This window comes from Platichthys flesus, chromosome 1 (assembly GCF_949316205.1).
Source record: "Platichthys flesus chromosome 1, fPlaFle2.1, whole genome shotgun sequence".
NCBI classification, from domain to species: Eukaryota; Metazoa; Chordata; class Actinopteri; order Pleuronectiformes; family Pleuronectidae; genus Platichthys; species Platichthys flesus.
This window is the reverse complement of record NC_084945.1, coordinates 14,654,792-14,724,933: the sequence shown is the minus strand read 5'-3', so window position 1 is coordinate 14,724,933 and position 70,142 is coordinate 14,654,792. Positions and strand designations below refer to the sequence as shown.

Below are 70,142 nucleotides of genomic sequence, written 5' to 3'. Positions count from 1 at the left end.
CAAAATAATAATGTTGAATTTAACAACTTTCCTTCATTTTCTCACATAGTCTATGGCATGATTTAAATTCTGTAAAAAAGTATGAGTTTCTTGACATTGACATTAAGGAAGTTGTAAATAGGTATTTTCACCTACCTGTGTTGCAGTTTTGATGCCTCTGCTGGATCTGTGCACTGTGCAGCCAGATGCCACCGTCGCCTCACATGTTTTCTTTGGGCCAAAGAGTCAAATAGGGTAAAGTATTATTAAGTTTTGCATAAACCAGCATGTATTGCCATGAAAAATAGCTCTTTCATTAAATCTATCGGTAATACATGATTTCAATATTTTAAGTGCTTTATTTTACTACAGATAAAGCGATATCTACAATGCCATTTAAGTTTGAAGATATTTTAAATAGTAATCAACAGAAGTTTGTGCATCTAAAGTAATTGATTCGATTAACGTCCTAGGCTGCAGGAAAGCTATAAATTAAAAATAAATTTAACCCCTGAACATTTTTAATTCTCAAAAAATTAAAATTTCATGGCCTTTTTTTCCTACATCCATTGAGGACATTTCCCAGGGTGAAGTGGTTTCTATCTATATACACTTTCCACGGCCATGCTATAGGGTTTGGAAGGAGAGTGTTTGACGGAAGGCAAACACTGAGAAAACACTGGTTATTGATAAACCATTCATGTATATTCTTTGACCACAGTTAAAGGTCAAATTCACATTAACAGGATGCTCTGCCAGGTCAGGTCCTCTCTGCTCATGTCTGAGCAAAGCATTCATTGTACGGTCGTAAAATAACCTGATGTGACGTGTGAAAATGTTGAGTGTTGGTGTGTTAACTATGTGAACAGGGTGTTAGTTCTGTTTAACCTTCGGGACCTCTGTGTTTCATTCTGTGTCAATGTGCACCTCACTGCTAAATGTCTTTAGTGAATGAGAATGTGTTTAAAGTTTTGCCAACTGTTTGATTCAATAACGTGGTTTTTCCAGTTGACAGATTGGTTTAGAGAATAGGGTTTAGTGTTTTGCCAATTCAGACAAACTAACTGGCCCTCTTGGGTCAAAATAAAAACTAGAAATTAATTTGGTTGTGGTAAAACTTGACAGGTAGGATGTATCAAATACATTAATGCTATATATCTTTTCATGAATTTTCTTCCATTGTAACTTTAAAAAGTCAACCTCCCCTGTCTGTCTGTAGGCAGCCGCCAGCTCTGGCTGAGCTGACCAGTCTGTATGTGGGGAGGAGCTGCAGTGTGTGGAGGGAGGCAGCAGTGATGCTTTGGTTGGAAGAGTCCGTAAAGGAAGTGTTGCATCGAGTCGATACCAAAGACCCTCTCGTGGTGGACTGTCAAAACAAGTAAGACCTTGAGGACCTCCTCTTCTGCCACAAGCCACAGTTCTGCCAAGCGACAACAGAGATGTCTTCCCTCTCATGGAGAAATCTCCCTCTTTCTTTCTTAGTGACTGTCATTTTTATTTTCTCAACAATTGCTCATTCGATGAACTGTAGCTGATGTATTGTTGAGGATCCAAGGAAGTTTAACTAGAAACATTTTTAGATGAGCAGTTGTCGAGGAAATCATCAGAAATGTGTCTATTTACTTTAAACGATATAGTGCAACTGTAAACGCTATTTGCTGTTACTATGGTTACCATGTTTAAGACCCGACCGATGATGTCACTGGTAACATCTTTAAAGATCATTCTCCCAATTGACAAGCAGAGGACAGGTAAATAGATATAGTAAATTAGCTTTAAGGACTTGTGTTAGGATTAGGATTGGTTACCTGGTAACTGGGTCTTAACACCCTCCCTAAATACTTGTACTCAACACCTTCACCTTCAACATGTAATTGTGTTGCAGGAGAAAGCAGAGGTACCAGAGTGCACCGAGGAACATCCATCGCCACGTCCTCCTCTCTGAGATCAAGGAAGCCACTTCAAGTCTGCCTCTTGTAAGAAATGATCAACAACCGCTGTAACACAATCCGATGTATCCACAATGTCATGCACTCACCAATGGAGATGAGATTAATAGATCAATTAATCAGATTAGAAAAATGTCTATATTTATAAAATACCTGCAAACTCACACTAAGCAATGTTTTCCCAGGTACATTTGAGTTGTTTCTGTGAAGTTGCGTCACACACAAATTGTTGATGTTCTATTTCTTAACTGTAATGACTCTCATTAACTGATGTTCTCCGTACCACGAAAGGTCACCACCACTGGAACAGATTCCAGCCATTAGACTAAACCCTTTTATGGTCAGCCTTTTAATGTAGTGTGAATAATGTTTGGGATTTTACAGTTTTTTAAAACTCGCTGTAATCCTGTATTCTACAAATAGTACATGTGTCAACTAATAGCTGTTGCAGTTTATGAACATATTAAAAATAATATATTTGTAATATATATATATATATATATATATCATTTATTTGACATCCTTAGGAGGTGACCACCCAGCCTGTGATGGGATTTGACCCTCTTCCTCCACTGGACTCAGTCATATCGTATACTCGACCCGAGAGGTAAAAGAGCTCTACATCTGTGTACATGAAATTCCATAATAGTGTCAGAGAAGATACAAATATCCATCCACTTGAATGAGCTGTGTGTTTTTGTGTCTGCATATAGGCAGTATGTTGGTGCCTCCAATGAGAGTACACTGTCACTGTTTTTCCGGTCACTGCTGCCAAACTTCAACCTTCAGGTGAGTTGATTTGACCAGGCCAGGTAGAGCTGGAAAAAAACAACTGATCCGCGGTTCTATAGTGAACGTGGGGAAAAACTAATTTATAGTTTTATTTGAGTAACAGAAGGAGAGACATGCGAAAGTTGAAGAGGGAAGATGGTGAGTTAGTGACATGCACCCTGAACAGTGTTTATAGAAGCATACCTGGGAGCTGTTCAGAGCCCCAACTATACTATCATCTTTATCAATAAGGAAGTTTGGAAGCCCACTCTTAAACACAGAGAGGACGTCTGGCTCCTGTTCTACTTTAGACTCTACAAAGCAACAGTCTACTGTTAATACAATGTTGTGGTGTGGTAAGAGGGGACAGTGAGCTCGAGCTTATGCTTTGCTTTATGATGTCTGCCAAGAATCCTTAAGGTGGTTCCGAAGGCAAGAGTATTATTAAAGTAACAATAACATCAAATAATGTTAGTGTACACTGAATCAATCCAGGGCTTTATTTCTTTATGGCATGCTGGGGGTTTAAAACTAATAACGTTGCTTAAAGGAAGATTGAATAAGGTGATTAGAATATATTTAACTCCAGAACCTTGTGGAACTCCACATCTAACTTTTGCATCTATTAATATCTTCAACTAACATAGACAAAACGTGAGTAAATCTGATAAATAGGACTTAAACCAAATTGCTGTGCTTCCTTTTATGCCAATGATGGTCAGTGTTGTCAAATTCAGCACGTCAGTTCGATCATGACAAGCACAGAGACCTCTCACAAAGAACGATCATTGGCGTCTCGGTGCTGCGACCCACTGTTCATCCTCAGATAAACTGGTGTCACACCGTGGAAGTCACACAGCTAATGCACAACCTACTGAAGCAAGTCCTTCCTTGAGCTTAACTGTGGTGATGTCATTTAAAGACAAATCTCTGTGCTGCCGCTATTGAATAATAGAAAAAACATCTTGGACATGAATAAAGAACCCATGGTGTGCATGTGGGGACATCATGTGATTAATAGCTCGAAGCCCCACATTCAAATAAAGCTCAGTTGTCTCTTTAAAAATGGTGCGAGTTCACGAAGTCAGTTATTAATCATGATGAAGTGCAACTTCTCCAAAGGGTGTCCCCAGATGTTATCACAAATTCTCTTTTTTTGGTTTGATACCCTTTGAGTTGACCGTTGTCCCTGAGCTTCCAGTCCAAACACATTGTCGGAGACAGGTTGAGTTTGCTGGTTATTGAAGTGACTCACAGATACACCCATTTATGGCAGGACCCTTAGGGCTGCTGGATTTTTCTGAACTGCCAGAAGATCTGGGTAAACATTCTAACACGCATCCTTGACTGATGAAACATTTCCTCCAAAGCCTCATGGTTCCCCTGAGGGAGTGACAACGGAAAAAAGCATATGACCTTGCTGCAGTTAATTCTGTCCATTTGTCTATGTGTCGTTGAAGACAAAACAATAACAACATTCATGCAAACTTGTTTGTGGCCACGGTTCAGGCGCCTCTTTCCCGCAAGTGAAAGCCGCCTGGACTGGGAAAAATTCTATTGAACAATTTTTGAAAATATTGTAAAGGGTTTGAAAGCGAGATCATTTTCTCTATAGCCTTGGTTCAAACACTCATCAAATGAGTGTTTGCCCCTTTTCACTCATTAACTCCACTTTATCTCTGATGCTTCATTCCCCCAGAACACACTGTTGTTTGGCCGAGAATGTGTGACAAATTCACAAGGCGGCCATTCTGCCACAAACTCTCTGATGTTAAGTAGGAGGGTGAGAAGCAGGATTGCCATCCTCTGTCCAGGTCAATTGAACATGTTGCGCACATTTCGAACGGACGAAAACACGTCTTCGTATGTACAACAGAGGGCACTTTGGAAAAACTCTGCTGAACGAGTACGAGGACTCGTATGGTCATCAAAAAGTTTTGAACACAGTAGACAGAATCCATAGCAAATCGTCACTGCTTTAGTGGTGGCAGAAGGAGGAGCCATGTGAATGTATATCCTTTTACAGCGTCATTTCGGTAATGTCGTTAAAAAATGCATCAAAGCGTGATCTCACCATGAGGTGTCAAAATCGTTTCAAAGGCAGTGCTGAATGTGACGTTGCATTTCTTTTATAATGAAAAACATTATCAGACTCAACATTGTGTAACGTGTCAGTAGAATCATATTAAAATGTTTATGTCTCTATGTAAGTCTCGGTTGAATGGGCCGAGGGGCAACAAATACTGAACCCTTATATAATTTTCTTAACAAAATGTTTCCATCAGTTTAATTTCCTGAATAGCCTGCAATATAGTGTGTACTGCTGAATAACATAAAGACTCGTGTCCAAACAAGGGAACCATTTTTATAGACATTTACTTCAATATATAAAATCACACAGCTTGTCTAATTTGTGGCCCATTAGTCCGCTGCTTAAATCATTACATTAAGATACATACATATCAAGTACTTGTACACACAGAGCTATACATGTTTATTGTTAACACTTGGGCCCGAGGCATGTTTCAATCCGGACAGTTCCATCCATCCTGATCATGTTATCCACTTATAGAGAGGAAGAGATACGATATGGATAACATAAATATAGTTAACTCTTTTTACTCTTAAAATAAAGTTACATGTTGTAAAGCAACATCAACACAAAGCTAGCTTACCCTGGTATTGATGTTTTGTTATTTGTGTTAGATTATGCACCCGTCAAGAGGGATAATCAGTGTTAGTAGCTTAACAAATTATATCAAATTGATAACACACTTGGACAAATGTTTTTTATCAACATCCTGCGATTGAACAAGTTGGATCCGGTTCAGGGGAAGATCTGGGATTTTCTTTCACTTTCTTTAATATTCAGAAAGGGTGTTTTTCTACATTTCTATTGATTTGTCAGGGGAAAATTCATGGATCTTGAAGAAATAAATCATTCATGTTAAGATGATTGTTCTTTTGTGTGCAACTTGGTACAGATACAAATAAAAATCTGGATCTTGTGAATTTAAATTTGGCTTCATAAGGGGACAGTTGGGGCTTTGTGGAGGTAGCCGCTCTCAGTCTTGTAGTAATTCGAGCGAAAGTTTGGAGGGAGCCAAATAACTGGTTCATATTTGAAGCAGTTGTAAAAGATGTCCGTCTCTTGTCTTGTTTAGGGTGACCTAAGGCAGGAGGACGATATGGAGGTGGCGCGAGCTGGTCAGGAGCTGAACCAGGAGGTGAATCGTCTTATGGTGGCGATGAGGGACATGTTGGCAAACATCAGGTTTCAAGAGCCACCGAGAGAGGACAACCCTTACAGAGACGAGGAGGAGTGGGACTGAGAGGAGGAGAACTTAGGAGGACAGATGAGTGCTGAGGAGGCCAAAGAGGAGATGAGTGGACACAGAAAATATCAATGAAGCTACAGAAAAATTAAATTTAATTGTGTTTGTAATAATTCAGAGGAAATGGAGAGGGACGAATAAATGTAATTTATTTTTAATTGCCACAAATTCAGAAGACTCAAGTGAAAGGAAGAAGTGAGTTGGTGTCTTGAGACGGCCCACTTCTCCGCTTCCGAGGCATCGGTTAGAGAGAAAGTTACTCAGGGTGAATCACTCAGTCGTGATCAAGCAGAACCTTTTAGCAGATTAAGAAAACAGGTTGTTTAATTAAACCTGTCATGTCACGAACTACATTTTTTTTTTTAAGACAATAATTAAAAAAACCTTGTGAGATGATGGGTGTTTCTCTTCCCCCTCCTGTTCATGTTCACAGCTTTATGAAAGAATAAAGTTCTTACAGATCTTATGTTGAGTCAAACTTCTGTGTCACACAAACACGTAACCACCTACATGTATGAGAATGTTTTCAAACCACAATTACCTTTTTAGTCTCATTGTGTTGAGTCAACAAGCTCTGATCCTATCATGTATAATTTTGAAATCTATTGGAATGACCATGTGAACTTTCAATGGCCTAAGAATCCAGAGGCAAATTAAATTGTTAAAAACATTTGCCACTTAACTTGAATATGGATGGTTTTAAATGTTTTGGTCTGAGCCAAATAAAGAGTTCAAATCTGATAAAACTGTGTTTCTATAATGTTCTTAAGTCAGAACCTTCCTCATCATTTGCTATCTTTCATAGAGACTTAATTTATGAAACCCCAACACCTAACCAAACAAATCAGAGATTTTTAGATGTATAATTGCAATATTTATATATATTCTGCATAGTCAAGGGTTGAAATCCACAGCCTGCAGCTTGGGCAACGAAGTAGAGCAGCTGCCTAACAGCCTTGTCTCAGTAGCAGCGGCACAGGCAAAGTAAATTTCAACTATAACTTTCAGTTACACTCCACTCTAATGTAAACAAACATCAAAACTTCAAGTAAAGTAAACGGGACCTTTGAGACTGCAGACTGCTTGTTGTCCATTTAAAGCCACAAGCTTTCTTTACGAGGAGCCTCTGACCAACTGTGTCTTTGGTTACTTGCCGTTTTCTTACCACTCTAACAAAAACAAAGTAATTAATCCTGCAGTATTTCATCACTTCGTTAACTTCCCTTACTGCCTGAAAGCTGCATGTTAAAAAAATGTCTTAATCCGTGAGAAGGTTGTTAAAAATAAATTACAGTTCTGAGAAAAGAGGAAACAAATCTGAACAAGCAGATGAAACATAAATTAAATTATTCGACTTCTCACAATGATTGCGAAAAAGTTTTAAATCTAGTCATTCCTGATTGCGCACATAATCACAAAATAATCCTTTTCATTTTCTTGGGACTGAGTACATGAACCTCCTGTGACCTGTCGTGTAAGCAGACAAAAAGTGGATCCTGGTGTCTGTAGCCCTCATAAATACTTCAGGTGTGGGATGTGGAGAGAATACTTAGGATTATGATGTTTTCTAATAAGTTCACTTCATAGTTCACAGATAAGACTCAACCTTTTCATAAAGCGTCTGTGCTTAAGAGAGATCCTAACAAGGAAGAACTGTTCTGTGTAGGGAGGAGGATAGAAAAAAAAAAGTATTTAGGTTGTTGTGTTAACTCATTAAGGGTTATAGAAGTAAACAAAGCTATAACGACCACTTTACTCCTCATTGGTGCAGCACAACCAGAGGAAATGAGGTGTGGACCTGCTTTTTGGTTCACACTGCAGCACCCAGCCTTAAAACAGACGTACACTTATCTGTCCAGTTGGGTTTTCTCATCCTTATGTTTCCTCTGAATTCACCGTCAACTTTTTTACCTTTTAACTCAATCTTTCTATTCTAATTATTTTTGCAATGTTTTATTTCATTTCGCTTTCATTCATTTCATTCAAATTAATTGACGAGACGAGGTTAAAAATAATTCCCCTCTTGCTCTGAGAAGTTTCTTTAGCTTGGAAATGTTCAGGCAGAGCATTGCTTCTCTAACAACTTTCCACATTCATTCATTAAAGTCATCATGATATGAAGGTATTCTGTGTTGATATGTCGAAAATATTTTTAAATACATATCTAATATCTTTCTTAAACATTTTTAAGAAAGAAATAATGCCCCCCCTCCCCCCCCCGCTCTAGCTGTATTTGAGTTAATGATTCTCACATCTCCATTTACCTATATTTGATTATTTGTGGCTCACAGAGAAATGGCTGGAGTTTTTTTCCAGTAGCATGATGCTGTTCATTAGTGTTTATCCAGTGCAAGAGAAAGATGAATCTAAATTGATTCAATCTTCACAAATTTTGCCCAGACTTATCTTAACATTTCCTTGGTGCGCTCGGCCATAACTCATGACCTCAGCCGAATAATGGCATGTGTTTAACTGAAGATGAGACTAGCTGAATTGGCTCTTGCGCCTTCCTCTCTCGTCTTCGGATGAATTCCCACTTCCATGGACTGGACGGATAGAGTCATTATTATTTCACTGGGAGTTGAAGGCCTGAGCAACCCAAGCCCATTTGTTTGATTGCTTCGCTCACAAAGACAAAGCAGAGATGTCTTTACCTTTCTGGTAGGACACATCTCTACACCACATTTTGCTTTACCAAAGAAGCTGCACTCAAATCGCAGGGATAGACAATGCACCAGCATGTACTGACTGACCTAATGTCATAGAACCAGTGAGTCTGTAAGTGTGACAGTCAGTCACGGCGGCCTCTTTGTAGCAGTGCAGTTAAAAAAAGATGTCACATATAAAGCAGTGTGAGCCCTCATTTTATCTGTAGCTTTTTTCATCTGTTCTTCTTATCTGTTAGTCTCTAGTCAGACAGAGGACATAAACTCCAGAGATACTGATCAAACTGGAGCTGTCTTTACAATTACTTATTCACACCGTGAGCCACATGATGTGACTGTGCTAGTTCACCTGCAGCTATGGTTGAGGCTGCGAGATCTTTTCATGTGATGCCTGGATGGTATAGACTAGCCTTCACATCGGTGCCTGAGAAGGAGCTGTGTGTGTGGAAGCGGTGATAAACACTCAAAACAGGTCAATCTGAGGAAGGCTGTTTTAGACGGGGTAAAAAGGGTGCTGTTTTAAATGATCCTTGTGGTATTTTGATCAAAATATGTCACAGACATTTCATTGAGACCCCAAGGAACCATATCAACTGTGGTAAAATGGGCATAATATGTCCCCTTTAATTTCAGTGGCTGCCCAGCTTCAAACCGAGCTAACTGTGCTCAAGGTTTTATAGAACCGTCTTCCTTGAAGTGACCATGTTTGTCCAGTTGTTGGTGGGTTTGTTTGATTGTTGATCAACGATTATGGAAACACTACAATGCAGATTCCGATCAAACTTGATGGAAGGATATTGTATAGGTCAAAGAAGGACCAGCTCAGGATCTGTTTCTATACTGTGTACCCAGATAATCTTTATATTTACCCAAATATATGGTAAAAGAGTTAGTGAACAGGTTTGCGCTATACTGAGTTCCCTCTAACAGTTGGTGTGCTACTTCTATAGAAAACAACCTCTCGGATTTGTTCCACTCTATGAGTCACTAACTCTGTGTAATATCACAAGTTCTGATCCATATAGATATATGACTTCCGTGCGGTTCAGCTGTGGATTTTTTCCCTTCCAGTCACAAGCACAAGTTTGTCATTAATGACTTTGATTAGTGCATGACACAGGCTCTGAAGTGTCAACAACAAACCATGTTGAGATCATATTTTGGTCATATTTTTCAACTTAATATAAACAACCTCCCGGTTCTGTGTAAAAAACTGAAAAAAACGAAATTCAGGCACAAAGAGGGTTTCTTCCTTAATGGTTCTATTTTTAGTTAGAGTTATAGCTCAGCCAAGGGACAGTCCACGGAAACACAAAGAGGGAATTTTGCTCTAAATTGACGCTAATTTCAGAATAAATGCCACTTATTAGAATTAACCCCAACTGAACTCATTTTAAACAGAACGATCCTGTGACTCCACAGATTCACTGACATTTCCTATGGAGAGGGCTACTATAAGGTGAACCTACCCTTCCATATGGTTTAATTTGATTGGTTTCAATGAGAAGAGTACTGCAGGTATAAATTCAAAAGGTCTTTACACTGAAAAATATTTTTTGGGTATTAAATGGCCAAAGCGAGGACAAATTATAAGATGTGGCATTGTTGCGCATTGTGCGTTAAAGTGCTTCGTTCAAAAATTTGCCACGTTCGTTACGGCGAAAGAAACTGTACAGCTTGCATTGAAATACACGAGTCACAGCAGAAAACAGGAGGTGACAAATCGGGCCCATCATCTGTGTAAAGCGCGATAGTATCCGCTCCCTGCGTTTCTATCCTTTTCATTCAGATTGTGTGGCTGTGCGATTAGAGGCGGCTGAGCCATGACTGCAGCCCAGCTGACGTTTGCGTGAGAGGTGGAGTCGCCTCTAGCCATCGGGAGTCAGCATCACTTTGAGAAACACTCGAGCAAGTCACAGTTTTGTGCCAAAGACACTGTGCAGACTCTCCTCTCGTGTCGGTGCGAATGGTCTGAGGAGTCGACTACGAGAGTCGAACCACGCATCAACTGCGAGCGCATCGTTCTCAAGTTGAAGGACATTTTATGGATTTCTGCTCGGGACAAGTTTTGTTTTTGACGTCAGCTTCGCGAACTGCTCCGGTGCGTAAATTGGACTGTTCCCACTTCACCAGACCAATGTCTGAATTAAATACCATTAAACTGCGCTTTGAGGATATTTAACAGTCAACGGGTTGATGTGTTAAGAAGCTGAACAGTTACTCGGACTATAGTCCCTTGATTTTTTCCTGCTGAGGTGTGACCGCAGCAGCTGATTCAGAAGCTTCCCCAGAGGTTACCGCCCGTCAGAGAAACCAGATGAGTCTCCTTCACCATCATTGCTCAGGACAAACTTTACGCCAGACGGTCATTATACAGAAGTCAGACATGGACAGCAACAGGTCCCACATTGGCTCCATCCTCCACGTGGAGCTCGGCCAGTTCAGTGACTATATGTACGAGAACGACACGAACTCCACCGGCGGTGAGCGACCCTCTCTGGGCTGCGTGCAGATCCGGATCCCGCAGGAGCTCTTCCTGGCGCTGGGGCTCATCAGCCTGGTGGAGAACATCCTGGTGATTCTGGCCATCATCAAGAACCGCAACCTGCACTCGCCCATGTACTACTTCATCTGCTGCCTCGCCGTGTCCGACATGCTCGTCAGCGTCAGCAACGTGGTGGAGACCTTCTTCATGCTTCTCCACGACCACGGCCTGCTGGACGTGCACCCAGGTATGCTACGCCACCTGGACAACGTCATCGACGTGATGATCTGCAGCTCCGTGGTGTCCTCGCTCTCCTTCCTGTGCACCATTGCCGCGGACCGCTACATCACCATCTTTTACGCGCTGCGCTACCACAGCATCATGACCACGCAGCGCGCCATCATCATCATCGTGGTGGTGTGGCTGGCCAGCCTCGCCGCCAGCATCCTCTTCATCGTGTACCACACCGACAACGCGGTCATCGTGTGCCTCGTGACCTTCTTCTGCGCCACGCTGGTGTTCAACGCCGTGCTGTACCTGCACATGTTCATCCTGGCGCACTGGCACTCGCGGCGCATCGTGGCTTTCCATAAAAGCAGTCGCCAGACCACGAGCATGAAGGGGGCGATCACCCTCACCATCCTGCTCGGGGTCTTCATTATATGCTGGGGCCCATTCTTCCTCCACCTCATCCTCATCCTCACCTGCCCCACCAGCCCCTTCTGCAACTGTTTCTTCCGAAACTTTAACCTTTTCCTGATCCTCATCATCTGCAACTCGCTCATCGACCCGCTCATCTACGCGTACCGGAGTCAGGAGCTGCGCAAAACCCTCCAGGAGCTGGTCCTGTGTTCTTGGTGCTTCGGCGCCTGACAACTTTTACATTCAGGGAGAAAAGATCTAGTCGGCCAGTGTCGACCCTCTCTTCTTATGCACATTATTGTTGCAGAAGCTGAAGTGAGCCATGACTCATAAATGTTGGAACACGATAATGCGCAACGCTGTACATGACAGACCAAGACTGTATCTATGTTCAAGACTATTGCACATGACATCAGGGACTTTGTGGTTATTCCCACGCATGGCTTCAGATTTATTCGCCTGTTACTTTGCCTGCTGTTGCGTTACACAACTCCCGAGTCAGGTTCAAGCTGTGAAACGTCTGGACATTTAAATCCAGAGAGAGATTCTTCGTTAAAGAGTTAATATGATAAATTATACTAATATTCGTCTTTGTTGTGTTTGTTTATAAAGTTTTTTTTCTTCATGTTGTTGTCCTCCTGCAAATGATTATCTTGTATATAAAACATTATCGTATATTTTTGGCAGCCGAGAAGTCGCTGATGCAGTTGATGCTGAAGGAAGAATTCTCCGCAGACCCAGAACTTGCTTGTGTAGTAAAGTTTTATTACAAAGAAGTTCAGAGATCAGGACGGGCACCACCCAGAGACATTCACATGCCAATAGTGAAGCCTGCTTTGCAGGAGTTGAGCCCACATTATGGTTGCCCACGCCCATGACAACGTCCCACATCCCATGGTTGAGAGGTACATGACTGCATGCATCTGAGCGCATAACATGTAAATAAAACGATGAATTCATAAGGACATGCCTCGTGCTTAATAGACAAAAACCCATGTTCTATACTTCTATATCCATTAACAGGTCAGAGACCATTCCATAGGGGAGAGAACTAACGAGAAATGCATAGAAGAATTACTGAGAATCTGAAGATGGTGGCCGCATGCATGTGATTCTGGTTCATACCTAGGTTAAAGGTAGCAGAATATACCACAACATAATTTTGTGTTGGTGGAAATGTGTCATCTACTCTCGAACACTCAGCTTCTCAAAGCTATTGACAATTCAATTTGAACAAGAAAAGTTTACGAAAAACCCGTACTGGAGAGAAATGTTTGAGGCCATTGAATCTCTGATCTGAATTTCTTCCTTCAATAAATAAAAACTGAATGTTAGTGTGCTTGTTATTGGGCTATTTCATGTCCTGAACCTGAACAAAAGTCTCCTTATGATGCCAAAAGTTGGATACATTTCTGAAGGAGCTTAAGGTCAAATAAGCACAGCGCTTAATAAACCAGGCTTTAACATGCATGGCTTTGTAGATAATGTGATGTGTTGTACAGAAAGAATTGGGCTCCAGTGTTTAAATTATTTTCATGTCCAGACCCTGAGGCCTTATCTCCACCTTGCTTCCATTCATTGCTGTTTAAAATATGTGATTGTTGCATCCTCCAAAAAAACAGAAGCATTGTGTGCAATGAAGGATGATGCTGAAATGACTGCTGCTAAAAAAAATACTTCACGTAGGAATTAATTGAAAAGGATCATCAAGTTTTTGCCTAAAGAACATGAAATAGCTGAGAAATTAAAGGAAAGATTTGTACGTAGCCTTGGTGTGTTGTAACTTTTAAAATGGCTTGTTGCAGTCTACTTGGGGTTGTTGTGTGGGAATTACTCGCCCCAAATTAATGTCTGAAAGACTGACGATAAAAAAAAGATACTAAATCACATGACCCCTGCCTGGTGGTAGGCCTGAGGCCCAGAGCACAACAAGAGGGTTTTATGAAAGAAGTTATATCAAAGTTATGTTTCTGGAAGTTTTTGTGGTTGTTTTAGATGTGTGAAGAATGAAAGAGCTCGATTTTAGTTATATTGATAAAACTATTGAGACATTAGACCTCATTGTTTATGGAGAGTTCTAAAAAGCTGAGTCCTCTTTAAAAAGAATGTGTCTGCAAATGGCGCAGATGCCGACACATGGCCCTGGAAATTGAGAAGTTTAGTGTTTTCTTTTCTTTTCTTTTTTTCTAATCCTATAATATCTTTATTGATCCTCCGGATTCAGAGTAAAGAGAACATGCATGTTTTCCTTCAGAAAAAAGGAAATTCGGTCATAAATCTGTACTTGAGCCATGAGCTCTAGATCTTTTTCTACAAATTCCCACTCACCCTAAGTGTTTGCGTTGTTTTTACCAACAGTGGTTTCTAATTGAAGGGGAAAAGACTCACAGGTCCCATGATAAGGATAAGAAAGAGACAGAAATAGCTAACAATTCAATTTAGACTACTGATGGAAACCATTAATGAAAAGTGCATTTTAATACTCACAATAATGTCGGCTGAAATGTATTTTACTGCCGATTACTGTCATTTACAGGTTTTCTTTCTTTTGGTCTTTCTTTCTGTCTTATTTCTTTCTTTCTTTCCATTCAACATTAAAAGAGATAACACATTTTAATGTTTTGCCTGGTGTGTGTATTTCTGAGTTGTTAGAGTTAGGAGTAATCAGTAATGTGATTTGAAATTTATTTTTGGTCTTCAAATATTTTCCATGGCCTGAAGGAATACACTGATCTGCCATCAATTCTAATGCTGAGGCTGATGGGTGTAACTTTATAGTACGTATATTATGTATCTACTATATAAAATAAGCTCTTTTAAAAGTGGGACTTGGAGATTTTGGTGCTGGCGGCTTTGGTATATTTCCTAAAGTAAACCTGATTCAACTGTAAATGCTGTGACTATAATTATAAATCCTGCAGCATTTATCCCATGTTTACAAAATTGTGTTGTATAGTTGTTGTATAGAAGGAACATGTGTTCTACTGTCTGTAATCCTTTAAGTGTGATGGTATCTCAAATAAAGGGGTCAACACAAAAATAGCCTGTGGTCAATAACTACTAATGGTACCTCGTGCGTTTGGTGTCTTTGCTTGGACAGAGGTTGTTTTAGAAGTTTTTAGACCAAACATCCAAACCAAGCTCTTCATTCATGTGCACGCTAACAAGACGGCAGTCTACAAAGTCCATTAGAAATGGCTGTGAAGTTTGCACCATGGGATGCGTCACAGGCGCCGAATTCGGCAATAGAGCAAATTGCTGTTCATGGCTTTTTAGATCTGAATGTCTCAGTTCATTAAATCTTTACAGCTGTGTCCATATTATCTGCAGATAATCCAGGACAGCAGGCACAAACCCAATGCCTTTGAACTTAAACGTATATACATTTAACATTATTTTTCTGCCTCAAAGAAAACATTTGGGCAAGACATTTGCTGCCAGTAGACAGAAGGGCCATTGATATATAATACAACAGAGTCATTACTGAAATCCTCCTTTTTTAAACTCATGATCAAGTGCTTTAAATAACCTCACTGACATTTTTCCTATCAATCTATCTATCTATCTATCTATCCATCTATCGATCTATCTATCTATCTATCTATCTATCTATCTGTCTGTCTGTCTGTCTGTCTGTCTGTCTGTCTGTCTGTCTGTCTGTCTGTCTGTCTGTCTGTCTGTCTGTCTGTCTTTCTGTCTGTCTGTCTGTCTGTCTGTCTGTCTGTCTGTCTGTCTGTCTGTCTGTCTGTCTGTCTGTCTGTCTGTCTGTCTGTCTGTCTGTCTGTCTGTCTGACTGTCTGTCTGTCTGTCTGTCGGGTCTGTCTCTCGGGTCTGTCTGTCTGTCTGTCTGTCTGTCTGGTATCTATATACCAACAGTATTTAGATTTTGATTGTAGAAATCAGCCATCTTGAACCATCAAGGTTAGATTTCAAGCTACCACAGTCAAACTGAAATCCTTTTCCAACGCTCAGTACGTTCCATCATTGCAGATTTATTCATAAAATAATAAATTACATGAGGAAGCAGACACAAGCTTGTCAAGGACATGGCACTTGACCATTTTTTATCTCGACCCAGTCCAAAGGATAACCAAAGTGTGTATAATTTCACAGGGAGCAGCATGTTTGATAGTTAGCGTGATTTCTTCCTTCGTTTGGCTGCACAAAGCAGCTCTGTTCACAGCAAAGAAAAAACGAACTATCCTGCTTTTGTGATTCACCCTAAACCATATGTCCAGAAACCAACCATGACTTCTGACCCTCAGGGATGGACACAAATAGAACAATAAACAAACTAACCTTCACTGAAAAGCAAATGTCAAAAAAATTCTAGGGGCATAAATGTGGTCTGCCTAATTATTATTAACACTGAACATGAATTATATTGAAGCCCTCTTGAAGGGCCAGAGAACAGTTGTTTTGCTGTCATGATCAAGTTGTCTTTCCTTTGTATAAGGCGATATTCATATATGACTATGCTTTATTAATCCCCCAAGGGCTATCATATCACACTGTGTCATATATTGCATCGTATCTCATCTCATCGAACGACAAGGCCTAGCATCTTATTGTATCCCATTCACATTGTGTTGTATCATGTTGTATCTTATCCTATCATATCCTCTCATGTCACATCTGTTGAATCGTATTGTATCGTACCACATAATATTGCATCACATCACATTGCATCACATTGTGTCATTTCGTATCATATCATGATTCATCGAATCTGTCGTGTCGTATCGTATCACATTGTATCCAATCGTATCATGTGTTCATCGCGACACCTTTACTTGGTGGTAGCAATTGGGCAGGATGACCATTCAAAAAAACGACCTAGTGCCTGAAATGATCTTGGTGTGTGTGTGGAAATTGTGTCGTCATTACCAGAGTTAACTTCTTCCTTTTGGGGCAAGTTGAAGCTGAATGTCATTTATTCTTAGTCTATATGCAACAATCTGTTGTGAGATACTGTCCTTGATGTGGGCACTTCGGTACAAGACTTCGATTTCTGTCCAGTTATGCAGCTGAAGTGATGCACAGACGTATCTGTGACTCAGATGAACTTGACAAGTGTATAAACTGAATAGAACAACCTTGCTTTTTAATGTAAACTGTATATGTTTGACACAGTGGTGGAGGAAAAGACAGGTCATTACATGAACATGGGGATGTTTGTCAGTGGTTAGTTAGATGTTGGACCTGTGATAGGCTGGCGACCTGTTCAGCGTGTAGCCCCAACACACCCCACGCCTACGACCCTAAATGTTAAAGATAATGAATGGATAGATGAATGATTGCAGATTAAAGGTTCAGTGTTCAGAGATTTAGGTGAAAGGCAGAAATTGAATATAAGGCAAGTTGTTCTTTATTATTATTATTATTATTATTATTATTATTGAGGGAAACTGCGACACAAAGTGATCATTCTGTTACTCACTGTCTGAAGTGGGTCACATGTTTCAGTCAAACACAACATTTTGTGACAGGAAACATCCCTGAACAAAAGATCTCTTCATTCAAGAGAACGCTGGGACCTTTTATCTCTCCCCTGAGTGCAGGGATCTTTGTTTGGTAAAAGTGGAGAAATTGATTCCCTGGTCTTCGGCTGCACTTTGTAACTCAGCTCATGAAGTTCTTTCTGTTGGCATTTAGAACTGAGGGGTTTTGCTTGAAGTGTAGCACACACAACCTGATATATCCTGCTTTGGATGATTTTTAGGCAACTATTATACTTCACCATTTTATTCTAATCCTCTCATATTCAATTGAAATATGTATCTTCATTATAAAAATCTTGTAAACAAGGCAATTATCGTATATGTTGTCAATATTTAGTTTAGTTAAAGGTTTGCCATGTGTTTATACAGATGATACACCATGGCTTTATAATAGCATATTACATAACACATAAAGTTCCATAAGAACAAAGATAAGAAATGTGACGGTTGATAACAAACACATTTTAAAAAAATAGTTTGAGAAGAGATACATTCACTTCTACTTACATGTGTCCAACGGTGAGGTGCGTGTCTCAAGCGGCCTCTGAGCTGTACAAATGCCAGAGGGTTGCATGTGCCCACATCCACAGAGCAACATGGCCAAGATTGGATTTCATGCAACCATCTCAGTGAAGGATGGAGGAAAGACTGTGTTCTTTATGTGCTGTTGTTCACAGACTGTCCTGTCCGCCCTGTCTGTCTGTGGAGGGAAGCTAGAAACAATCGTAATAGGTTGTGTTCAGAACTGACCTGTCTTATCAACCTGCAGTAGCTCAGAGAGATCCCAAAAATGTTCATCAATTACCCAATTGCCACATCTCAGACACATCATGGTGAGGTCAGACAACACCACGGTGGTAGGTTATTTAAATAGGTGGTGGTGTGGAGTTCCCCAGGCCTGCACAGGTTAGTTGTCGACCATTGACAGAGTGAGACCTGCTAGTCATCTAGAGATTGTATGTCACCTCAAACTGGTGTTTATCAATCATTTTGATTTGCGCTCACTTCTGCTAAGAAGGCAAGGGATCTGTGCTGCTCTTTGATCTTTGGATCTGTGCTGCTGTTTGATCTGGGGCGGTGTGGTCTAGTGGTTAGAGTGGTGGTTCTTCAACAAGAAGGTTGCCGGTTCAAAAGCCACTCTCTCCCATCTGCATGCCGAAGTGTCCTTGGCAAGATACTGAACCCCTAAATGGCCCCTCATGAATGTTGAGTGTACTAATTGTAAGTCGCTTTGGACAAAAGCGTCAGCCAAATGACATGTAATGTAATCTTTAAGCACAGAAATAGAACAAGGTCATCTTTGATTCCCAGTGTATGGTAATAAAAAATTAAAAGGGATTCCCAGATGTGGTCTTGTCACATTCAAAGCACAAACAACTTTTGTCAGGCTACAAGGATCTTGAGCTCTGACCTTTGAGCCACAACAATCACGTCATCCGTGAAAGTAAGTAATCCTTTGTGAGAAATTTCCAGGAAGACTAACAACCCATGATGCCTGCAGGTATGATGAGCAAAACATCCTAAGAACACACGCCCTTTGTGACTTTCTGTTAAATTGTTTATAAGTGTTTGAAAATTTGTCAGTAATCCATTCAGATTAAAGGGATAGTTCACTCAAAAATGAAAAATTCACTCAACTGAAACTCCAAAGGTGTTTTGGGGACTCAAACACTTCGCCCACCCCTCTATCAGCATAGTTGTGAGTAGATATCCCTTAAATTACTTTTTCTATTTAAAAAAAACGTGTTATTCAGTCCCTCTAGGCCTGACAATGTAGGTTCAGAAAACAAATGATATTTTCCCAAAAGACAAAACAAATTTCCCAATTATTAACTTAATGTTAGATTATTAAAGACGGGTGTGGCCTAAACCTAATCAAGGTACTTTTTTAATCCACATTTAAGCATCAAAAAAAGGAAAACGACAGGGTGTCAAGTTAGTAGTTTCAAAATAAAAGCATACAGCATCACGTCCACCTAAACCTGTTGTTTACACTACAAGAAAGCGTCAAATCCATCGTGTTTGTTTTTCCTCAAGACATTTAAAACCATTCTTCATTATCCCTATCACTTCCTCGTATTAGTCACGATGCTGCTGCTTGTTTGCCGCTTGAAGGATTTTACTTTGACACTGCTGAGCGGATGTAGATGTTTTAGAACTCGTTAGCCTGGTGATGTCGCTGATGAAGGAGACAAACAACACGGAGGGACTGCGCGTACAAACCGTAAGAGTTGACATCACATACATCTCACCAGCGCCTCTGCCCTCATGATCAGTGAGGTGAACTGCGTGGTAAGCCTCCAGCAGCACCGAGCTCTCAGGCTATAGCCATCGTTAGCATCCCAAACAACACAGCACCGGGTTGTCTGCGAGGCGAGTCAACTAGCTAGCGTTAGCCTGCTGTTGACATCTGTGCAGTGATGTTTCCTATCGGTGCCACAGCTGTCATCCATCTGAGTCCAATGCTAAACGTGTAGCAGTGCTGCAGGAAACACACTGAAGGTTGTCACAGGCTTTAGGGAGACGGTTGAAGACGGGACAGGTTTACCGTTGAGGGAAAAGAGGCTGGATCCTGTGTTTATAACGTGTTTGGGGCTTTGCAGGGTTTCCTTGATTAACTCCTTGTGCTGAGCAAAGATGTTGATGACAAATGTTTCATTCATACTGTATCAAGTCGTCTGCATCTTGATGATTGGTCTGAAATGACTTCCTGTTGGCAGATTTGCAGCCTGCTGAGCAAAAGTGCAGTTGTCGTCCATCTGAAGAGAGCAGCTATTTTAATATGAGTAATGTAGTTTCATGACATTTTAATCAACAAGCATCCTCTAAAGTAAACATTATAATCATTTTAAATCCCTTTTCTCTCCAGCCCTTTTTATGTTGATTTGTGGGACTTGATTTTGTTTTTAAGATTTTAATATAACTTGTTATTTTAACCTTTCCTTCTTGACCCGTATTTATTTATTTTTTATTGTCCTCTAGCATCTCCAGGAATGGGAATACACCGCACTCACTAACCGAGAGCACACACCTCAGCCTAAAGTCCAACAGTCCCCTCAAATTCAATATCAGTCCCCTAAATGTGCCTGAGATCCATGAATTATTCTCTGGGAAAACAGGAAAATGTTGCTAAACACCCTGCCTTACCCTTGCACAGTGTGACTCATGTTAATGACAATAATTCCTGGATCTGCAACAAAGTTCTTTCATGCATCCTCCCACCAAGTTTTGTGGAAATCCGTTCATTTGTTTCAGTTAAGTCTTCCCTAAATGATGGTCATGTTTGAGCAGAGATCAACCAACCACTCATTGTGACTGTCGTGTGTCTTGTCTTCGCAAGATGTAGCCGAAGAAATGGAGTATGACGAGAAACTCACCCTTTTTCGCCAAGCCCGCCTCAATCCATTTGATCGGGGAGAGGAAGAAGATGGTCCCCAAGGAGGCAAGACGCCCCCGCAGCATGGTAAGGTCCTCAAGGGAAAACAGGAGAATTTCTCCCATTTCAGGTAACTCAAGTGTAGAGTCTCACCTCGCTCTGAGGTATCCTTCACACCTGTAATGTAATTCAATGAGCCAACAGGTGTAAATGTAGAATTTGTTAAGATTAAAATACATTTATTTGTCCCATACACATGCACAGACATGCACAGGCACACTCATGCAATTTTAGGGAAACTTAACCTCTGCTTTTAACCCATCTGGTGCAGGACACACAGAGCAGTGAGCAGCCATGTACGGCGCACAGGGAGCAGAAGTTGGGGGAGTAAAGTGCCTTGCTCAGGGGCACTAGACAGGGTAGGGAGAATCCTCTTGGATTTTTTTTTGGACAGATCAATACAGGTTCGTCTTTTTGCTTTCAGAGAAAGCAAAGAAGAGGAACTGCTGCTTTTTTTTGCAGCCCATCAAACTGTGCGGATGAGGAATGAGCACTAATCAACTCTGATGTGATGCATTCTAACGTTTGTTGAAATAAAGTGTGGTTAGTCCACTTTGGCAGAGATCAAGCCATCACATGTTCTTCTCTGCTAAGAAAAATGCCCAGTTTGTGAAAAGAGACCAATTGATTTAGGATTTTAGTGTAAAAATAACAAAAGGGCCCTGTCTGAGGTCTGCCCTGAATAGTGCAAAATCCACAGCTGTCCTTGTGTTTGCCTTGGGGGAAATTAGGATAAAATATTGTATTGATCAATTGGTAATGGGGTTACGGTGACTCATTTACTGTATGGGGCTTTAAAGGAATAGTTTTTCAAAAAAAAAAAATTCACTCATGATCTACTCACCACTATGCCGATGGCGGGTAGGTGAAGTGTTTGAGTTCACAAAACACTTCTGGAGTCTCAGGGATAGACAGCGCTGCAGCTGAATCCAGCACAATCGAAGTCAATGGTGCACGATATCTGTAGAAATAATAAAACAACAGAAAAACCATAACATATTCGACCCAAAACGAGCCTAAAGGTCCTCTGATATCTTCCTTTGAGATGCGTTCACGGACCCTTGTAAAAACCATCCTTTGGCTACGTCCGCTAGCTCCGCCACTTCAGGTAGTGGACATTTAGGTTTAAATCACGGTGTAAAGGACCGTGTATCCAGTAGAATATGAATTTCGAGGCTTGCGGACACTTCGATGACACCACACGAGCAGTATGGAGGCATGTTGTGTTCTTTCTGTTGTTTCTTTTACATCTGAAGAAGAGGTCGCCTGGGCTAAACACTGTTTACCCCTGACACTCCTCAAGAGTATTGTGGACTCAAACACTTCACCCACCCCCCACCCCCATCGGCATAGTGGTGAGTAGATAATGAGTGAATTACATATTTGGTGAACTATCCCCCTTGTGAAAGTGACTTTTACTAAATTTGAAGGCTCTCCAATAAATACCAAAACATAAAGAACACTGGGCTGTTCCGAGTAACTCTAATCTCACAGAAAAGGAAGTAGGAAATACAGGGGCTTCACCAGAGGAAATGAAAAGCATTGGGGAAAGCAGCACCACACTAACACTTCCTGTATTTTAGAATTGAGGAATTATGCAACTTTTCTGTTTCATTTCATTTCCAGGCAAACAATGTTATAGCTGAGTTGATTTCACAGCCTTATTTGCATGTCTGTCTGACACTGAGCAGCTGAATTCCCTTCTCTTCAGAGCTGTACACAGGTAATGACAGCATTTGTCTGTAAGATACAGCGTGAGTAAAAAAATATAGCATTGTTTAAATGCATAATTTAAAAGATGCAATTTGAAAGGCTTGTATGTCTCTTCAAGGGTTAAGTTCCTCTGTTGTGTTTTAACTCATTAGTACAATTTAGCTGGTTGTTCGTGGTGTCAATTGTTGACAAAAAGAACAGTCTGCTGAAACAAAGTGTTTAAAAACAAAAGGAAACAAAAGCAACACCCAGTGTAAGGGAACAGTTAAATACGAGTGCTTGTATCTGATATATTTCTGTACTACACTACATAAACAGCGCATTGTTTTATAGTAATTTTTATTACGGGTATGTCGGATTGAACTTGACTACACTGGAGATGCCATATCGATTTCTAGATCCTTTGTATTCTGCTGTATTTGCTGTGACCAGACGTATCCCACCCTTCTTATGAGAAGTAGAAATACAGACATTTCTCAGCACCTCCAAGGACAAACAAAGTTCAGTGTCCCTCCGTTATCTCATTATAGCTGCACTCAATAACAAAAGCATTGATACTGAAACCATCAAGGGTTTACTAAGTATGTGATTCTGCTCATCATAAAGCCAGAATTTTAAAAAGCCTATTATCTATTTCAGGAGTTGCTGGACGACAAACGATTTTTCATAGACTGAATATTGGATTTACAACCTTTTGATCTTGCAGAGTTGAGTGAATAATCAATAAATGTTATTTCGCTCATTGTATTATCCTCAAAGTTGGGCCGATTGTTAAAGTTGTGTTACTAAAAAGGATCAGAATCCCCACACATTTGTCAGGACTTTGCTACATCAAATTATACAGCACACAAACATCTGTGCACACATCTGTTTGGTAAAACAAGTGAAAGACTTACTTAGATTTACAAAAACAGTAGCAGCAGCAGTTGTCCATGTATACATGTAGGATAATGGTTTGTATTGTTATTAGTTAATTCAGCGGCGCACAGAGATTATGCAACAACAAGCTTTCAGAATTTCAAAGTTCATCCAGCCTGTTGAGCCGCAGCTTTAATCACACTGTCTGAGTCGGTCTTGTCAGCTGGTTATACATTACCAGAACTTATGGGACAATTATCCATGATTCCTGCAGTTGTCCCTATTCAACTTCTTGAGAGTTGAATGGCCACAGTCAGGTGAGAGACCACAATCACACAGTGACTGTCGGTCAGTGTAAAAACTGCATGTGTGACAAAGGAGACACCATTGTATGTGTGTGTGTGTGCAGCTCTTCATGCCGCATTGCCCTTGTTTTTTTAGAAGCCAGACCTGAGCTGTTCTCTGGGAGCAGAACCCACAGCTCAGATCGGACCATGTACCTCGGTCTAGCTGAGGACCACTTCTCCAGGCCTGTGGTGAGTAAAACATTGTTTCTGCTTTTCACCTCAACGTTGAACAGCTTAACAACAGTAAATTAAATTTGCATTGTAAAACGTCCGTCCTTCCCTTCCTTCCAGGGTTCTTTTGTGCCGTCAGACATTGAACAGCTGCAAATGGCCATAGAGGAGTGTAAGAAGCTGATCCTGGAGCTGCCAGAACACTCGGAGAGACAGAAGGACACCGTGGTGAAACTTATACACCTGCGTCTAAAACTGCAGGAGCTTAAGGTTGGAACTGAGAAGTGGTTTACAGGATGTTTGTAGTAGCTGATGCTGGCCAAGTTGGAGTACAATTTCACTTTTTTTACATTGCGAGATAAAGCATTTTCCAACATTTCCCCATCTTCTCAGGGAACGATCAAGTCATTTAGATAACTGATATCTATGAGCATGTGGAATTTGGTGCAGCTTGATTTAATCTGAGTCTGAGGGGACTGTTGGGCCTTGGTGGTGGGATGAGCTCTACTGAGTGCCGTTATCTTAATTAACTTATTTCAGTACAGACACAATATTTGCAGTGGTGATCAGTGTCAGAGAGTTATACAAGAGGATCATTAGAAATCCTGCTGAATGTCATATCCACGCTGCAAACAAAATACACTTTGTAGATATAATAATGCAGCTGATTCAGTTGATCAAAAAGATTGTCTTTGGCACTCAAGGGAGAGGAACAAATGGGAAATGAAAATACATACATAAATAGATATGTAGAGGAAAATATCACATCAACACCTTTGGTAGAATGAGGAATTTAATATGTCTAGGAGATGGTGTCAGTGCTTCATTGTGCACAAACTGGTATTGTGAAGATATTTTATGCGTATATAGAGCATGTCTTTGATAATTGTAAAACTGCGACTACACTTTGAGGTTGTACTTTGTCCCTCGACAGGACCCTGAGGAGGACGAGCCTAATCTTAGAATCCTGCTGGAGCATCGCTTCTCCAAGGAAAAGAGCAAAAGCGTGAAACAGACGTGTGACAAGTGTAGCGCCATCATCTGGGGCCTAATCCAGACTTGGTATACATGCACAGGTGAGACACTCCATCCAACGTAGGAGTCTGATACAGCACTGTGAAGGTAAATGTTGTGCTAAACTCCTAAATCCTTAAAAATGGTTGCTTGCTCTTAACCAAGGTTTTTCTTGAGATGTAAAAGCTAGAGCCCGCCGATCTGGATTTTTGAGGGGACGATATTAATGTTAGAGAGCAAAAATGAATCTGATTTTGACATAGTCAATATATATATATAGATATATATATATATATATTAGCCTTTGCCCTTTCTTTTTTTATGCAAATGTATGATGGTTGAATAAATCTTTTTTCTTCTCTTTTTTAAATCAAACAAACAACCAAACCTTTACACAATTAAATGTGAAATCTGAATCTGAGCCCATCTGTAGAAGCAGTGTTGAGCCAGTTCACACTTAAAAAAGAACCAGTTCCAAGTTCAGTTCATGCAGATGAAAATGAACTAGTTCACGTTCATAGTTCATTTTTGGTGGGGATGATTTAGGTGACAAACGTAAGGTCATGTGTTCGGTTATGAATCGATTTGGTCGGATCAGTCATTGTAGCCCTGACGGTGAGCGTCACGGCTCGTGTTGTACTGAGCACACAATGTTGACGAGTCCCTTTTCATGATGTTTTAATGCAGCCTCATAAACTCTGGAACGAATCAAACAAACACTAAGTTACTTCATGTACTGATCAGGTCCTGATAACTAGTGAGGAGTGTTTTAGGAGTGAGGATAATTAGTTTGTGGCAGTGGTGCTTGCCACGGGGCTCTCACAGACGCAGCCAGAGACGAACATGTTGCGTTTCCACATATTTATTACACACCACACACAGGTGACCAAACATTAACTTGAACACACACAAAGTAACAAGCTTTCCAGCTCCGTTTCGGCTCCTCTCAGGTCTCGAGTCGCTGAGTCGCCCTGAGGCAGCGAAGCCGCTGCCTTTTAAAGAGTGAGGACCAATCAGCTAACAGCTCTCACCTGCGTCGATTGATCCTCTGTGGTGCAGGGGAGGGTTCTCTCCCAGCCCCCTCACCTCCACATAGTTCAAGTGAGAGCTTGAACTAAGAGAAACTCCAGCTCTGTACAAACCAGCTGCAGATTCGGCTCTGATCATAACACAGCGATGCTGATCACTGAGCAGCTGAGACCAGAGACACTCTGTGTCCACTGTTCTTCTAAAAGTCTCTGACCGGCTGCTTCACGTGAACAAGCTCTGATCTCACTGTTTGTGTCAAACTGAGCGAGTGGGTGGGGGTGAGGGTACATGGAGCAGGTCATTCTGCACATGCGTTAATGCGTTAATAAAATGAACGCGTTATTTCCACAAATTAATGATCCCATGTTTACGCCCTAATGTTGACAGGCCTAATACATATATAAAACATTGTCAATGATTCCCGACATGTTATTATCAAACCATTATCACAAAGAAATGTAATCAAGGCTTGATATTTTATAGTTTATCCATAGAATTTACTATAAATAAAAATAAATCTTAAATGCAACCACATTTAGAGCTTGAATTAAGAAGTTAAACATTAATTCTTCACATTATTTATTTTGTCAAATAAAAGTGTTCATAGAAATGCAGATCGTCTGTGAAAGGCTCACATCGGCCAACCAATAATCAACCAACCAAACCGAACAACCAATCCTGGGTCACACTCACATGATGTTACTTTGTCCAATTATAGTAAAATAAATTGTCACACCGGCGTGTAATTATTCATTTCCTCCCAGGTTGTTACTACCGTTGCCATAGTAAGTGTATGAACCTGATCACTAAGCCCTGCGTGAGGTCAAAGGTCAGCCACCAGTCGGAGTACGAGCTCAGCATCTGCCCTGAGATAGGACTTGACCGCCAAGACTACCGGTGTGCAGAATGCCGCACGCCTATTTCACTGAGTGAGTATGAAGATCTGTTGCTGCCATAAATCTCAGATATGGATTCATCAGGAAATCTGAATTATTTCAGTCATTCACTGTCAAATGTTGGTGTTTGCTCTGCAGGCGTTCTGCCTGGTTTCCTCAACAACAGCTATTCTACTTTTGCTGATTGGAGTCTTGTGTTCTGTGTTTATCGAATTCTGTATCTATAATGAAGTAGCAGTTCTATTTCTGAGAGTCATAAGCTTGATTCATTTATCAACAGATAGTGTGGCTGCCTGATCGGGCTTTGGATACAATTGATCCAGTTTCTGCAAATTGTTGTGTACTGTACCATATTTATCTTGCAGGGGGCGTGCCAACTGAGGCCAGACAGTGTGACTACACTGGCCAATATTACTGCAGCACATGCCACTGGAATGACACGGCCATTGTCCCAGCTCGTGTCATCCACAACTGGGAGTTTGAACCACGCAAGGTACAACAACCGCAGAAAACAAATAAAACAACATGAAACAACATCTCTTCCTCATTAATATACCAACTAATGGCACTTGTTTTTAAGCTATCATCAACTGCGCATGCACACACATGTTTAAGTGAACATATCATCATTCTGCGGTTGTTGTTGACGGTTCCCTGTTTGGAAAACATGTGTCCCAGACCACCTTAAATGTGGTCTGACTGATTGGATTTGGGACGCATCCGGGTGTTTTCAGTCCCGAACTTGGCACTGGTCTGAAAAGGTTCTCTGTTAACACTAACTGTAACTGCTGAAACAGTCTCAAATTGTAGTCCTCTGCTTTATAACACAATAAAAGAATTACACAGAATTATATTACAGTATAAAATAGACTTCAGGGATCCACTCCATCAATTTCACTTGTCGATGTCAATTGAACGGTCACGAGAAGGACTGAACAGCCGGTGATAATCATGTTTGTGTGTGTCCCGGGGAGCTTTGTCAAGTCATAAAAGAGTCACTCAAGAGGGAGTCAGCTTAATGTTGTTTAAACATCAATACTACAGTAATATAAATGCCTGGTTATGAAAGACAGTCATTATCGAACCACCTTTCTAGTTTAACCCAGATCAGAAGGAGGGTTGCTATTCCTGGTCAGGTGAGGCACATTGGCTGTCCGCTAATTCAGGTTTCACCTACGTCACCTTGTCGGTATGAAAGGTCCATTATCGTGATGACGTGGGCTTATCCAGCCAGTCCGCTGTCTGAAGGTGTGTCTCCTTTTTCAGGTTTGTCGCTCCTCGATGCGCTACCTGGCCCTGATGATCTCACGCCCTGTGCTAAAGCTGAAAGAAATCAACCCTCTGCTGTTCAACTTTGTGGAGGAGCTGGTGGAGATCAGGGTGAGTAGCTTCAATTTTCTGGAGGCTTGTTGGTAAAAACCCAGCAAATATAGTTGGAAGTATAAGTATTCTCAAGCTGAATGAAACCAGAGGCACAGCTCTAGTTGTATTTGACAGTTGCTCTCTCAGTTTTAGCCTCTAAACATTGACTCCTTCACCATAGTTACTGTTGTTGTTTTGTCACACCACCCATTCTAACACAATTAGATGATGTTATGATGAAGTTCAAACAACTCTTGAATCCAGTTCTGCCAGCAGGGGCACTGGACAAGGACATCAACTGCAGCTCTGTGCATTAAGTGAGACAGATGTGTTTTCCTTCACAGAAACTTCGCCAAGATGTTCTGCTGATGAAACCTTATTTTATTACCTGCAAGGAGGCGATGGAGGCTCGGCTACTGCTACAGGTCGGCAACAATTTACAGCTTCTATTTACCACAATTAAAATGATATGTGCTCTCTCAATGTCACCTACAGGACAGTGACACATGTACCCCATAAGTAACATGTAACAACAGCACCACATTGTGGTGGAGTTGTGGAACTGAATTACAAACGGTTGCTGTTGTTAAACTTGCAGTGACACAAGTCAGTTTATACAGATAAAGCTGGCTATTTTTAATCTTGGATGTTGGCTGCTGCAGTATGACCTCATGCGATAGTTTCATATCTGTTTTTGTGTCTGCAAGGTTGTCTGCATATGTGTTATGAAGCAGTTTCCCACTGTGTGTGTTCTCCAGCTACATGATCGTCAGCACTTCGTGGAGAACAACGACATGTACTCACTACAGGATTTGATCGACATCTCCAGTGGCAGACTCAGCTGTTCCCTCACAGAGATCCATACTACATTTGCCAAACACATAAAACTAGATTGTGAGGTGAGCTCATACATTAAACACAAAGGAAAAATGTGATGGTACCGCTGATTTCTCTTTGTTAGAAAGTATAACACCTTATTAGGTTGTAGAGATTCCGTGTTCCTCAGAGAAGTCAGATTTTCTGTTCTCTTTTGTTTGTGTGTATGTGCGTGCTGTGTACTTGTGTGTTTGTGTGCGTGTAGTGGTGTCAAGCCAAAGGATTTGTGTGCGAGCTGTGTAAGGAGGGAGACATCCTGTTCCCTTTCGACAGTCATACCTCAGTCTGCCACGACTGCTCAGCTGTCTTCCACAGGTTAGTCACCAACCAGCCACTTATCAGAGTGTTGAGGTTAAAGAGAATGTGTGAAGCTACTAGTAACCCCAAAAACCTCAAGCCACTGGTATACACTGGTCAAAGATTACCAGTTAACCCCCTGCATGCTCTATCCGGGTGCCGCCTGTCTCCTACATGTTTAGGGCGTGTTCCTGTTGTCGTGAATGCGTCTGACCCAGATAATCTCCTCATGTGAAAAAAGGCAAACTTTTATTTCCAGAGTTCATTTCTGAAAAACCGCAATACTTTTAAACTGCATCCAGAGAAATAAGAAAACAAGTTCATCCCACACAACTGGTAGCAGCATGGTACAATTTCCTGAACACTGAACCATCATTTAAAAAGCCATTATCCTGATGGATACATAAATCTGATATGTAGACTATGTAACAATTAGTTACAGGTTGTATTCCCCCTCAAACACCCAGGACCTGCTGTTCTCTTATGATAGAATGCAATCGAATTGTTGGTGTTTGTTTTGTCTCTTTAGAGATTGTTATTATGACAACTCCACAACTTGTCCGCGATGTGCCCGAATGACTGAAAGGAAGCAGGACGACGAGTCGGATGTGAAAGACACGTAGCTCTGGAGAGGACCACCCGCTGATACCGGATGTTGCACTTTGCCTCATGTTCTGTTCTACCCCCCCCCCCCCGGTCAAGGAAGACTGATTAAGTTTTTCGCCCTTTGGTTTTATCACATGTTCAAACTGTAGTGTTTTCCGGTGCACTACATCATGAAGCAGGGTACAGAAACCCATCTGGAAATTAATATATATATTTTTAGCAATTCTTTTGATTCCTGTTGTAATTGGTCGAATGAACACTGTAGGTGTGAAGTGAGGTAGTCAAATTAGTGTGTCTGCCTGTATAAATGCACAATATGAATAACCTACAGTGAAACGATACATGGAAGTGGGTGCTTGTTCATGCAGAAGCTGTTAATCAATCCTTAAAAGCCTCAACTGCATTAATCTATACTGCCAACTTCGCTGAATGCTAAACTTGAAGGTTGTTGTGAGTAAGAGTGGTGGATTTTAACAGAAACAGTAAGTTCAGACTCCAAAGAGTAAATTAAAAGATGATATTAACCAAAAACTCACCTTTCAGTTTCCAGCTATGTTTTTAATTTAATAATCTAAATCTTGTCAGAAAGGCTAAGCTGCAAATTGAAAGTGTATTTGGTCATGTAAGTTAGTATTGCATAACAAAAAATCCAGTTTATTTACAAAAGGAAATTGATTAAATCTCCAATCATAACATCACTGTAGCTTCTGTTTAACGTCATTTAACATAATCTGCCTTCACCTCCAACTGTTTATTTCCCATGTAATGACCCTAAAACACTCTGTACTCATCCTCCGTCTGTGTTACGTGCCTGATCTCCTCTCAGCGTCATAATCTGTTGTTCTGAGAAACATTTCATGAGGTCTTACAAATATTCCCAGGCCCTAAAAACAATATTTCTTTGTAGCATCCTGTTTGGACATCACGACAACAACACAGCCCTCCTCTGAGTCGGATAATTCTTTCAATTAGCCATCCTGGATACTGGAATAAATACTAACATATAATCGTTTGACGATAAAGTTGTATCTACACTCTTTAAAACCATAATTAAAATGATTGCATGCATTACCAGAACTTTTCATTGTAAGTTTAACCGATAAAGAAAAGAAACATGAGAGTTTAATAATCTTTTCCTTATATTCAGAACTGTGAAGTCACGTCAGCCCATTTGATCTGTGTTTACTCTGCTTCAGTTCAGTGCAGCGTCAGTGTCGTGAATAGATGTGAACATTCATGAACATAGGATTGTCAGGTAACATACAGCTGTTAACCTCATGATAATACGTAGCTCTCAGTCTCAACATATCTATAGCACATTTTGTCACAGAGATGACCCAGAGGCTACAGCGACACCTCTGGTTATAACGTGTAAATGTTGACCTCGTGTATTTGTTTTAAAAATAATGAGTGTTGGCTGTGATATCTTCAGCATGACGTACTGTATTTTCTCAGATGTACATAGTGTCGGTTAAAGCCATGGCCTGTTGTGAAGTCATGTGGAGTCGAGCATGAATAAAATTAAGTATATCAAAGCTGCAGCGGTTTGTCAAAGATTCCCATTTTCACATATTTGATCGAACATGAATTTTGGGCCCGAGTGGTAGAAGGGGTGTAAATCTAAACAATTTTGAATTTATAACACCCATGCATCCTTCCTTTATATACACTGCTAGTTCTTTCCCGGCTAACACTGGGGGGGAGGTGGGCTACACTCTGGACGGGTCACCAGCGTATCACAGATATAGACAATCATTTATACCTTCTGCATGTCTTTGGAATACGGGAGGAAGCTCGAGTTTATTTTATAACGATACATCATATTTTCTTTGCAAAATCTCAAATCTGCAAGTGTCTTCAGCCGTCAGATAAAGCTGAGAGGTGAGAATGCTCTCCTATCTTATTCTGTGGGACGCAGAAACAAGGTCTTTAGATTAATATTAAGGAAATTGTTTGAAAATGTCTCTCCCTCAATTTGAAAGAAAATTTATTTCCTGAATCCGCACAAATTGAATGAAACTAAACGAATGCAGACAAATGAATAACCACCTTGGCTGAGCTAATTAATCTTCTGTTGATTGGGAAATTATGTATAAATATAAAGTCGCATAGGATAAAAAATACACTAATAATGATAATGTTTATATAGCATCTTTTTAAATAGCTATACAAGTTCCTTTAAAAGGAGGAGAAATAAAAACAAGAAAACAACTACTAGAAGCAAATTAAAATTGTCATTTAAAATCAAAGACAGCTAATTATATCATGTCAAGTTTAAAAAGTGGAAGATACAATAATAAAAGGACTAAAGAAACAGAAGTATTGCAAAATCCAAATAAAGGTACTAAATGTACAATGAGGAGATACAGACAGGTAGGGCAGCATGCGGAGTGGTCACGCCCACTCTGCTGCACGTGGCGCTGCACACTGTTACATGAGGGATGTGTATACTCGGGTCTTTATGCAACTCCGTGTTCAGTACACTCTGTACCACACGGGTGTGTTGAGATTTACCACGGTCACCGTGCAGAGTCAGAGTCCTAAACTCGACATGTGTGGCACAGAGGTGTCATGAATGTGCACCACATGGAGAGCAGTGCATTCTGCGGTGCGGGAACAGAATGTACCCGCTGACCCTGTCCTTTGTGTGGGTCCTGTGTGAGACACACGCCCCCTGCAGCACCGACCTGCAGAGCAGCACTGACACAGGCAACTTCGCGGCGCCACCGTGCTCCTTGTCGGCGTTGACTCTTCTTGGCTCCTCCATGGCTCGGGCGGTCCAGTGAAGTGCAGCCGGGAGAAGAAGCGCACTTCATGGCTCTCCTCGCCGTGAGCGTCGGGCCCTTCCGGAGCCGAGTGCGGTCGGTCCGGACGTGGAGCCGAGACTTGTTCACGATCCAGACTACTTTCCACTGCAGCGGCGCCCAGGAGGCGGTACGGTGACACTCGTGTTTATTACAGAACCTCTCTATTGTGCATTGTGTTATTCACAACCGCTACTTGTATATGCACGAATCAGCGGCGTGTTGCAGACCTGGCCCACATTGGTCCTGTTCAGACCAGATGTTAGTGGACAGAGCAAATCTGGAATTACTACAGCACTGTTTTGTGTAATCACTCATTGAGGATACTTCCAAGCTATCACCCCTTGGTTTGCATTTACTTTGAAAAAAATGGGTCAAGCACACGTTTGCCATTGTGCAGACATGTAAACTGCACCTTCAATAATAACAATGAGAACATGAATAGTTATAAAATAAGGTGCATCTAAAACTCAGTTCTTCGTGGGGGTTAACATTTGAATGGACTTTTTCCATTGCAGGTTTGATTTCTCAGTCACTGGCCTTTTCAAAATAACCTCAATTTTCAAAATAAGATGTAACAGAGGTTTTTATTGTCTGACACAGACTTGACTTTCTTCTGTGGACTGCTGAAGTGGAACAAATATGAGAAAGGCCAGACAGTGCATTTACCTGATCATTAAAAGAGCTCCTGAATGTTTCTTACCAGGAATTTATTCGGCATGATTATTTATTGACACGTGTTCCATTGAAACAAAAACATGTAACACACTGACATACAATCTAATACACTGTTCTTGGTTTCACCACCATCCCTGAACTGTACCATTATAATGGGAAATGTCTCTGGCTGCTGGACTTTGGATTGTAAATGTTCAGCTAATATCAGCTATAACTGTGGGTCATATAGTTGCAGATATGTAGAGAATCTAATAGAATCCTTATGTTCAAAAATATATCCAATATAGATGAATTGTATTATTATATTTGTTAATCGTTTATTTAGTTTTCATATATTCCATCATTTAAAGTATGTAAACATGTATTTATAAACATCTTACCAAGATGTTTGTCAATCATATAGAAGGATTTCCTCTATGTTTATTATTCACACATGACAGCTACATGTAAAATCTCAGGTTGTTATTTTCTGCGTTTTCATTTTCCATTCATCTTCATTATAGTGGTCTGCAGAAATAACCAGATTAATAACATGAGAACTGTGTAGCAGCTGCTCACTGTCATGTTTACATGTGTTATCCGCGACTGTGTTATAACAACTTATGAAAGTAGGTTGATTGTGACACAGAAGAGAAAACCCAGGTCATAGTAAGATTTAATCCTAATAACTAATAACTAATCCTGTATATAATGTGGTTTGAGGAAACAGGTGGTGGGAAAGATGTCAAAAGCCAGTGTGTGTGACTGGTTCATGTCAGCAGTGGAAACCAGCAGCACTGCGATTTAGATTAGGTCTATCTACACCTATTACATGTAATGTTTGATGTCTCTGCTGTGCAATTCTTTTCCTCTCATGCTAATATTCATCACACACTGTTGATGTTATTTCAGACGTCACTAATCCAAAGGAAACATGCAGGGCGTTATCAACACAGAGTCTCGCTCACTCGGTTACTCAGCTCCAACAAACCACCAAGAGGTAAACCACCTCCTGTATGATGCGGCTGAATGAGTGACCTAAAGCCTTTTTTCTTCTATTTATCTAATTCTCTTGTTCTTTGTGTTTGTCGCTGGACTGGTTCAGGTTTTGAAAAGTTTTTCCCAAAGACGGAAGCCAGCGCTGGCGTCAACAAAACAGTGGAAGGTGAGTGGAGGCTGTGATAATTGAAAACACCATTTGTACCATTTGTCTCTCTCCTCCGATCTGCTGCAGTTTACGGTTTGATCCCCGTCACTTTTTAGATGAAAGTCCCAAAGAGCAGGAGTCCCCTGGAGGCGACTCAAACAACGATGATGGCGAAAGAAGAAGAGGAGGAAAAAAGGAAGAATCACATTGGTGGACGAGATTTCAGGTGCAAACAACCGACTCTTTTTCAATATTTTGACGCATCTCATTTATATAAACAAACACTAATAATACAACATAGAGCTGATGCTTTTATCCAAAGCGACTTCCAATTAATGCATTTCACATCTATGAGGGGCCATCTCAACATCCTGCAACATGCTGCTAATAGAACAAACAAGTGTATATTTAGAAAACAACTCAACAAGGTACAGAAACACACTGCAGATAATCAACCAATCAGTCCAGCTCTACCTCTGATGACACTTCTTTCTCTTACAGGATGAGTTCCCCTTGGATAGAAGAGTGGTGCAGAACGTTGCCATCGGTGCAGCAGGCATGGCCTCAGCTTTACTCTACTTTCACTTCAGAGAGACGGGCGTGCAGATCTTGTGGCGGGACTTTGTGCATCACTACTTGAGCAGAGGCATGGTAAGTTGGAGAAGAGTCTTGAGATCTTCTGTCTCCAAACTCCCCGTCTCTCTGTGTCTCATGTGGACAAATTGGTTCTCTATCTACGCAGGTGGATCATCTGGAGGTTGTCAACAAACAGTACGTCAAAGTTTATCCTGCAGGCGGAGTCAACTCATCGGACGTGGTCAGTTGCAACCGAATAACATTTTGAAACGATCAGGTGTCGGTCATAGATTGTCATAAAACCTGATTGTATCGCACAAATACTAATATATGTAATATTGCATGAGAGGGCTGACCTGAAAATAGATGGATCAGCCAGAAAAAATATAATAGAACATGCTTGTTTAAACACTGCATGTTTCTTCTCCCATGTTCCATATTTGTTTCTGTTCACATCTTATATTAAAACAATGATTGCTATATGACAATGTGGAAGACCCTTAAAGTAAGTATGTGTGTTTTGTGTCGTCTGTGTTTCAGAGCTATCTGTGGTTCAACATTGGAAGTGTTGACTCGTTTGAGCACAACTTGAATATGGCACAGCAGGAAATAGGCCTGAACCCCCCCCACAAAGTACCTGTGTTCTATAGCACTGAAAGCGATGGGTGAGAAACTACAATTTTCATATTAAAGCAGCTTAACTTCTATGTATATACTTTTCCCCCCTGTGGATCCCAGTGTAATTTAGGTTCTCTTTCTTCCTCCACAGGACACTTCTTGCTGCCATTCTCCCATCTATACTTTTGATTGGATATTTGTTTTTTGCCATGCGGCGGGGGCCCATGGCAGGTGGGCGTGGAGGTAGGGGAGGAGCAAACCCCTTCAGCATGAGTGAATCCAAAGCCAAGATAATCACAGACAACATCAGTGTGCGCTTCAGGGACGTTGCAGGCTGCGAAGAAGCCAAACTGGAGATCCTGGAGTTTGTCAACTTCCTGAAGAACCCGTCTCAGTACAAGGACCTCGGAGCCAAGATCCCAAAGGTGTGAAGTATTTTCAGAATGGTTGAATCAATGACAAGCCCATCAATTTGGGCTACAGTACATAAAACCTTTTTTTAACATCTTTATTCTCAGGGTGCAGTGCTGTCAGGGCCACCTGGAAATGGGAAGACGTTGCTCGCAAAGGCGACTGCAGGGGAAGCCAATGTCCCCTTCATCACCATCAGCGGCTCCGAGTTCCAGGAAATGTTTGTTGGTGTGGGCGCAGCTCGGGTCAGTCCTCAGCTTCAGTACGACTGCCCCCAAAATTGAACATAGATCAGTGTGATAAGTACTACCGAAAGTAACAGAAATCAACTTGGAGTAAAATGTTTTAGAAATGTACATTACCTTTTATTTTGGTCCAATCCAATTTAGGTGACTTTTCTGACCTATTCTGAATCCAGCCACCAGGTGGAGATTGAGACGCTTTGGGTTCACTTTTGGGGAGCAGTCATGTCGTCCATCTTTATGTACATTTCATAAACACACCTTCCTCTCTGTCTGAGTATCAACACCCTGTCCTATATTAGATAAGGGACATGTTTGCCAAGGCTCGAAAAAACGCCCCCTGCATCCTGTTCATTGACGAGATCGATGCTGTGGGCAGGAGGAGAGGGAACTCTGGTGACCAGAGCGAGCAGGAAAACACACTCAACCAGTTGCTGGTGGAAATGGATGGTAGGCGGTAATTTTTATTTCTGTCTGGGTTTGAACTTCTCTCCCATTACTGGTGTAAACACCTCAATCACACCTCTCTTCTCTTCAGGGTTCAACAGTAGCACCAACGTGGTCGTTTTGGCTGGAACCAATCGAGCTGATATCCTGGATCCAGCTCTGATGAGGCCTGGACGCTTTGATCGACATGTCTACATTGGTAAAGTGATGCACTTCCATCAATTTCTTCCTCTCTTTGTGCGTCCTTAAACCCACAGTGTTTAAATGCTGTCGCCCCCCTCTGGCAGCAAGGGTTATAACACAAACGCTGTCAAATTGCCACATTTCCAAGTTAGTAATTCATTGTGTGCTCAGAGTAAATGTTATTACCACATACCATTCTATTGATAGTTTACAAACCCTACCTTGTCCAAGATAATACAAGACACACTGCTTGTCCTTTGAGGGCCAGAGGGCTGGAGCCAGTCCCAGCGGATATTGGGCGAGAAGTGGGGGACACCCTGGACAGGTCGCAGTTTGTCCTCCTACATTTCTGTAAATGTATTAATACTATACATATGAATATACTCTTTACATAGTTATTCTTAAGAGACTTCTACAGTCCAAGTATTTGCACATTTTGGTTTGGTTGTTTAGAACCTCTAAATCGACCATAGGTTTGAATGTGAGTGTGAATGGTTGTACTCGTTGTCCAGGGTGTATCCTGCCACCGCCCCAACCTCAGCCCTGATTTGCTCCTACGACCCTCAAAGTATGAGTTGTATAGATAATTAATGGATGGACGGATGGAAGCAATGGAATGATCTGATATCCTGAGTATCTCTGTGTGACCTCTTCCTGTCATGTTGGGTTTTCTAGGGACTTGTTATGATTCTTTGGTGAAGCAAGGAGATACAACATTACCTCCCAAGTATCTAAACTTTGCATATAAGGTATTTTGCAACAGGAGCCGATGCAATTCAGTAGCATTACTGCACATGAAGACCAAGATTTAACCTTTTGCTTTAAGCTGGACTTTAAGATCACTCTTGCTTGTACTGCATGGTTTCTATAAAAAATTGCATCAAGCCTATTTCCTTATGTTTGGATTTTTTGGTACCTTTTCATTTGTTATATCAGTTAAAAGTTTGAATCACACACTGTGCACTTTTTATGTAAATGGTTGATCTTTTTCTGGCTGCAGATCTAATTTGCTTTACACAGGCAGGGCAGGATAATGGTGGGCAGGGCGGTTTTCTCTCTAATAAAGAATCTGTGTCAAATTGAGAGAGCTGGCTTTTTATAAAAGAGGGATTAGATAAGTGGAGGCCAACGTGAGGGAGGGATGGGACACAGGGCTGGCTCCTCTCTCTATCATTGAGTTTCTTTGTTCCCTCGGCCCATCAGTGTTGGTGAGATAATATTTCCCAAAACACTTTGATGATTCATGTTTAATCAGTTTGTTAAAATCATTTGACACACCATTATGTGACTTATTTATAAATAAAAGTGTGGTTTTTGCTTGCATGAATAATGCACTTTGGCTAGGGCCTGCAAATGTATTCAATGCTTCCAGTTCAGATCTGATTGGTCCTCTAGTAACCCCCAACATTCTTTCCTATCCTGAGGTTATTCTCTGTTATCAGTTTAAAAGATTAGATCTATCATTGTCGTTGACTCTATGACTTTTCCTCGTTGATGAGAACAGTCGTCTTGCTTTCTGAGCTGAAGCTGCTGAATGGGGATATGCTGTGTCTTTCCGTTTGATCCCCAACTGAGCATGATGAGTTTTATCATTTAGCTGTTGATGCTAAAAGTCCTAATATGATCAGACCTACTCTCTTATGCTGCTGTTGGCATGAATGATCCACAGAATACTTTGGTGTCTATGGTTGTAGCACTTATTTTCATCTCACTTTGCTGAGTACTTCAGTACGTATCGTTCCTCTGTTTAAAAAAAAGCAGATGCTCTGAATGGCACATGATATAAACGTAACCATATTCTTGTTTTCTTGTTTGTTTTCCACAGGCCCACCAGACATTAAAGGAAGGGCGTCCATCTTTAAAGTCCATTTAAAACCTCTGAAGTTGGACTCCAGTATAGAAGCAGAGGCTCTGGCCAGAAAACTGGCTGCACTAACCCCAGGTTTTACTGGTAGGAACAAAAGATATTTCATCATGTTTACACATATTTACACACAGCTCCGTCTCTCCATCAATCACACAGTGGTCGTACAATTCATCTTCTGCGCCGGTTTTTGATTTTCCTCTTCACGTCACATCACCGTCTAACTTGATTGTGATGTCTTCCTGTACCAGGGGCTGACATCGCTAATGTGTGTAATGAGGCGGCTCTGATCGCTGCACGACACCTCCACCAGCACGTCAGCACGAAGCACTTTGAACAGGCGGTTGAAAGAGTAATTGGAGGTAAGTTAACAACCACATTTACACACTTGATGTTATGACAATGCTCATAGAACGCCTGTGTGATGAGGGGTGTACACATTAATCAGTCAGCAGTGAATGCAATGGTCTTAACGTTTTGATCAACTATATGCTCTTATAGTTTATATTGATTATCAGTTCATATGGATCCATAAAAATAACTTAGTGCTTTAATTAAAGACATAGGCTGTTAATGTCTAACTTACACTTCATCCCTCACATATTATCACATACAGGCTTCTCTATTAGGATTTGATTTGATGTTCTTTACTTAACTTACAGTGTGATTTCATTTGAGCATGACTGGCCACTAGATTTCATGCATATTTGGCTCCATCAACCCAACATCCTCTCAACTGTGTTCAGTAAAGCACATCAGCCCTGACAACTTACTGTGTGCACAAAACAGACAGTGTAAGACTTTTTCCATTTTCTCAGGTTCCGAGAAAAAGACTCGGACCCTGCAGCTCCCAGAGAAAACCACCGTGGCTTACCACGAGGCCGGACATGCTGTGACGGGCTGGTTCCTGGAACATGCAGACCCTCTGCTTAAGGTAAACAGACTGATTCACCAGAATCTTTGATGTCATCACCCGTAGGGAAAGTAAGATCTACACCCTATGATTATACTGATTATTGGATTGATTGTCATGTCCTCCCTCAGGTGTCCATTGTCCCCAGAGGGAAAGGTGTAGGTTATGTCCAGTATCTGCCTCAGGATCAGTACCTATTCACCCAGGAGCAGCTGTTTGACAGGATGTGCATGATGCTCGGCGGCCGAGTTGCTGAGCAGGTTTTCCTCCGTCAAATCACCACCAGAGCCCACAATGACCTCAGGAGCGTCACACAATCGGCCTATGCACAGGTAATCAGCATGTTCCAAAGCTGTAAGGCACTGGGGATTCTGGATTAAAAGATTGGCAGTTGTAGATGAAGTCGTTAGAAATTAAGCTGTCGGATAATGTAGTCATGACATACATATTGATACCTGAATAAAAAATTAATGTGGAAACTAGCTGTTTCATTATGATCAGGTCAGATTTATCTGAAACATGGATTCATATTCTTTCATAAGAACTTCATGTGCTGCACCTTGCAGACAAACAACTGGAAGATCAGCCTATAGTCCTGATTATCTCTGTAGGAGCTCGGTTTAAAGTCCCTCGACACAATTAGCAGGCGCCCTTCAAAATAAATATAAAGGCTTGAGTCCCCCTGCAGCGGCCATAGGGTTTGGTAACGAGCCCGGTCCTTTGCTGCGTGTCCTCCCCTCTGTCTCTCCCCATTTCACGCTAACTATCCTATCAATAAACGTGGAAATAGCCAATAGTATCTCGCCTGGAAAACAAGGCACCTAACAAGTAGTGGAATTTAATTGAAGCAGCACCGTTTGCCATTTTTCCTAATGATGAGCTCTCAAACATGCACAGCCACCCTGATCTTTTCTAGTCATTACCTTGGGGAGCCGACGTAAGAACTCAAATATCTGAATCAGATGGACGAGACATTAAGCTTACTCCCCCTGTGCAAAAGTCTCTGCCGTGTCCTATTAAGTGGATTTATTCATAATGAAAGAGGTGGTTATTGTCCAGGAAAATGTGAATGGGTGTAGTGATTTCTATCCTGCTTCCCACCTCTAAACCAAACAGAATATTTCCATTAAGTGAGGAGGTGCCTGCCACAGATAATCTATTGTTGTCTGCTACATGTACACAAAGAGTCTGATGCTCTGGACATTAACCTAAGTTCATCTGAGAATATGGCTAAAATAAGACAAATTATTGGTTCTGTCTCATCAGTGCTCTTTCTCTTTGTGTTTTTAGGTCGTACAGTTTGGGATGAATGAGGCGGTGGGTCAGGTCTCCTTCGACCTCCCTCAGCAGGGCGACATTGTTACTGAGAAACCCTTCAGTGAACCCACAGCCCAGCTCATAGACCAGGAGGTCCGCCTGCTCATAGATGCGGCCTTCCAGCGAACACTGCAGCTTGTGACTGAGAAGAAAGAACTGGTAGAGAAGGTGAGAGCAGTGGTCTCACTCTAGGAACAGATGGAGCAGGTAAAGCTGAGTGGTGTCTTCCTCTGAAGCAGCTCACAGAAGAGAATGATGCAACGAATTAAGAGGGAAAAAAGTGAAAGAGAATTGCGAGGGAGATGGATAAGATGTCGTTGAAGAGCAAGTTGTAGTGTCATCATATACTGATAATATTAGTTAGATATTAATGCTACTGATGGTTCACAGCCTGTTTTACATTGTAACTCCAAAAGAAATCCTGCTTTTCGAACTAGTTCATCATTAGTACCACATGCATTTGAATCGATGATGGAGCCTTAATTGATATTGTTTCTCCATTAAAATGTTTGTTCATTACTGTTGCAGGTGGCAAAATGTCTTCTGGAGAGAGAGATGCTGGATAAGGCGGACATGGTGGAGCTGCTCGGACCTCGTCCCTTTCAGGAGAAGTCCTCGTATGAGGAGTTTGTTGAAGGGCTGGGTGAATCTGAAGAGGATACCTCTCTTCCTGAAGGGCTGAAGAACTGGAGCGAGAACAAAGGGAATGAAAAACACAATAAATCCGCTCTTTACTTGTAGCCGCATCAAGCCAAATATTCCACTGGATTCTGGTGAATATAACTGAGGATAGCACGCCACCGTCTGGTCCAGCCGGCAGCCTGTCGGGTCTCTAATCATGCAATTTTTAAATTGTAGTTTTTATACTCTAGCAGGAATTCCAAAAGAGTGCATAATCATTATAATCTGGGGAATTTAAACAAGTGAGCTATAGCTCTTGGAACAGTGGACTTTGTAGTGTACGTTTCACCAGAGGTGCCTTCTGTTCCCCCAGTCCCACAGTATGAGGCCGTCCTATAGTGTGATGACATTGATAAACATGCTACAGAACAACTGGGAGTCATGGACAAGAGAGTTATTGCACTCAAGCAGAAAATAGAAGAAGAATTCAAATGTTTTTCTAAACTTCTGAATAATCTGCTGTTGTTTTGGTCAAGCTGCTGTTCTTCTTCAGTCAATCATTCTTTCGGTCAGTCGTTGGTATGTTTGAATGTTTTCCTAACTGGTGAGATAAGCAGGCTGGGCTAAGATAAGTGTTCAAGAAGCCTTGTCATTGAGAATGACCCCTTGATGCATCTGTGCTGAGTAAATAGGTTTAATAATGAAATGACTTGAACTTTTCTTTTTGTAGTGTGAGAAATTTGGGCTCCTCTTTTTTAAAGAAGTCGACCAGTGTGGCGCTGGAACATTTTGTCCTCCAAACATCAGTGGACGGATTTTTTATGATTGTGTTTTCTGCCTGTTTGATCGTGCATGGTTTTTACTTGATCGTTTTTACATCTATTGTCACTTGACTTTGTCACGGTCGATTACTCTTGAAGGACAATGTGATTTTTTTTTTTTTTATTAAAATTGTATACTGCCATTACTGTACACTTTGCTCGTGTGATGCCCTTAAATAAATGCTGTAGTGTCACAAAAGCATACTTTTGTATAATGATTTTAGTTATTGATTCCATTGGCTGTGTTCAAGCCACGCAGCTATTCTACTAATTTAGTGCGTGAATACCAAATCATTTGTAAAATCAATGAATAATTTCATCAGGAAAACATTTTAACAGTACTTGCTTATAGTGCAATGATTCATTCTCTCAGCTTGGTTTTCCTTGTTATGTAGAGAACACAGTATCCACAGTGCCCACATGAAGAGATGGTAAATGGCCTGTATTTATCTAGGAGCTTTTCTATGCTTGATGACCCTCAAAGCCTTTCATGGTACAGTTTTGGCCCATTCACCAGTTTCTACACCCATTCACACACATTCATACAGTGCAATTCTGTGCAAACATCACTGGCACACTGCCGTCAGGGCTCAGTGTCTTGCCCAAGGACACTTCAGCAGGCGGAATGCTAAAGCTACTTATTGTGAACTTACCACTGTCGTATGAATCCAACCACTTGTCACATTCCACATAAGCCTCATCACAGCGATACTGCGTGTGTGTGCTCCACAGTGATTTAACATGATCAGTCACACAGACACAGGCTTTTTCAAGACTTGTATTTATTCTTCTATCATCCCTGTAGTCTCACATCTCCACTGTGCTGTGTCAGCACCATCCCCGTGTCGCAACTGATCCGTAGTGTCAGAGCGTTCAGAGTTATTGGCACGGCTGGTTTAGACAAGCTCCACGTGAGATAAATAAATCAAGGAATCAGCGGTTTCCCTTTGCTCGGAAAGATCAGAATTATGCATGAAGTCAGATTCAGCTGAGAACAGATGACAAAATTGTTGGCACCTTCATTCCTGACAGCTTCAAGAACAAGGGAATTTGGATTACAGATGATTTTTGGATTGGAAACTTGAGTTCTGCAGCTGTGACTTTGGCAGCCATCGTTTTCTAAAATGATAATAGAAAGAGTTTAAGCTTAATAAAAGTCTGAGCTGCTGCTTGGTCTGTTTATCTTTTTAGTTATCTGCACCTAATGCCAATAATTCTGGGGCGCACTGTAAATATGATTCAGTGAGAAAAAGTGCAATGTTCATATTGATCCATTTAAAATAACAAAAAAACATCTTTATTGATATCGAGAAGGTCTGATGGATAGAATTTGGCCTCACTGAAAATCCACTGTATAAGTCGCCTTATTTACAGGCAACAGAAAACCCTGTCACATTGTCAAGCAGCACATGAAGTAACGGCCTCAGCGTGAAATTGAACAGCTTTATTGATATGTTTTTTAGCTCATGTCCTGGTGTTTCAACGTGAACCCCAGTGTCTGAATGTCACATGGAAGATCTGGCCTCTCTGGGCTGGGGGCGCTACTGTTAGAGCCAATCTCAACTCTCCAGCCACTGTTTCCCACCCTGAGAGGCTGTGAGGATGGAGATTACTCTGCTCACCTCATACCCTGTTATATCATTCAAAAACAAAACTGAAAAATCTCCTGACTGCCCGGAGTGGATCGATAACCCCATTGCATGAACAACACCATGACCCTGTGTGTTTGTGTGTGTGTGAGAGAGAGAGAGAGGAGAGGGGGAGAGAGGAGAGTGTGTATTGCACAGCTCAACATCTTTAGTTAAAGTGCAGAGCACAGTGTCCAGAGTTCAACCTGAACTCATCTATTCAGCACCATGAAACATTATGGGAGTGCACGGTGGGAGATTGGGGGGGGCCTCTCGATCCACCTTGTGTTCCCCCTCTGGCTGCGTCTGTCTAACTCGGGCTTGTCTCTCTCTGCGGTCCGGCCGGTTCACCACAGACGTCCTCGTCATGGCTGCTTGGGCCGCTCCAGCTTCATCAAGGGCTCCACGGTGTCCGAGTCGCTGTGGTGTTTTCTCTCCCGTGGGGGCTCGACTTTGCTGCAGCGCGTCCATGAGGGGGAGCGCATGTACCCACCTCTGGGCAGCATTGGCTGCTGGGAACCTGGGAACCAAACAGTCACCGGTCACTAGACGTACAGTAACAACAGACGCAGTGATTTTATTTAACATGAAAACAAGGACACCTGTCGGGTTTCCCACTGCTTGAGCTTCAAAATCTTTATGTTTCCTGCCAACACAGCTCCATCGAAACTAGAAGCAACTATCTCCAGAGCTCGGACGTATGCCACTGAGGGAAGACCAAAGCATCATTTTACTTTCTGTTGTTCATTCAAAATGGCCGGTATCACATTGATTATGGCCATCTCACAAACTCTGAAAGTGACAGTGATTGGCTAAGATGGGGAAATGAGACCAGCCCTTTTTATTAGGGCTGATAAATATCAATAATTATCGCAATATAATTGTAATCATTAGCAATATAGCAAATGTTTATTATATATGGATATATAGCACGGGGAGGAGATAAAACGCATATTTTATCACCTTAGGTTTTCTGTTGGTTTTGTCATTCTCTGCTCATAAAGAAGAGTTTAAAACCACAACAAAAATCTTAATACAAAGTCTGAGTGGGTTTTCTCCACATACTCCACCTTCTGCCCAATATGGCTCCAGCCCCCCTTGTAACCCCTCGATACTAAGCAGAATAAATGAAGATTGGATGTATTGATGGAAAAGCCTGTATATAAATATATACCACACGTTATATCCCTGCAGTGACTCACAACATTGTCACCATTTTTTATAATTTGTGTATTTTGTTGTGTATACAAAGAAATATATTTCTAGTTTTGTTGCTAGTGCCACTTCACACCACTTGGTGGTGGTGTCCAACCAAGCGAGACTAGGACAAGGCAGGAGAGGGAAGAATGACTGACTGATAAAGAGTCGACACCTCTCTCCACCTTTCACTGCCCACATCACTTGAGTCTTGGCTCTCCTAAGTGAATGTTAAACTCAGTACGGGGCTCATTCATCTCCCCGAAGCCACATCCACATCCTCGCACACACTGGAGAGAGGAAGAGGAAGGGGAAGAGGGAAAAGACATATTGATCTTGGAAGATTGATGGCAACTCGGCTGGGTTTTAATGAGGAGGACAACAACAACCTCCTCAGCAGCACAAAGCAGTCTGCAGCATTCGATGTCACAAACACCTGCTGATGGTGACTGGTTATCTCAATATTATTACATGGATTCATATCTTCAATGTGGGCTCTATAATGCACATATTTCTTCTCTCCCTTCATTGTGAGTTTTGTTCAGACTGTTGTTGGCCTCTTTGTACCCTGACATCTAAATAAAAGACTGACGAACAGGAATTCAGTAAAAAATATATCCAGACACAATCAGAGTGTGAGCACATCTATCAAGCAAATTAAGAACAAACCTTTGCACAGTATAAATAGATTGTCTGTGTTTCCTCTCTCTTCTTTGTGTCTGTCGCTCTCTCTCTCTCTGTCACATACACTGAATACCCTGAGCTATTTGGTGCTCTGCTGTGTTCCGTCTGTGCCGCTGGCGAGCAGCCATCCAGATTCTTCAGTCAGCGTGTTGCTGCATAACTTATCGTCTCAGAAACACTAGACGCTGTGAAGGCGCAGACCAAACATGCTGCACACCACTACAGGATATGTCCATCTATCTGCACAAACAATCTCTTTCAGCCCTTTATTTTGGGTGCATGCTCATCCTAGCACAACCCAACCAGTTGTGGTGAACTGGGGCATACATCTTTCTAAGACACTGATATGGAATCTCATTAAAATCCTGCTGCGGCCCCAAAGGCAGCAAGTTGAGCTGAAGTCTGACCATTCACATTCATAGGAGCTTTACAGAGGGACTATAAAAGACATTGGTAGGTTCCCCAAAGGATAAGAGACGGCCTCTCTGGGCTAAAACTTCCCAGCATGCTTCAGTTATACGTTCAAATCAGGGACGTCACTGCAGGTTTTTGGGATTGGATATTCCTACTTTGACATCAACAGGGCAGTTGCAGTGATAATATTCAAGTTTTTTTGTATTTTTCTGCTTGACACTGCCAACAAACAAATATGAATACAACATAACCCCCTTGGTGTGGGTAATGACATCATATTATTGATTGAGAATGATACACAAATGCTGTGGTCATCAAAACTCCATGGACGGACCACGAGTTTAATCAGATTTAGTTTCTCCTACTGGTGTCCCCAACTTCATTCTTTCTCCATATTTCCATCTCTCCATCATTCGTCTATGAGAGAGATCCCCGTTCAAATCCTCAAAACAAACACCCTCTCTAAAGCACTTGACCGTGAAAACATCCACACAACAGAAACACAATCGGTCATAGTTTGCCATGTCATCTGTTACTGCTCCAACAGCAAAGAATAGGAGGTGAAAGCCGTGCCTGGTTGTTTGTTGATGTAACTTTATGGTTCATCAAACTCGTTTGAGCCTAAAAAACAAAGAGCAAAGCAACTGGACAAAGTCAGCCTTTTGTCCAGTGCCTCTGGAGCTGCTCTAGAACAAGTATGTTCACAGTATTCCGGAGTCCAGCTGTGAAGCACAACTGATCACATTCACTAGTTTTGCTTGAAAAATCCCTGAAATTATCAAATATATATTTACTTTTTAAGCTGAAAGTGGCTGAAAGTAAAGGGGAGGAACATGGGAGTTGATCGAGCAGGAAAATGGAAAACTGAGTAAACATAAACAAAACAAGACACATGTATCTATCAATAATGCAGTGAAGTGTAGTTATGCAAATTGTGGAAAGTGTGTAAATGGCTTTTGAAGGACTTTGTTTCTGCAGGGAAAAGTAAATTATTTAGGGACCTACATTTAGTATGAACTCACTTACCCGTCTCTTGTTCCTCTCCTCTTCTTCTCTCTACTTCCTTTTAACCTCCACTTCAACTCGTACCTTGCCCTCCACACACTCAGCAGTTTCCCACAGAGTCCAATGCTCACACAGCCCAGCTATAAATTACCTGACCCACATTGACTATACAAACTTTGACACAAATGACATTCTATTTCAACCCGACTCTAAGACGACTGGTGACCTTATGAGCAAATAAACCAATTATATCGTCTGAAACTGCCTTTGTCAAAGTTTAGTCTTAGGGTTATAGTTATAGAATGTTTGTTTAAGACAATAAAACTTGCCCTGCATGAGATTACAAGGTTTAAAAATGAAGGAGGTTTTAGAGAATATACGGATGAAACAGAACAGCTGGTACACAGCTGAGATTTGTCTAGTAAGTTGCTGTTTGAATAAGTCCTCGCTCTCTCTTTCTCTCTCTCTCACACACATGCATGCACTCTCTCACACACACATACACACACACAAACACATACACACACTCAGTTTACACACTACAACAATTTTATCCAAAATGACTTACACAGCACCATAACTTAGGCCAGGTGTTTTTCAAACCACTGATCCTGGCAGTTCACATATTTACATGTGTGTGTTGACACAACTGAATGGATTTCAAGAGTTCCCAGTTAAATAGAGGTTTAACAATAGTATCAATAATATAAATAAATGCTGTAAACTCAACTGATGACATGAAGTTTGAACATGTTTGAAAGACAGTGATTGTTCAGCCTTTATTTTGTGGCAAGAGACCAGATCAGGGCTCAGTGACCTTGAACTTTGACCCTTGACCACTAAATTAGATAGATAGATAGATGGATACTTCATTAATCCCGTGGGAAATTTAGAATTCTAAATTCTATTCAGTTCCATGAGTTCAACTGAACGCTTGTACCAAATTTGAAGAAACTATCTCAAGGTGTTCCTCAGGTTTCGTGTTCACAAGAAGGGGACACACAACCTGAAAACACATTACCTCCAGCCACTGGCTGTTGCCAGCATGGAGGCATAAATACATTATGTAGAAAACAGCCGTATTTGATGTCTTGAATGATTGTAAACTTTTTCCCTCAATCTTATATAGATCATAAGCAAAAAACATGAGTGCTCAGACTCCCCCGTTCGTCTACAGGCTTCTTGCTGAATGAATCTCTGTGGGATTGTTGTCTTTCCTCTCTAAAAGCCAAAGTTGAGACAGACATGGAGAGAGAGAATGACAATGAAGGAAGCTAAGAGGGCTGGGGGACAGAGGAGAAAGACTGAGTGTGAGACATGGACAATTCAAGAAGTAGGAGTTTTTGACAAAATGCTACGTCTGCCAAAAGGTTAAAGATTCAGCACGAAGACATATTTGCTGCTTTCTCAGAAGACTGATCTATTTTTATTTGTGATTTATTCAGGTAAAAAATAGAAGAGCGAGAGGGCGCTGCTCATTGTGATAATTAACAAAACTGATAAATACAATGTGTCATTCTGAGCAATTCAATCGTTACAGAACCACTTCTCAGATATAAGGCAGTGTGAATTAAATCATGTCACATAACAGTGAATACAGCTGTCCATATGATGACAGCAGAGAGCAAAGCAGCAGTTGTGTTCCACATCTATAGTGTGTGTTCACAGCTACGGGGGGGGGGGGGGGGGTACTACAACTGTTAAATCTGCCTACTTTGGGAACATGGACTCTGGAAAAAAACGTACTGCTATAAAATGTTATTATTAACCTGTTGTTTGAGGAACACATCATCAAAAATAGATCAATTCTCTGAGATAGAGTTTTGGTGTGCAATGTGCTCAGTCATTGTTGAATTAATCAAAAGTCTGACGATTTACGAATATGCATCAAATCTTAGAAGGAGGAATCTTATTGGTGTTTGGATTAATGTTAATTACCAATCAGCCACCAACCAACCAACCAACCAACCAACCACCAACCAACCACCAACCAACCACCACCAAATCACCAACCACCCACCAATGGACCGATCAACCAACCAACCAACTACCCAACCACCAACCACCAACAAACCTCCAACCAACCACCAACCAACCAATCAATCAACCAACCAACCAACCAACCAACCAACTAACCAACCAACCAATCAACCAACCACAAAACAAACCACCAACCAACAAATCAATCAACCAACCAACCAACCAACCAACTAACCAACAAACCACCAACCAACCACCAACCAACCAACCAACCAACCAACCAACCAACCAACCAACCAACCAACCACCAACCAACCACCAACCAACCACCAACAAACCACCAACCAACCAACCAACCAACCACCAACCAACCACCAACAAACCACCAACCACCAACCACCAACCAACCAATCAACCAACCAATCAACCAACCAACCAACCAACCAACCAACCAACCAACCATCTCTATATCTGTCTATCTATCTGTTGCAGTTTAAATAAATCTGTCTGAAACCACAGTTATAATATTACTAGCAGCATGATTGGTGTACTTTTTTAAATACTACCTGACATTTTACTCGTCCACTCTTGAAACTAAGGCTTTATGAAAAAACTAATCCTTTCTAGCATATAAGCTACGCCTCTGCAATAAAAAATGCAACCATCGTTAATTTACATTATTGGCTGTGGAGCTGGAGACAGCAGCATGCAGTGCAGATGGTCCACTGAGATCATAACTCACACCTAACAAGCTGTGCTGTTATGTGGAACATTATATATGAAACGAAAACAGATAGGATGTTGAAGAAAGAGGAGGTTTTATAATAAGAACTCTTAACAATATGAGGAAAAGCCTTTATAATAAAGCATTTGAAGTGAAAGGTACGTCTATTTGACCTGATCTATTCTGTTTTGTGCATTTCAGTGAATTCAAACAAGTTGAGATCTCTGCATATAGGTCAACATCCAACCTAAGGTTTTTTATCACCAGGAGAAAAACAACTATTTGTTCTCAAAGTAAACAATACAGACAGTTGTTCACAGCTCTTGCTGATGATAGTATCACGTCTGAAAACCTGACATCTTTTTCGAGTTTTATTTATCATCCATGCACAGTATAACCTATATATATGGGATGTTGTTTAAACTGTGTCAGAGGACCTTTAGATCTTGAGTTGCCCTGAGATCCTGTGTGCATGCTGAGAGGCAGCAGTGGGGGAGAGAGTTCACTGTCCGCATGCAGGATGAGGCAGGATGAGGCTCTGATCATAAATAAAACATGGGAAAGATTTTGTCTAAATTTTTACAAATCATGTAGAGAGACATGTTAGCTTTAACCCTTATACCTTCTGCTGTGACACACATGTAAAGTGAACTGTCTCATTACTATGCAAACATGTGCATGACGCCCATATAGGGAATTTGATGACTATGTGTAGTGTGATCCCAGCTCAACACAATATATATTTATTTAATTTTTCAGATCTTCCTGCTCTTATAGATCATTGACCTTAGACATGCTCATACTCTATATGGTTTTGTGTTTTACTCCTAATGAAAATCTTACCTTTCAGAAAACTGCTAAGCAATCATGTGAGCAAAGGCAGTCTTCTTTAATATTTTTGTTGTGCAAATTAAAATCTGTACGAAGGCCACAGATTAGCAGAGCTGTCTGCACACTAGCAACACAATTCCTGTGTTAATGCTTCAGTCTTTTGCTTACAATATGAATAAAAACAGTGTTAACACAATGTTTAAACACAGTGTTTACATCTGTGTGCTTTCCACAATGTGCAGTGTAAGTCTATTTATATGTTAGCAGTGTCATCTACACAAACCTTGAGTGAGTCAATATGTGGTTTTTGAAAATATATTTATTTCTACTTCTATTTGTTACACTCATTTAGGTTTAAATCCATCCATTCATCCAACCATTTATATATTATTTATCATTCTCCTCACCCGTAATCTTTTGAGGGTCAGGGTCAAGCCCAGCTGGAGGGTTAGATATATACGTATTTCAAGTTTTAGCAGGTCCTACCTGTTGGGAACTCGTTGTGGTTTTCCTCATCAGAGTCAGCAAACACTTCAGCCAGTTCCTGGTCAGACATGTCAGTCAGCTCAGTCAGGTCCAGGAGGTCAAAGTGCACCTCTAATGAAGATACACTACTCAGCGGTTCTATGAGGCAGAGAGGGAGAGAAACACCATGCTTTTATTCTGGAGGGAAGTTGAGAGATAAAAATCATTAACAAATTTTTGCTGATTGAGCAAAAGAATTTCTTTGTGGTGAGGGTTAATTTAACTTCTCTGGTATGGACACTGAGTTCATGAATCCATCGTTGTAGTGTTGCTCTTGAATATAGACATGCTCATAATTAGATCAATGGCTTTCTCTTACACATCATTGTAAAATCAACTCCAACAAAGATCATTTTCATTCTTTGATCCACTTTTAATCTGCAGGTCTTTCGTAAAGCTGCGTGTTGACCCCTTCAGGAATATTCTGGTTTTTAGTAGGTTTCTTCAATCTGCCGCTGAACTTGCTTGAAACACTTGTTGGACTCGGTGCATCTGAAAATAGCCCCTTCTTAAATGCACTGTGAGCTCCATCTCTCCTGGGTGTGTTGCACTTGTTCATTTCTGCACAAGCCTCTGACTCTTTGAGGGCAGGCCTCTCTGCTGCTGCATTCATCAGGTTCAGCATCACGTACGATGTCCATCAATGTGCCAGCCCGTGCACTCCAGTCACCAACACTTACATTTTAATACATATGTAAAGTATGATGTATTCAAAGATTCTGTAAAACCTAAATAAAGCCATGCAGGGGTCCAAGGATATCTGCATTATATCTGCATCCACCAAGTTAGGAGCGAACTGTGTGTAACAGAGCTGAACCGATCCTCCATTATAGTGAGAAAAATGTTTGGACTCTTCACTTAGGGAGATGGATGTGTGTTTGTTTTTCCTAATGTATCAGTGGATGCTGGGCTGCCATGCTACATGAACTCTGAATGTGTGATGTATTATGTGACAGGTTGAAAGCTGTTTTTGTTGGGTGTTGTTTTCAGGCGACGCCACAGGCCAAAACAGCCCACCCCCCTGCTGCTGCTCTTTGTCTGCTCCCACATTTGAGTACCTGCATCGCCCTCCTGATAGAGCGCATATTGATTTGAGAAGGGCTGATCATCATGCTGAAGCATTGGTAGGTCACAGTTTCGTGTTTGAAATATGAGTGAAAACACTCATCACCTCAAATGCCAGGAGACAAGTGGGATGACATTTTAAGGAAGCAGGGACTGGGTGAGAATACAAATAAGAATTGAGCAAAGAGCATCATGGTTCTTTAACTAGAGATGAAAAAACACAAAGATCCACTTAATCTGCTTAATCATGCCAAAGAGTGTGTGGCCAGCACAGAAACACTGCACAGGAAATTATATTGACAATTCCATTTACCTCTGCCAAGGAGGTTATGTTTTCATCCGTGTGTTTGTTGGTTGGTTGGTTTGTTTGTTTGTTTGTTTGTAAGCCAGATTATGCAACAACAACTGGACAGATTAACGCAAAACCTGGTGAAAGGATGTGATATGGGTCAGAGAAGAACTACTTACATTTTGGTGAAGTTGGTGAAATTTTCTGTTTCATTAACGTTGACATTATAAAAAAAATTCTGTATTAGAATATTTGGGGAATTTGATGAAAGAAAATCTGACATAATTATGGAACTGGTACAATATTCCGTTGATCCGAATAAAGATTTAAATTTTATGAATTTAAATGTTGTTTCATAAAGGTAAATGTAAGGTAAGGTAAGATATAGTATGGTATGGTATGGTATAGAATGGTATGGTATGTTAAGGTAAGGTAAGGTATGGTAAGGTAAGGTTAGGTAGGGTAAGATAAGATGACATAAGGTACAATAAGATAAGAAAGGCTAAGGTAAGGTAAGATAAGATAAGATAAGACAAGATAAGATAAGATAAGATAAGATGGGGTATCAACATAAACTGTCAGGAGCAGGACTCATCAGTCTGAACTATTTTATAATCCAAGCTTTTCTGTCTGATGCCTGAAAGTGGTTGTGTATATTCAATGCAGAAACACTGCAAAATGCAATGTGGTGACAAGCATCATTTACAATCTGTTCTTTTATTGACTTTGTGAATATTGTTTTTCCTTCCACTCAGGCTTCAAGCAGAGACCCCTTTTTCATGAAGAGTGAAGAAAGTGGAGGCAGTGAAACAGGGAGGTAAGGAAATGTGGAGGAGGAGGGGAGGGAGAGATGAAACGAGGTAAGAATGTAAAACAATAAGAGAGAAAGAGAAGAAAGAGAGAGTAGATGAAAAATGGTGAAGGAAGGTGTTTTGTAAGAGGTTCTCTTACATTTTGTTCTTATTTTGAACTGGTTATGATTATTCCCACTCTGCTGCACTTGTTTCTACCGCCTCACCCCCCATCTCCCTTCTTCCTTCTCCCACACCCTCTCCTTGAATAATTGATCAGTGCGTTTTCTCTCCCAGGCAGAAACAACTGCCTCCATCTGAAAAGCCAGTCAGGGGAGGAATGAGATGTCAGCTGGGACGACTGGCAATGGAGAATCCACGCTGACAAAGAACAGAAGACTTTGTGTCTGAGGCAGATGAATGACGTAAACTTCTTAAAGAAAAAAACACACAGCCTGGTTCCTGTGTTCCTGCTTGACACTTCTTCACTTTTTAAGCATGTCCTTAATCCCACTCCCTTTAAAGTGAGTAAAATAAAGGTCCTTTGATTAAGAATATCACATGAATAAAAAACATTTGTTTGTGTGCTCCCGATTTGATGTGCTTTCATTGTCAGTCCCGTTCTTTCCTCTCTCTTCGCTCAGAAAAGTACAGATGGATTAACTGCCGGAACAAAGGATAGGGAGGGAGGGCGGGAAGGAGGAGTTAACGTTTGGGAGAAAAGGAATAAGGGAGCAGAGAGGAGGTGCTTGCATGTCAGTGTGTAATGACTAGTGTGTAATCCCCTTCCCACTCGTCAGGGCCCTGAGGTCAACAAGCAGCCTGAACAGCTTCATCATAATGATGTCGTCTGGACCTTGTTTGAATGAAGACGACTGAGACAAGGCTCAGCTACAGAGAAAAACAGTAAACACACATTTCCCTAGATGTACATTTAATTCTTTACAAACTTTTCTTTTCATCATTTAACATAAACATCTATTTAACCAGTTATTTTCTGTTGCACTTTTTATTAATCAAACTCTTACAGATAAATAATGCAAGGCTTCTATGCAAATCTATTAAAATGTCACACAACTCTCGTGGAGTACATCATCATCATCATCATGCTATGTTATTTGAATCCAACATTTCTGTTCAAACTGTTCAATTCAATTCAATTTTGTTTGTATGGCACTGAATCATAAAATGCTTTATCTCAAGGCACTTTACATATTAAGGTTGAGCCAGTTCCCACAAGTAGCAGCACTTTGGTGACTGAGGGAAAAAACATCCACATTAACTGGAAGACACTTGGAACTGAACCAGATTCGCTGCGTGCGGCCATCCCATTAGTGTTATTAGGATTATTATTAAAAAAACAATGGGCGAAAACAGAACCTCTTTGGTGGAGGTTAATATTCTCCATTATCTCCAATATGTGAAAAGAGTTTAAACGTTGGAATTGATCTCTTCTGATCTTTCGATGACGCAGAATGAGGAAGAGGTTCCGGTCATTTTGTTGAAATCCTCCCTCTTTGGGACAGGATTTACCAGCTTTGTATAAATATTTTAACCACCAATGTTTTTTCATTGTGTTGGTCTTGGCCCGTCTTTCTCTCCCTCTACCTCTCTTGCCACATACTATTAGTTGACCTGCCAGGTAGCATGGCTGTATAGTGGGTCACATTAGCCTCTGGGTGAGCTGTCTCTGAAAAAAAGTGTTGGGTTAGTGGAGCAGATAAAGGCTTCCTTGTCACCCATGTAGCCCCAGTATCCGTGTTTCTATGCCCTGGGCTCCGAGTCTGGCACATACAGGGAAGCCTCTGTGTGGGACTGATGCACAATGAGGCCTTTCAACCAAGGCTACGCTGCACCAGCCTCTGAGACTGTGGGACCAGAATACCTAAAGCAGGCAGTGATCGTTCAGCTGGTTTCGGAATCACTGAAGATCTACCTTGAGGATGTCGATTGTTGTTAATGCAGAAAATACCCCACAGGCCTGTAAACTATGAGATTCATTATGAGTGAGATTGATCCATTATGGTGAGTGTTTACAGAGAGAGGACATTGTCTGTCGACCTTCCCCATCTCCTTTGTTGAAGTCGACTCTCGCTATTGATTACCTTGCTTGTGGCAATTTCCACCAATAATTAGCCCCCCTCTTTACCACTAATGATTATTCAACACTGTTAATAACTCTCTCTACGTTCCCATTTCCCTGGTACTCACGTCTCTTCTCAGTGATGTGCAGCAGGCTCGCAGTGTGCGCCGACAGGCTGCCCTCCTCCTCCCCTGCTGCGTGCTGGAACAAGTCCTTGGATAGGTCGGCTGAGCTGGAGGGCTTCAGCAGCTTCTGGATGTCTTTATTGGGCTCTATTAGCACCGAAAAAAAGAGAGCGAGGGGAGTCAAAGGTCGTGCTAATGGGTTTTCCATAGAAGATTACATTTGCTTATTTACTTTATAGCAGATCTGAGGTCTAGATATGACACAGAATAATTTAAGGCATCAAATATCTGCAGAAACAGACTTTGGAGTAATGTGGACAAACTGAGGTATGGAAAGAAACCAATGTCTGTCCATCGTGATCTGTGATTATCCTCCCTGTGTGTTTTCCAACTCAATAACCAAATCAAAACCTTACAGTAATCCTATACTTTCCACAGCGGAGCAGGGGTGAGCACGCTCAGCTTCGAATGGCGCCTTTATGGGGGCGGCTGAGGGGGTAGGGCGGTTGTCCTCCAAGAAGGTCGGGAGTTTGATCCTAGTCCTTTACATCTGCTTGCCCAAGTGACCTTGGGCAAGATCCTGAGCCCCAAGTGGCCCCTCATAGAAAAAGTGCTGCACATACATGCACTGTATGAATGTGTTTGAACGGGTGAATAACCTGTACTGTAAAGTGCTTTGAGTGATCGTCAAGACTAGAAGAGCATATTGTAAATACAGAACATTTACTGTTTATCTTTCTGCATTGGTTTTCTCCAGGTACTCCGGCTTCCGCCCAAAGTGCAAAGACGTCCAGAAGAGGAATAGGTTAACTGGAGTCTCTAAATGGTCTTGGTGCACATGGTTGTTTGTCTCTACATGTCAGCCCTGTGATACACTGGCCCACCTCTAACCCAACATCAAATTGTAATTGGCTCCGACTAACCCCTGCATCACTTGAGGAATAAGGTATAGATAAGTTTCTCCTTTTAAAAATACTTTCTTTAGAACAGTCTTCACACTTACACTGGTTTACATGACTGTTGGCAGATATCTTTTTCAACAGTCATCCCAGTTGCTGTTATTTCCATGAGGAAAATGTTCTCTAAGGGCCTGACTGTGCTCTCCGCTCAAGCCAAGTGAAAAACAATCTCAAAAATTCATTCCAAACAGAAAACCACACAGGCTGTTGAACACAGGCGGTCTGAAAATAGAAACGCACTTTAAATAGCATCTCTCCAAATGCGAGAGTGTGCACAAATTCTGAATTGTTTAAACCTGATCAAGGTTTAATGTTAAACTGTTTGACCGAGCTGAGGTTAGCACAGAGGCATGAATCCTCAAAATTAGTAAATAGCTAGAATTTTCAAACTAGGCAACATAAAATGTTCGCGGACAAACTTGTACAATTATGTCAGTGACATTTAAAAAAGGAAAAGAAAAGAGACAACATTTGTTATGATGTCAGCAGTGAGGCTTTTCTTTTTATGAAAGCATGCAGATTGGATAAAAGCAGTGTGGGAGTACAGCATGGTTTCCTGAGGAGCCTCACCAGATGGCTGGTCCAATTTCTACTTGCAATAGATAGATAGATAGATAGATAGATTACTTTATTCATCCCCGAAGGGAAATTAAGTCGTCATAGCAGCCGGTATGTTCCAAAACTTTTGAATTTCTCCTTTCAGACAAGAAGTGTGTTAAATCCAAGGCCAGGCCCAATTAACGATGGGTTTGATTTCACCCGGAGAGGCTCATTGCTTGTTTGATCGATTTGCCTGGCGAGGAGCATTACCTCTGTTGTTATAATGAAATGTTCTGTCAATATTTAGACTATCTGCCAGCTCCGCATGGTTTCCCCTTTGCCTCACCTTCTTCAGCAAACACTAACTGTAGAAAATAGATCCTGCAGATTTCTGTTCCTTGCCATTTAGACACTCAATTAGTGGAGCACAGAATGATTACCCAACAGGGTTACAGGCCTTTTCCTTACGTTTTAACAGGAAGTCACAAGGACGGCACGATGGGGAAGTGGTTATCACTGTCGCCACAAAGCAAGAAGGTTCTTGGCTCAAATTTTGAATCGATTTTTTGAAGTTGGCATGTTCTCTCTGTGCCTATACCTGGGTTTTATATAATCCGGCTACATTTCAAACACATGTAGATTAGGGTTAGATCGATGAGTAGGTGTGAATGTAAGTGTTGATGAATGTTTGTCTCTGTATTTTGGCCCTGAGATACACAGGCAACCTGTCCAGGGTGTGCACCACCTTTCGCCCATTGCAGTTGGTGACTGAAAGTGGCTGACTTTAAGTAGATGCAATATAGATGTATGGATGGATTTCACATTATTTTGGTAACAACAGATGTTAACGCCTTCCTAGACGTGCTTGTGTTAAAACTTTGGATGACAAAAATAAATCTCTCAAGAATGCCTGTGTATTTATACTGGCTTTCACAGAGAGAAGAAAAAGGGCATTCCAGTAAGTCACGGTATAATCTGCATGGAAAAGAAGGACAAGTTTGGACAGATGGCCTGATCCAGCTGCCACCTGCTGAGCTGACAGTGAAGAAGCTCGAGTGAACCATGAGAATATAAGACAGTGCCAGGAAAGGACAGGCAGCTATGGCACCTGTGCCCTTTCCAGGCGCAAGGCTATGACCCCGTGCTGAGCTGTCAGCCATGACTGCCTGTGAATCAGCTATGCCATAGAGGGACAGACGGAGAGAGATGGGGGGGACGAGAGAGTTATGTGAGAAAATTAGGTTCTGTACATTTGCCAATAGTTCATTCAAACTCAGTGTCTCGGTTCAATAAACCAATTTCACTGTGTAGCTCAGACAGAATCATCGTGCTAACTCAACACCCTTTTCGCCAAGTCATTGTGCTGCTTGTTGATTTATCTCTCTACCTTGCATCCTTCCACAGTTTATCTAGTTTTTTGTGCATTAATATTAATATTCATGCTAATCCTCTACCAGAATAGCTGCTGTGTCCGAACACTTGCTCTCACACCTAGTGACCCTTTTCTGTAATACATCATAATAATGATGACACCTCTAATTGAATCTTATCCTAATGAACAAAAGTTATTCCACTTTGTCATGAGCAGGTCATTCAGGCCATGGCTGAGAAACCAGATGGTGTATAAACTGTGGTGGATTGCACACTTTGGACTCAGAGGAAATAAACTCTAATACTGCTTTACCTCACTTTGCACCTTATGAGATTCATATCTTTTTATTTATCAAGGCAAATGTTGTTATCCATCAAAGCACAGGAAGGTCAGATGACTTAGAAAGCTGACTATACTTTGCATAGTCAAATTATCAGCCTTTTCAGTGTTTAGCTGTTATGGAACAATAGAAGCACTGAGGCATTGTACAGTGTCACCACACATCACAGCCTTCACACACAAAAGCTATATACGTCCACTGTTGTATTCTATCAGTCCAGCTTTTGTATGGTTGGTTTACAGTGTGTGCAAATACAAATTACCTGCAGATTGGATGTATTATTAGTGCAGGAACCGTTATTTCCCATATTGCAAAAATGATGACAGAGAGACAGATACAATTAACAGCACAAGTCATGCACAAGGCAGATACACCCTGAAACAACCATGCATGGTGTAATGTAACACAGGGAAAAGAAAGAACAGAAAATGGCTCTTACCTGGGCTCCCTGCCCCTCCCTGTGCCTCCATGCAGCTTAGCAGAGAGTGTCCTGATGTTCACCACACCAGCATCGGAGAGTGCAGGAGACAGACGGGGAGGGAAGAAAAGAGAGGCTGGGGAGGCTGTGTCTGCCTGTGTGTGTGAGAGTGTGTGTGGTGTGCGCACATGAGGGGGGAAAGCAAGGGTGGGTAGATACAGCGAGACCCCAGCTTTCCAAAGACTGCTCCTCCTCCTCCCCCTCCTCCTCCTTCTTCTTCTCCTTCTTTTATATTGTGCTCTGTAATTCAATATTTCCCAGACAGGTGATGTTCGTTTCTTCACCTGCTCCTCATCATCAGTGATGTGTGTGTTTGTGTGTGATAGAAAAGCTGCACCACCTCACTAAGGACTGATGTCTGCCAACAGCCACATCCCTGCAAACAATTTCTGAGCCACTTGGTGTAGTGAGCACAGCATTGTGAGGTTTGGCTTGGTATGTACAGAATACACAGAGAGGGATCCTAAGCGAGGGAGGGTGAGGGAGCATGGAGGGAGAGAGAGAGAGGGAGAGAGAGAGAGAGATGGGGGGGTAGGCAGAGAGAGAGAGGGAGAGTGAAGCTGGCAGTCTGCCCAGAGTAAGAGATAAATGGGGTGTCAGGGAGGGTTATGGGGTACTGCAGGGGGCAATCGTGTGTGTGTATGTGTTTGTGTGAAAGAGAGAGAGAGAGAGAGAGAGAGAGAGAGAGAGAGAGAGTTGTGTGTGTATGTGTGTGTGTGAAAGAGAGAGAGAGAGAGAGAGAGAGAGAGAGAGAGAGAGAGAGAGAGAGAGAGTTGTGTGTATGTACACTTGTTTTTGTTACCTCTTTGGGACCTTTTCCAGCATAAGCACTCACCTTGTCCTCATTGGAACAAAAGCCTGATCCTAATGAAGTAAAACTTCCTTTCTGAGGTCCTGGTTAAGGTCAGTTGTGAGATGTGAATTGAGTTTATGTTAAGGTTAGCGTTAGCAATCAATTGATCATGGTTAAGGTGAGGATACAAGCTGTGAAAACTTGTGTAGGTACTTTTACTGAGGGCATTTGGGGGAAGTGATGACATTTGGCCTTTCGCTGCAGGCAAAACCCTTTCAAAAGGCGGTTTGAGTTTATATGACTTGGTTTTTGGGTTAGATTAAGATTTAGGTAACGATCGGGCATTTATTTGAGATTTTCAAAGTTAGGGTTAAATGTCATTGCTAAATAGAATTAAGAGAATATACATGAGTGTGTGCATGACAGTGCAATATGGACACATTTATAGGAAAGTTGTTAAAACTGACAATGAGCCAATTGTTCAGATTTTAAAGTGTAATTTAGAAGAAGAGCACTGGATAATAAATCCACTTATCTTAGATACTTGATGTCAATCTGAGCCTTCAAAAAAGCAGGATTTTCAAACTGCTGAGCACCATCTGCTAAAAGAGATCGCCCTCTAGAGGCGCAATGTGACACTCACAGGTAGAGTCATGCCAGAAAACCACCGAAAATCATACACTACACAATCAACATATTAAATTAAAAGTAAAATGTCTACTCCGATGTCATTCTTATTTTCATAAAATAAAAATATAAGTTTATACAATTTTTCAAGTAAGAAACGATTATCAGTTTGACCCAAATTGTAACGTATTCTGATATAGTAATATTGGGTTGCGTTATGTTATGTTATGTTATGTTATGTTATGTCATGTTAGCAAACAAAACTTCGCAAGTAAAAATCCTGCCAACTCTAAACCCGCCCTCTGCTTCGCGTTTCGTTAAGACTGGTGCTCCCGGGCCGCCGTAGCAGTGATAAACACTGACAGGCAGCTGTTCCCTCAGTATCATGTTACCGAGCGCACATGTGAGGTTTGTCTGTGTGATGTGAAGCGGAGATCTGAATAGAAAATCATCGGAATCACCAGCAACACGATGGAGCCTGTTATCACCATAAACCCCGGTACGTTCCGTCGTCACGTGGTCTGTTTTGTCTTTAGAAGTGAATCGACACATGTCGCAGCGGAGCACATGTAAATGTTTGTACCTCGGTTGAGGCCGATTCCTGCCTCAGTCGATCAGAAATGTGTTTAAAATGTGAATCCCGCCGTGTGTTGTGCTCAGGAGCGTCGAAGTGGGACATCCGCCAGCGCGTGTGGGACTACATCGAGGAGAAGAACCTGGCCAACTTCCCGAGGCCTGTTCACAACAGGATCCCCAACTTCAAGGCACGTTGAGCCCGTTTTCTCTACCGAGAGCCACGTGACACATACCGGTTAACGGTTAACTCGGATGCACCGTCACGTTCATGTCCGCTCCGTGGATGAGTCCTTCACGCGGAGTGGAGGCACACGGGCGGATCGCTCCATGTGCCGTTTGTACGGAGACCACGTGTTAGCTGGAAACCACAAGCAGTCATGTTACAAACACAAGCTCGAGATGACGAGACACACGTCCAACACAAAGTTCATTAGAACGACACGGACTGAACAAAGACTAGGAGAACAGTAGTATATCATGATATTTATTTAAAAATATATATATTTTCATATTAATATTCAAGTGCATTAAGTGGAATGTGAAAGCGTTTATCAGCCAAATACTGTATCATATTTTCAAGAATTCAAACAAGGTAACTGTTTATCAGCCATCATAAACTTGATGATTTTAATTATAACGCTAACAATAATAATACTACATTTATTTATATATTATCCTGGTTTGTATTTTGTAAAGTACATAAGCATGTTAGTATCGAGGTTAACATCACTCTTACAATAAGACTGGCTGGAGTGTTAACCAGACTCTTTTTTGAAACCACATTTAAATTAACTGGGTCCAGATTTTTTTTGTTATTCAAACAGCACAGACTCATAATCGTCAAGATCCCTGAACTATTTCTGAGAAATGAACAAGTGTTAATTGGTTCTTTCTAGGGTCATATTGCATCCTTTGGAGTTTCGTGGTAATACATCCAGTACTTTTTGCATAATCCTATTAATTTAAAGACTAATGCAGATGAAAATATAACCTCCTTGGCAGAGCTAATAATGGCCCCAGGGTATTTTACTGATTGTGTGGAATTTTCGAAGACTAATTTCCCTGCTATTTGTATATCCATGCATCTCCTCTGCTCTGCATTCAATGGCCAGGGTGCAAGTCAAGCATGTGACAGGCTTGCAGACCTGCAGGAGTTCAAGTCCAGCCAGACAGTCAAAGTAAACCCTGACACACCCCAGAAGCAGGCACGCTTTGTCACACTGGAAGTAAGTGAACTGTGTTTGTGTGTTGATATACATGTGAACATCATCCTCCTTTCCTTCCAACCAGGGTGCCTTCACAGCCTGTGCCAAGGTGTCTGAGCTGGAGGAGTTCACCAACACAACTGAAGTGAAGGTGGATCCGGACAAACCTCTGGAGGGGGCTCGGCTGGCAGTGCTGCAGGTAGCACTGCATTCTGGGAAAAAGCTCAGAGCCTCGAGCTGTACAGCAGATTTAGGCTTTCTTATATTTTTTGTAACAATGTCAATTCGACCCACATGTAGGGGTTCAAATTGGATATTTATTTTGTTATAGAAAAGCATATGATTGACATTTAAGGCACGGCTATACTTAGCATATGCTGAATTAGAATCTACCAATTGAATTTTTTTTCACCATCACTCACTGAATAACTTGCCATCCTTTATCACTCTGCATGTTGAATTACTGCAGATGTTTGTTGGATAATTTTTGAATATCCTCTGCAGGCTCAGAAGACTCTACTGGTCCCGACACCTCGGCTGCGTACAGGTCTGTTCAACAAGATAACTCCTCCTGAAGGGGCCAACAAAGAACAGCTTCGCGTTTGCTCTTCCTCTCAGGTTTGAACTCATTTTGAACAAATCTTGTAGGATTCATAAACTCCAAACTTTTAGCCTGTTTCCATTTTCATCTCTCTCCATCGGTTCTGCCCTTCTCCTTCAGGGTGTGAGAGACTTCAGTGTGCCGGTTGGCCTTGATGCGAAGGTGAAGGTAGATCTGGTGGTGGTTGGCTCGGTGGCGGTGTCGGAGAAAGGTAACAGGTCGGCATTTCTCCCAAGGTTTTACCACCTCAACGTGCCAATACTATGAAATACTGCAAGATTAAACAAGTTACCAATTTGAACTTTTAAATGGGAGTGGTGCATTGTGCAGGGGTTAGCACTGTCCCCTCACAGCAGGAAGGTTACTTGGTTTGAATCCCAGCTCCTCAGGGGTTTGCCTGTTCTCCCTTTGTTCCGAGTTGATTTTCTCCAGGTACTTTAGCTTCCTCCCACAGTCAAGGACATGCACATAGGGGTTAGGTTAGGCTGAGACTTTAAATTGACTGTAATTGTCCAATCGCCCAATGTCAGCCCTGATTGGCTCTGGCTTCTGTGACGGCTCTTACAGGATAAGCGGTATACACTTATGGATGGATCACTTAATTATAATGATAATGAACAACGTAGTGTATATAACCCCTTTCAAAAGAAAATTATTTCACCATACATATTTATTTCTGTTTACGTATAGTGGTAGCTCGTGAGAAGCAGAATAATCAGTGTTATTTCTTGTTTAATGTGTAATATACTGTCATGGTGCAGTGAATATGACTGCACTTTCACTGTCTGTTATCAAAAACAGACTCTGATAAACCACAACTTTGTCAATTTGACGTTAAATGTTCAAAAGGTTGTTAAGTACACTGGAAAATTACATTTTAAAGGGACTGATTGAAGTTGTGTGACAAAGGTCCTCATGTTAAATATTGTGTTGAGGTGGTTGTGGCACTGAGACGTCCTGTCAGAGATTTGAGGAGGTACACGTATGAAAATGGGGCAGGTGTGTGTGTGAGGTTGGATCCGTTCGGCTCCTTGTGAGTTCTCCTCTGTTCTTCCCACTCTTCGTAAATTGTCTCATCACTCACAATGCATTTTGGTCTTCATCAAAATGCCTGGAGATAACTGGTGCAGTGCTCCAGTGGGACAGACATGTTTACCATAATGCATACATTTCCAAATAGCTCCAAGTGCACGCCGCCACATGGTTCTCATAAAGGGTATGTTTCATTGGGTTCCCATCAGACTACATTTAAATAAGTTATTTTCCTAAATTGAAAACGTTTCAACAGCTGCCTTTTACATGTCGGTGTGGTATAATTCAGTGCAGTTTTTACATTAAAATCCTTTTTCTTTGCACAATTTTGAGCTTAGTGCAGATGTTGCCACTTTCAGCTTGATACACATTAAATGAATCTGTTGCACTGGTCAAGAGAAAATCCTTGCCACTACACAACGCAGTTAGGAAAAAATACAGAATGTGAATAGACAAATGTACAAACGCAAATATGCAAGGTAAAATGTCTGAATCATACCACAGGTCTATCTTATGTGTGCACTGCTGAACTCTGTATACAAATACCGACTTAACACATTTCCTTGGCCTCTGCTCATCTCGTAGGCTTTCGCATTGGAAAGGGAGAGGGCTATGCTGATCTGGAGTATGGCATGATGGCTTCGATGGGAGCTGTGGATGAGTCAACTGTGGTGGTTACTGTGGTTCATGACTGCCAGGTCAGTGAACCCTACTAAACAAACCAGTTTTTTATCATACTTGTTATTAAATGAAAAACATGACAAACACCATAGCCTTGGGGTTAGTAATATCTAGAAGTAAATGGTAAGAATACATTTTCTAAGAAATCATGATTTCAACTGACAATTGTCTTCTAGCTTAAATGTTGAAACTGTACTGTACCGGTTTTTACATTACATGTCATTTGGCTGACGCTTTTGTCCAAAGCGACTTACAATTAGTACACTCAACATTCATGAGGGGCCATTTAGGGGGTCGGTATCTTGCCAAGGACAGTTCGGCATGCAGCTGGGAGAGAGTGGGGTTTGAACCGGCAACCTTCTTGTTGGAGAGCCACCACTCTGACCACTAGGCCACACCGCCCCTCCCGGTTTGGTGGAACACATCAACCATTATGTCAGGGCTAATGTGTATATATGTGCTTTAGGTGTTGGACATTCCGGAGGAGCTGATGGAAAGTCATGACCTGACCGTGGACTACATCCTCACACCCACCAGAGTTATCAAAACCAATTGCCAGTCACCCAAGCCACAGGGAATCATCTGGACTAAGGTACATTTAAGTCCCTTTTCTTTGTTGTGTTATGTGCTATTGTAAATTTACAGGATGTTTAGTTGATTCAAATGGGCACCATAGTAACCAAAGAGGTGGCCTGTGAACCCTGGTTTCTCTTCCTCCCTTTATTTCTTGTCATCCATCCAATGACGGCGGACACAGACCAAAACAGAAATGGAGAGTTTATAGAAAAATGCACAAAATCATTAACTTTACATTTAAGTTAAAGGCAACCCATCATAGTTTCAATACTTAAGTGTTTTATGTTCCTAAAATTTGGAGCAGTTGTATAAGTTGTATTGGCTAAGTATAAAAAGTAATACACAATAAGAGTTGTGAGTTACTGCTTATAGTTCTTATATCATACAATACCTGTTAATACTCAATTATTCCATATATTATTTGCTACTGTACATATCTTATTTAGTTACATTTCAAATACGCACAATACTCTTTAACTTTAACTCCTTTTTTTGCACTTCTGGTTAGATGCTAAACTGCATTTCGTTGTATAAGCACTTGTACTGTGCAATGAGTTGAATCTAATCTATCTTGTACATAATTTAATAGTTAAACAAATTATCTGAACTGTAGCACACAGATGTTTAACAGCAGGTGGACAGAGGCAGATGTATAGAAGCCACATCAAATTGTAGACATTAAAAATACCTAAGTCATAGGAGTAAGCAATGATAAAATTGAGGGCTGAATTCAATTTATTTGCTGTAATTTCAGGGTCCTGGTTTCGTGCATGCGTTCACGCAACTGAGACAGTTTCTCTTTATAGGCTCTACCACATTTTAGTACCTCTGATTTGGATTTAACTCAAATTTGATGTTATTTGTGGTTTATGTGAAAACATTCAGGTACATTTACGTCACCTCAACACTATGATCATGTATTTGGTGTTGAAATGTATCAATATTGGGTCGACAGCTAAAACAAAATGATCCTACTGCAGACAAAACCTGTGTGGCAGCACAGCATTTTGTTTATGTAGTGTGTTTTATATTGTGGAGCAGTTTCAGGTGTCTTCTAATCTGATTTAAAGTAGCAGCCTACTCATCTTTATGACTCTTTCATGAGATCAGATCTAAACTGGTAGAGCAGCTTTATACAGAGATGCTCCTATTAATACTGTGAAGTCCCTCTCTTTGGTAGACACTGCCTTCTAATGGACATTATACCACACTGCAGCAGTGGACCTCTACATTCAATCTGTTCAGTTTTTTAAGCGGGTATAATACGTATAATTCACACTGTATTTTTTTTATATACAGTGTATACAATGCCTATGCAGTAAAATCAATCTATAAAGCACGATTCAAAATCATCCAGAGAAAGATGTCCCAAATAAATATCAACTGTGAGTGTAGTTTTAAAACTTCATCTTAATCTGCTTCTGATTTACTGACACTGGCAGCGAGCTACCATGTGCTTTTTCACCTGATAATTTGTCTTTTATTGGACATTGTTGGGTGTTATTCTTATCATGTGGAGAGTTTGTGTGTAACCTCTTAGTTTCCTTCAGACACGCATGTAAGTAAACAGGACCCAGTGACCTCACAGGCAGGAAGGCCATGTCTGATCATCAAAGCCGCCCTCTGCCCAGCCAGCTCGGCTCTGCAGGGGCAGGGGAACGACGGGTCAGGCAGGCCATTGTAAAAACAATAGCCCCGTATATCCTTTACAGGACTGGTCAGCATCAAAGGCTGCCGACACACTTTAAGACCCAACAAATCAGAAGTAGACTTTATTTTTAACTGCTTGGGAAATGTAATGTCCTGCTGCTATAAAGAAAGTTATTAATGTACCATGGGCTGGGACCAGGATGGAATAATGGTAATTCATTTGTCAGCTTTTCCCCTTTTTTTTGTTTTTCTAATTTAAGTAATTTGTAGGTAAGCAGCAATGGCTCTGAGCAGGGCTGTTCGTTTGCTGTGAGTGTGTGAGAGAGAGACCCCTCCCATTTCAGACTCACCGAGCTTGTTTTTGTGTCTTCAGCTGGACATTGAAAAGCTGGAGAAGATTCCCATCCTGAAGGAACTGCGTGATCTGGAGGAACAGCTTGGAAAGGATGTAACGCTGGGGGAGGTGCCCGCTGCTCCAGAGCCTGGTCTTCACGCCGGTCCACCCAGAAGACAACCCAGGAGGAGGCCAAGGCAGAACACTCAGCAGGATGATGAGGGGGAATCCAGACAGGAGAATAGAGCAGAGGGAGAACAGAGAGCCAGACCACGTCCACCTAGAGTGAGGAAAGAAAACAGAGGAAATGGCAGGAGAGAGGATGAGGGAGAAGGCGGTGAGAGAGGAAAGGGGAGAGGTGGATGGAGGGAGAAGGGCCAAGAGGAAAGGGAGGGTGAAGTCGTGACTCAGCGTAAGCTCCCCCTGAGTGTGACCACAGTTTACCTGGGGGGGATCCCTGCAGGGATACGTGTTAGTGAGCTGAAAACTGCCCTCAGAGAGAGGGAGGCCGCTCCGCTGAGGCTCACCTGGCAGGGAGCTCAACACAGGGCCTTCCTTGACTACAGCGACCCCCAGATTGCCGAGCAGGCCCTGGAGGCTCTGCAGGGTCTCAGTCTGAATGGTCAGAGTCTGCAGGCTGAGCTGGCCAAGAGCCAACGAGGGGGGAAGAGGTCCGGACAGTCCAATCGGAGACCAAGACCATCAGCAGCTGAGAAACCGATAGCAGCATCAACAGATAGCCAGGGTGACGCAGCTGAGGAGACTGAGCAGTAAAAACACAGGGCAGGAAGTATTAAGGATGGTGCAACCTTTAACACCTTCACAAGAGTTTAGCTGGGTTTTTAATTTTTCTAGATTTATTTACAAGAGGACCTCGTTTCTTAAGAAAACTTTCAACAAAGACTGCGAAAGTGACAATATGTGAATATATCGTGCAACAGCAATATGTAAACATATAACTGCTGAATCGCAGCATCAAAGTATTTCACTACATATTTGTTTTTGTTCATACTTAACCAACTCACCTGAGTGCCTTGTCTTATTGACACACACTTGGTCTGTACCGAGAGCCCTCATTTTCCGAAGGTGATATATATTTTTTTTCCAGTAATTCATTGTAAAAGGCTTCCTCTCTTTTATTTCCACAACCAGCTATCAGTAGTTCCTCCTCCAAAGTCGCGTTGCAGACCCGTTTGTCTTATTTTCGTGAATCTCGATACATTTAAAGAAGAGCCAGCCAGTTTTTGTTGCAGGTAGCGCCACCCTGTGGCCACTTACTCAATTTATATAACCCGGACAATGCCTGGCTCATGAGGCACGGCAGTAAAAATTAAAAATATTTGTCTACTAATAATATACAGCATATCCATATATACCACAGTTTTTGACCACAAAAGTTTTTGAATTGACCATGACCACTCTATTCTACTTTTTTTCAGCATTTGACACAAGTTGCCATAAATCCCAAGCAGTTTCAACCAAATGTGGGAAAACACCTGCAGAACTTCAGGCTACCTCCTAATTTGATTATAGACGATATAATGCATTTCATTAGCCATGATTTAAGGGTGCATTTGAATTTTGTTTTTTTTTAAGTTGTATTTGCACATTAGTCTGAATTTAGGCATTATCTAAAAATAAACATGATTGTCTATGCATTTCATATCAATATCTTAAGCTATTTTATTTTATTTAAGAATAAGACATTTGGAGGATTGTTAAGAGCCGAAGCTCCTTGATTTTTGTTTTCTGTGCTTTCGACTGGCTAAGTTTCTTTTCAGTGTGTGCATTCGAGCAGTGATTTGTACCGTTATTGATAAAACTGTCTCCATGACATTCTCTCTGGTTAGTTACCATTAGTTTGAGAGATACATGGCTGCACTGTTACTATCTTCATGTATCTGTTTGTAATGCATCTCACAGTAACACTCTCCATTAAAGAGTTTGGCTGTACCTGTTCGGCCTTGGTGTCTTTATTTTTAAGCCAAGAATGAATGGGATGGATGTTGAATCCTTCACTGTCTGACCAGTTGTAACAGAAGCCTCAAACTATCATGACGATCTCACAATTACCCTTCTGATGAGGTAGTAATTTAAGGTGAGATGTTAAACTTAAACATCTGAGATTACTAATGAAATTGATCAAACACAGAGGGATGATCATTTGGAAGAAATAATCAAAATTCTACTTATAAAATATTAATTGCTGTAACTCTGCCCTGAAACTGTTTTTACCAAATCATGCAGCAAATATGACATCAAGGTTTTGCCTTGATTTGAGAGCAGCAATATCCGTAATAGAAGATTGTTTGACCGTATAATTTAAAAATCCAACCATTTCCCATGCGCAGAATGCAAACCACCTATCCAGACTTTGGTGCCTGTGTCTTGTACCCCTCGTGTTTTTCTTCTGTACAGGCATAACCTGTTAAACTGCCACTCGTGTGGGTCTGCAGTGCCAGAGAAGTGTCTCCTGTTTTCTC

At 41.4% G+C, this 70,142-nt stretch overlaps 6 protein-coding genes across 9 annotated transcripts in view; 5 read left to right on the top strand and 1 right to left on the bottom strand.

Annotated features, from left to right (window-relative positions):
- The window catches only part of tcf25 (transcription factor 25 (basic helix-loop-helix)), a 16,729-nt gene extending 10,229 nt beyond the window's left edge, over positions 1–6,500 (top strand). Inside the window, exons 13-18 of the mRNA XM_062386164.1 lie at positions 147–234; positions 1,199–1,357; positions 1,865–1,955; positions 2,456–2,535; positions 2,642–2,717; positions 5,864–6,500. Coding sequence (XP_062242148.1) covers positions 147–234; positions 1,199–1,357; positions 1,865–1,955; positions 2,456–2,535; positions 2,642–2,717; positions 5,864–6,031 — 662 coding nt within the window. The 3' untranslated portion in view covers positions 6,032–6,500. The remainder of the gene's footprint in view (positions 1–146; positions 235–1,198; positions 1,358–1,864; positions 1,956–2,455; positions 2,536–2,641; positions 2,718–5,863) is intronic.
- A 4,586-nt stretch (positions 6,501–11,086) lies between these two features.
- Positions 11,087–12,058, top strand: mc1r (melanocortin 1 receptor). The gene has a single exon (XM_062393486.1). It carries the CDS (start codon positions 11,087–11,089, stop codon positions 12,056–12,058), a length of 972 nt encoding a protein of 323 aa, XP_062249470.1.
- A 7,410-nt stretch (positions 12,059–19,468) lies between these two features.
- On the top strand, positions 19,469–31,474 carry def8 (differentially expressed in FDCP 8 homolog). 3 transcript variants are annotated; one of them, XM_062386143.1, is made up of 12 exons: positions 19,469–19,552; positions 20,669–20,791; positions 23,777–23,871; positions 23,974–24,123; positions 24,788–24,929; positions 26,661–26,825; positions 27,158–27,285; positions 28,059–28,172; positions 28,499–28,579; positions 28,913–29,053; positions 29,236–29,345; positions 29,857–31,474. In XM_062386143.1, exons 2-12 carry the CDS (start codon positions 20,683–20,685, stop codon positions 29,948–29,950), a joined length of 1,329 nt encoding a protein of 442 aa, XP_062242127.1. In that variant the 5' UTR covers positions 19,469–19,552; positions 20,669–20,682; the 3' UTR covers positions 29,951–31,474. The 3 variants fall into 3 exon arrangements, with proteins under 3 accessions (XP_062242127.1, XP_062242118.1, XP_062242135.1); XM_062386134.1 differs by having other exon boundaries at positions 19,484–19,620; XM_062386151.1 differs by lacking the exon at positions 19,469–19,552 and adding an exon at positions 22,391–22,487 and having other exon boundaries at positions 20,665–20,791.
- An 885-nt stretch (positions 31,475–32,359) lies between these two features.
- LOC133951877 (AFG3-like protein 1) lies at positions 32,360–42,801 on the top strand. The gene is made up of 17 exons (XM_062386107.1): positions 32,360–32,867; positions 34,307–34,394; positions 34,500–34,559; positions 34,658–34,767; positions 35,043–35,192; positions 35,284–35,358; positions 35,658–35,782; positions 35,887–36,160; positions 36,254–36,391; positions 36,691–36,838; positions 36,927–37,034; positions 38,844–38,969; positions 39,134–39,244; positions 39,701–39,816; positions 39,927–40,127; positions 41,086–41,280; positions 41,641–42,801. The coding sequence occupies exons 1-17, from the start codon at positions 32,748–32,750 to the stop codon at positions 41,851–41,853; spliced, it is 2,358 nt and encodes a 785-aa protein (XP_062242091.1). The 5' UTR covers positions 32,360–32,747; the 3' UTR covers positions 41,854–42,801.
- A 524-nt stretch (positions 42,802–43,325) lies between these two features.
- On the bottom strand, positions 43,326–60,163 carry dbndd1 (dysbindin domain containing 1). Its single transcript, XM_062386122.1, has 4 exons — positions 59,546–60,163; positions 55,899–56,042; positions 51,504–51,641; positions 43,326–44,702 (listed from the first exon to the last, which is right to left on the bottom strand). The coding sequence occupies exons 1-4, from the start codon at positions 59,574–59,576 to the stop codon at positions 44,548–44,550; spliced, it is 468 nt and encodes a 155-aa protein (XP_062242106.1). The 5' UTR covers positions 59,577–60,163; the 3' UTR covers positions 43,326–44,547.
- A 1,179-nt stretch (positions 60,164–61,342) lies between these two features.
- On the top strand, positions 61,343–69,612 carry mthfsd (methenyltetrahydrofolate synthetase domain containing). 2 transcript variants are annotated; one of them, XM_062386088.1, is made up of 8 exons: positions 61,343–61,503; positions 61,665–61,768; positions 62,871–62,984; positions 63,290–63,403; positions 63,507–63,597; positions 65,004–65,116; positions 65,566–65,691; positions 67,699–69,612. In XM_062386088.1, the coding sequence occupies exons 1-8, from the start codon at positions 61,476–61,478 to the stop codon at positions 68,431–68,433; spliced, it is 1,425 nt and encodes a 474-aa protein (XP_062242072.1). In that variant the 5' UTR covers positions 61,343–61,475; the 3' UTR covers positions 68,434–69,612. The 2 variants fall into 2 exon arrangements, with proteins under 2 accessions (XP_062242072.1, XP_062242080.1); XM_062386096.1 differs by lacking the exon at positions 62,871–62,984 and adding an exon at positions 62,693–62,806.
- Positions 69,613–70,142: the final 530 nt, after the last annotated feature.

What these genes read in the sequence shown, in the direction of transcription:
- dbndd1 (XM_062386122.1), bottom strand. Translation starts at nt 59,576, where the DNA reads ATGGAGGCACAGGGAGGGGCAGGGAGCCCAG. An exon ending in GCACATCACTGAGAAGAGAC is followed by an intron (nt 51,642 to 55,898) that starts GTGAGTACCAGG and finishes TCTGCCTCATAG; the next exon opens with AACCGCTGAGTAGTGTATCT. An exon ending in CCACAACGAGTTCCCAACAG is followed by an intron (nt 44,703 to 51,503) that starts GTAGGACCTGCT and finishes TTTGGTTCCCAG; the next exon opens with GTTCCCAGCAGCCAATGCTG.
- LOC133951877 (XM_062386107.1), top strand. Translation starts at nt 32,748, where the DNA reads ATGGCTCTCCTCGCCGTGAGCGTCGGGCCCTTCCGGAGCCGAGTGCGG. An exon ending in TATAGCACTGAAAGCGATGG is followed by an intron (nt 35,783 to 35,886) that starts GTGAGAAACTAC and finishes CTTCCTCCACAG; the next exon opens with GACACTTCTTGCTGCCATTC. An exon ending in ACTAACCCCAGGTTTTACTG is followed by an intron (nt 38,970 to 39,133) that starts GTAGGAACAAAA and finishes TTCCTGTACCAG; the next exon opens with GGGCTGACATCGCTAATGTG.
- mc1r (XM_062393486.1), top strand. Translation starts at nt 11,087, where the DNA reads ATGGACAGCAACAGGTCCCACATTGGCTCCATCCTCCACGTGGAGCTC.
- def8 (XM_062386143.1), top strand. Translation starts at nt 20,683, where the DNA reads ATGGAGTATGACGAGAAACTCACCCTTTTTCGCCAAGCCCGCCTCAAT. An exon ending in GACTTGGTATACATGCACAG is followed by an intron (nt 24,930 to 26,660) that starts GTGAGACACTCC and finishes ATTTCCTCCCAG; the next exon opens with GTTGTTACTACCGTTGCCAT. An exon ending in TGCTCAGCTGTCTTCCACAG is followed by an intron (nt 29,346 to 29,856) that starts GTTAGTCACCAA and finishes TTGTCTCTTTAG; the next exon opens with AGATTGTTATTATGACAACT.
- mthfsd (XM_062386088.1), top strand. Translation starts at nt 61,476, where the DNA reads ATGGAGCCTGTTATCACCATAAACCCCG. An exon ending in ACAGGATCCCCAACTTCAAG is followed by an intron (nt 61,769 to 62,870) that starts GCACGTTGAGCC and finishes CCTTCCAACCAG; the next exon opens with GGTGCCTTCACAGCCTGTGC. An exon ending in GGTGGCGGTGTCGGAGAAAG is followed by an intron (nt 63,598 to 65,003) that starts GTAACAGGTCGG and finishes CTCATCTCGTAG; the next exon opens with GCTTTCGCATTGGAAAGGGA.